The sequence below is a fragment of the Vidua chalybeata genome, chromosome 14 (genome assembly GCF_026979565.1).
Source record: "Vidua chalybeata isolate OUT-0048 chromosome 14, bVidCha1 merged haplotype, whole genome shotgun sequence".
NCBI classification, from domain to species: Eukaryota; Metazoa; Chordata; class Aves; order Passeriformes; family Viduidae; genus Vidua; species Vidua chalybeata.
The window spans coordinates 4,151,962-4,215,175 of NC_071543.1; the positions used below are offsets into that span (position 1 = coordinate 4,151,962).

The 63,214-nt window shown below is 55.6% G+C and overlaps 1 protein-coding gene across 1 annotated transcript; it reads right to left on the reverse strand.

Annotated features, from left to right (window-relative positions):
* Positions 1-40,990: 40,990 nt before the first annotated feature.
* On the reverse strand, positions 40,991-51,394 carry SPRY3 (sprouty RTK signaling antagonist 3). Its single transcript, XM_053956082.1, has 2 exons — positions 51,331-51,394; positions 40,991-47,663 (listed from the first exon to the last, which is right to left on the reverse strand). Exon 2 carries the CDS (start codon positions 47,614-47,616, stop codon positions 46,702-46,704), a length of 915 nt encoding a protein of 304 aa, XP_053812057.1. The 5' UTR covers positions 47,617-47,663; positions 51,331-51,394; the 3' UTR covers positions 40,991-46,701.
* Between the last annotated feature and the right edge of the window lie 11,820 nt (positions 51,395-63,214).

Below are 63,214 nucleotides of genomic sequence, written 5' to 3' on the forward strand. Positions count from 1 at the left end.
CCCAGAGCTCGGCCCTCCCTCAGAGGAGTCATTTGGAGACCGCGGGGGCAGCAGGAGCAGCCAGACAGGGAGACGGGGCCGGTCCCCGCCCGCTGCCCCCAGCACCCAGTTCGCAGCTGGTGCAGCAGCAGGGAGCCCAGCCTGGCCATATGCTCTGCGTGCTGCTTCAATTACCCCGCGCAGGAGCCGCGGCTCGCTCAGCTCCTGGGAGCGGCCCTAGGGGCCCGCGGGGGGAGCGAGGCCACTCCGGGGCTGCCAAAAACCGGAGCAGGGCGGAAGGGCTTAAATCAGAGCAACATCGCTCCGTGGGGGGCACCCCTGGTGCTCCCACACGCGGCTTTGTGTCCAGGAGCATCCTTCGCGTCCAGGAGCATCCCTCATGTTCAGGAGTGTCCCTCGTGTCCAGGAGTGTCCCTCGTGCCCAGGAGTGTCCCTCACGTCCCAGACCGTCTCTTGTGTCCCAGAGTGTCCCTCATGTCCAAGTTTAACAACCCCATCAGGGCTGGGAGCTCCTCTGCACCTTCTGGTTGGTGGGTCTGGCTCCTGGACCTCCAAGCCAGGACCCAGCTCCTGGCATTACGGATCCATTCCCAGCCCTAAGGATGGTCAAAATATCCCAAGTCCTCTCTCCAGAAAGCTGCTTCTTCCCAAACTGAACCCCCAAAGAAATGGTGTAAATGGGAAATTAAAAAAAAATTCACTACAGCTTTTATTTTCACAAAGAATAGCCTCGTGATTGCACAGAAGTGTTCATGGAAAACATTTCAGCTCCTTGGAAAATTTCTTTCTCTACTGGAAAACCAAAAACTAAAACCTAAACCCATATTTTCTTTTCATTTTCTTACTTCATTTTAGCTTTTTTTTTCTGAAATAATCTGTGTTTGTGTTTCTAATGACTCAAGGAGTGTCAATTTGTGATTATCTAATGGAAGAAAAAATTATTTGGTTTTCCTGCGTTCTAATACTGGCTTACTCCTGATATCTTTAAGAATTGGCTGTTTCTGAGAAGGTTTAATTTGTGTTGTTCCTTAAACTTCACAACCAGAGGAAAGATCTTTACATGAGCAATACTTGTTGCCCTGGTGCTCACTAGACAGATCACCCTGGTCCTTTTCTGGCTAAAATATCTCCACCTTCTACAAATTTTTGTTCCTTTGAGCTGGAATCAGACTCTCTGCTCCTTAGGAAAAGTGGTAGGGTTTAGGTTGTTTTGTGGGTTTTAAAAAAATTTTCTGTAAGTCTCTAAACAGATTTTTTTAAAAGGAAAGCCAAAAGTGCACCAAAAAAAAATAAAAATAAAAAAGTGCATTAAATCATCAAGGATTGACGTAAGGTTTCTCGGGTAATTCTGGAACTCACTGCCTTCATTTCAACTTTTCCCAGCTATTGGCCAACCTGGCCTTAGACACTTCCAGGGATCCAGGGGCAGCCACAGCTGCTTTGAGCACCCCGTGCCAGGGCCTCACCAGGCTCACAGGAATTGGGAATTCCTTCCCAATATCCAACTTAAATTGACCCCACTTCAGTTTAAAACCATTCCTACCAAAAAAATGTGTCCCCATGAAGCCTGGAGGGGCTGGGCAGGGAGCAGAGGCTCTCTCTGACCTAAGACAGCCCCGCTGAAGAACAGCAGCTCTTCAATCCTGACCCTCCTGGAGCAGGGAAGGGAAATTAGCAAAAAGCAAATCAAGGAATAATTCCAAATGTCAAAGCCACTTGATGAAATTGTTTTGCTTCTAGGAGACCCGCGGGCAGAAAATCTTGCCTGAATAAATGAGTCTCATGCAGCAGCCTCAGATACACCCACAAATGACTGGGAGCTGTGGGTACACCTGGGCTACGGACGCGCTGGCACTGCTGTCCCTGACACTCCTGCCACCCCTAGTGCCACTCTCAGCTTCCCTCCAGCCCTGCTCCTGCTCCTCGCACTCCAGAGGAGGAAAAGCCCGTCCTGCTGCTCTGCCAGCCGAGCGGAGGGGACGGAGGGAGCAGCACAGGGACAGCCCCAAGAGCCGCGGTGGGACACGGGAGGGGACCCCAGCCCCGAGCACCTCCGCGGGTGCGGTGGCAGCTGCTCCGTGCGCCTGGTTTTGTTCTGGGGACAAAGAATGGCACTCGGGCTCAGCGCGGCTCTCCCGGCGGGGACAAACCCGGGATGAGACCGGGCAGGCGGCTCGGAGCAGCCGGGAGCCCTCGCAGGGCGATCTGGTGACAGGAGCGCGCTTTGCCCCCGCTCCTCCGGGGACAGCATGCGCAGGGCTCAGCCAAAGCAGGGAAGGTTTATCCCGTCAGCAATTTCTGTCCTTTCAAAGCAGACAAAGCTGTGCTCTCCCAGAGCCTGCATCTCCCGGGAATGGGATAAAAGCCACCCCATGTCTCAGGTTATTTCAAACCCCATTTTCCCCATCCTCGCTGGCCCTCCCAGTGCCCTCCTTGGTGCTCTGCTCACTCAGAGCTGGTGGTCAGGGCTTTTCCTTCCCTCAGCGCTCTCAGATGAGCAGCTCAGATGTCACTGCCCACCCCTGGTGACCTCATGACAAGCCCATCCAAAGGGAGCTTGGCCTGAGGAAAAGCAGCCAAAGCTTGGAAGAAACCCCTGAGATGGGCTCAGTCCTCACTCCTGATGTGGCTTCCTGGCTGTCCTGGTCAGCAGCCATGTGCTAGAGCCACGAGGCTCATGCCAGGGAAGGGTTATTCCAGCCAAAGGTGGATGGCCAACTCCACTGTCCCTGGGTTTGGACACAATACAGATTTCAAATTTCCCACCAAAACAGCAGGAACAGTAAGGTGTCAAATCCCTCTGGATGCTTCTGCAGCCAGAGGAGAGGAGAATGTCTGAGGACATTCAGAGGAAGCATGTAAAAAACACTTCAGGGGAGATTCCCCCCATTTTTCAGGGACAGGATGAGGGAATATCTGGGTGGGATGGTTTACTTGACCTTCATGCATAAATCTTTGCTGTCCTTTCTAACAGGCAGAATGCTTCCAGGCAAAACCTGGGGGGGAAAGGGTTTAGAACTCTCCTAGGCCATGGGCTGACCCACAGATCTTCCCATATTGTCCCCTCTCTTATCCACTGTCCCTGGGGACATCAGCCACCAGCAGATTACCCTGGGCTGTGCCCTGAGGGCAGGAGCTGAAGGACAGAGGGAAGAACGGCTGATCCTTGGATCCTGAAATGCTGCGAATCCATGCAGGAGGCAGAGAAGGGCTGGAGGGGAAGAGGCCCAGAGAGCTGGAAGGGAAAGGGATGCACAGAGGCAGTGAGAGGATTAACCAGCCCTGCTCGGGGGAGCAGAGCTCCAGCCCTTGGAGCTCCTCTGTTCCCGAGGGCAGCAGCAGCTTCTGCACAGCAAGGAACCCCCGGGGAGGTGCAGAAGTGTTTGGGATGGGACTTTGGGGACAAACTTGGAGCTGCCCAGGCTGGACTGACCGAGGTGGTGAGTGAGCAAGAGCTCACCACAAGCCGTGTGAGAGTCTGGCTGTGCCCAGCAGACGTGTGAGGAGCTGAACCCTCCGTGACCCAGTGCCGGGGGCCCTGAGGAGTCCCCTGAGCGATGCATTAACACCAGGGTGCAGCTGAGCCCCCAGAGCAGGGCTCCATGGGCAGCAGCTGTGGGGTGGTGAAGGACAGTGAGAAGGGAGATTTCTGAAACTCTGTGGTTTGGGATTTTCTTTCCTAAATCTGAAAACCTCCCAAGTGATGTGAGAACAGCCTGGCCAGGCTGAGCATGGAAGTGTCATGAGAGCAAGGCAGGGTGGCAGGGCTCAGGAATGTGCTGCTCACAAGGGCAGTAATGAGAGAAGGTAATATTTTCCTGATGGAAAGCTCCAGGATCCCAGGAGAAGCCTTGGGCATGATTCCCATCACTTCCTGAAGGGACTCTAAGTCAGGTCACTGCTGCCAGAGCTAAATCCTGACCTGGGGCTATTCTGGGACTTGGAACTCTTCATCCCTCACCAGGCAGGGAACAATTCCATATCCACACCGGTCTGTGGGTGATTGTGACTCAAAAGGTTGGAGAGAATCAGAGATGGAACAATGGGATGGAACTGGACAAGCCTGGTACTACTGTGAACAACATTCAAGCTCCATATTTATCCATCAGCTCTGGGCAGAGTGGCCAACAACCTGTGGAGACTTGCACAAGGATTTCAGAGGTATTTAGGGGAATATCCATTATTTGAATGGGGATAAAGCCCCCTCACTGGGGCAGAGCTTGTGCAAAAGGAGAGGTCCAGATGTGTGGAATGGGGCTGCTTCCAGGACGATGAATTGGTGTCTCCCCAGAAGCTGCAGGTGAGAGGAGAGCAGAGCAAGGACAATATCTTGGGTTTCCTGTGCTACTCTTGGGGTGTGAGATCAGCCAGACCTCACCTGCCAAGGAGCCCTTTACTCCCAGATCCACCTTCTCCGGTGCATCCCAAGGTATTTAAGCTGAAACCTGGTTTCATTGATCCAGGCCTGAAATCAATGGACAGCAGAGGGCTGAGCCACCATCCAAATAAAGATAATACAAACAGCAATAAAATAGCACCATTGATTTTAAAATTCCCCATCTAAGGCTTTATAAAGTATTCATTAAATATCTATTAGGATAAATTGAAAGCATTAGGAACATGGGGAACTGGTTATGCAGATTTGCAAGTGTTTTTGGTTAATTTATAAATGCTGCATCCACATGGACAGAGCAGGAGACATTGATAATAATTACTCTGATCATTTTTGTTACTCTCTGTAGGACTCAAAGTTGTGGATATCAGAGGCAGAAACGGCTCCATGTCCTTCTCTCCTGGATTTGGAGGAGGTCTAGAAACTGAGGAAGGCCAGTGAATTTTTCATCTCTGAGGAGGCAAAAGCCACATTTCGTGAGCCCTTTCTGTGGCAGGGGGAGTGGCACCACTTCATCAGGCGGGTCCTGACGGCTGCTGATTACACGGTCGTTAAGATGCTTGAGAGGGTCACAGCTCCCCGGCACATGCTGACTTGTATCGTTTTCACCCCTCGCAAGGAGAGGCTGCCGAGGGGACAGCGGGAGCTGTGTTCCCTCTCCTTAGGGCACCGCGGGACATTTAATGGTCGTCAATCAACCACGGAGGCGGGACGGGGCTATCCCCCCACAGCAGAAAATGGGATCGGGACACATCCCTGAGGGGCTGCTCTGGGGCAGGGGCACGACCATTGCCCACTGCAACTGCAAGCAGGGAAAGTCACCCCGCTGCCTGCTGTGTAGGCAGAGCTGGGATTCCCCTTCCACAGCACCAGTGCCCGAAGGTAATTCCAAACTGGCTGCCTGGGCTTTCCCTGGATACCGAGTGAGATGGGCAGTGCCACAGCAGGGTATGTGTTGAGGGTCTCAGTATAAAAAGGAGCTAGAGCTGCTGGAGGGAGTCTAAAGGAGGCCATGGAGCTCCTCTGAGGCCTGGAGCCCCTCTGGAGCCAGGCCGGGAGAGCTGGGGGTGCTCACCCAGAGAGGAGAAGCTCCAGGGAGAGCTCAGAGCCCCTGCCAGGGCCTGAGGGGCTCCAGGAGAGCTGGAGAGGGACTGGGGACAGGCCATGGAGGGACAGGACACAGGGAATGGCTCCCACTGCCAGAGGGCAGGGATGGATGGGATATTGGGAATTAGGAATTGTTCCCTGGCAGGGTGGGCAGGCCCTGGCACAGGGTGCCCAGAGCAGCTGTGGCTCTCCCTGGATCCCTGGCAGTGCCCAAGGCCAGGCTGGACACTGGGGCTTGGAGCAGCCTGGGACAGTGGAAGGGGTGGCACTGGGTGGGCTTTAAGGTCCCTCCCAACCAAAACCATTCCAGAGTCTCTGACTCAAGCTGTGATCCTCTCCCCAGGAGTCACAGAGGGACACCCAGCAACCACCTCCAGGGCTTGTTCCTCTCAGGGGATGGATTCTCTGAGCCTCCAAGCCCTGACCAGCCCTGGAGAAGCTGCTCCCTGAATGGGGTCGTTAGTCACAGCCTTCCACACAAAGCACAAAGGCACCAAGAAGTGCCTAGCTCTAGAAGGCTCAGGGTGGTGTCCTGCTCCTGTGTGCTCAGGGCTGAAGTCCTTGGCCTTACCTGAAGCTCAAACCACCTGTAATTAAGAATTGCATCTATTGAATGTAAATATCCTAAATGAGTCCTTTTCCAGGCCATGGAAATGTGTGCATGGATTTACAGAGCATTGCCTTCCCCAGCGCAGCTCCAGAGGGAGAGTTTGAAACATCTGGAAGGAGGGTGGAGTGGAGGGTGGGAACAAAAACCTTTTCCTCATGGGCTGGTCCCTCTTGCAGGGCAGGCTATCAGACAGCAGCGACCTCAGTGGGGTCCAGAAATCCTGGTGTTTCAGAGAGGCATGGACCAAACATCTGGGAGAGGGAGTCAAGAGTCATGGTGGTCTTCCTAGGGCTGCTTTTGGGTGACACCCCAGCATTCCTGGGGCTCAGCTTTCCTACTAGGAATCCCAGAGGAAATCCCATCCAAGCAGATGGATGTTATGGAGATGAAGAATCAGAGAAGCCCAGAATGGTTTGTGTTGGCCCTCAAAACCACCCAGTCCCAGCCCCCAGCCATCCTCCCGCTGGACCAGGGTGCTCAAATGATGCTGAGAAAGCCTTGGGAGAACAGCATCAAACAGCCCATAATGCTCCATCTTGCTTTTTAGCCCCTTCTCTTGATGTTCCTGCATTTCCTTCCCTCCCCACTCACTCCCTGCTTCTCCTCCCTCTGAATGCTCTGGAAATACCTGGTTTGGTCACTTTGTGAATTATTAGAGGCATTTACCATAGGCCCTCTCATTAATTATTCATAGCTGTTTTGTTCTGGGGCTCAGATGTAATTAATGACTCAATTAATATTTAAATATTAACTATTTTTAAAAACCCAAGACATCTCTGTTAAGCTTGTCCATTGAGAAATAAAAGGAATGGCCAGCGAGGCTCGGCCAGGGAAGTTGCAAGAGCACAACGTGGAGAGAGAGATTTGTGGCAGCACAGATCCATGTGGGAAGAAATTCTGGGAGCAGGAGTCTGGGAAAGGGGAGCTGGAGGGGGACAGAACCTACGAGGAGAGGAGAGGAGAGGAGAGGAGAGGAGAGGAGAGGAGAGGAGAGGAGAGGAGAGGAGAGGAGAGGAGAGGAGAGGAGAGGAGAGGAGAGGAGAGGAGAGGAGAGGAGAGGAGAGGAGAGGAGAGGAGAGGAGAGGAGAGGAGAGGAGAGGAGAGGAGAGGAGAGGAGAGGAGAGGAGAGGAGAGGAGAGGAGAGGAGAGGAGAGGAGAGGAGAGGAGAGGAGAGGAGAGGAGAGGAGAGGAGAGGAGAGGAGAGGAGAGGAGAGGAGAGGAGAGGAGAGGAGAGGAGAGGAGAGGAGAGAGGAGAGGAGAGGAGAGGAGAGGAGAGGAGAGGAGAGGAGAGGAGAGGAGAGGAGAGGAGAGGAGAGGAGAGGAGAGGAGAGGAGAGGAGAGGAGAGGAGAGGAGAGGAGAGGAGAGGAGAGGAGAGGAGAGGAGAGGAGAGGAGAGGAGAGGAGAGGAGAGGAGGTCTGGTGTTGTTTTATCCTTGGGGAACCACTGCTGATACCCAAATTGGGAAATTCTCCACAGACTTGCTGATCCAGAAAGTTCTTGGATCCTGGGTCTGCCCAGGATTTCAGATTTCAAACCTGTCAAAGCTGGGAATCTTGCTGGTGTTCCCATCACCTTCTCCTGCTCCACATCCCAACTGCCACCAGAAGGAGATGGAGGAAAATGGAACATGAAAGATGCACCGATCCAGCCCAGAACCTGGGTAGCATAAACTGGGAAATGAGATGTTATTCCACAGGTGGGGCCGCTGGACACCCCCCACCTGCACAGAACTCTCATGGTATTTATAGTTTTGCCACCTGGGACATTTAATTTACAAGTGCATTGGTGAGAGACACAGAGCGATGCAGGAACTTGGAATTCTGATAGAAAAGGCTGAGACTGGGTTTTATTGGAAAAGATGGTATTTGGAGAAAGGCAGTGTAGGAGCCTGGCTTGTGCTGAATGGGATATTTCCGGTTTTTTGTTCTGTAATTTCGTGTTTTCACTGGATTATTTCTAAAACGAGAGAAAACTGTAAAACCAAAGTGATATTAATGAATTAGAACGAATCTGATGTGGAACCAAAATAAAATACTCAGCTGTGACTGTAATAAACCCCAATTTGACTGCCATCAACTCTGCTCACATTCATTTGCCTGCCGGTCTCCCAACTGAAATTCCATCGGAACGGATTTCTCCCACCAACCCCAAGTGTCAGCAAAACAACGTTTCCCCACAAAAGACTCAACCCAAGGGGATTTTTCTTTTCCCCTGCAGTGCGGGAATATTTCCTTTCGCTCTGCCCCGGGCGTTTCTCATTCACTGAACGTCTGCAGGTGCCCGGCGCTGACAGCCGGGAGCCGAGAATGATGCTCGGAACAAAGAGCCGCGGCCAAGACCCTTGGCTGCTCCCTCCTCGCGGCTCTCCCGAACACGGAGCCTCCCGGGATGAAGTTTATGCCACCGATCGGCTTTTTGCCTCCGGTTCAGCGGGCGGTCGGGAGGTCAGAGCCACGTCCCGCAGTCTGACCCCCGGATAGATTCCCCACGGCCCGGCGGCGCGGGCGGTAAGCCGCTGGTTCCCTCTGACGGGAATTCGCAGCGCGGCTTTCACTCGTGCTAAATAAAGCATTCCTGGAGCCAGGTGCCTCCGGGTGGTTTCCGCCAGCTCCTGCTCGCATCCTGCTCATCCTCGGGCTGATTTACAGCACCAGCCCCGGCTCGGGCGCTGCCTGGGCCCGGCTCGCCCCGGCAGGCGCAGGGCTCAGCTCCTCACCCCGACATCTACGGTCGCACAGTGGCTGAATAATGCATGGCTGGGGCTTTGTGGAGGTGCCGTAACCCGATCTGCAGCGCAGGGACACACGGACACAAGCCGCAGCGGGGAAGCCGCCCGATAATGCGAGCCGTGGCCACCCGATCCGCGTCCCTCGAGCACGGGCTGGTGCCCGGCCAGTGGGTGTCTGTGGGGAGGAAACGAGAGCCCGGCTGCTTGGGCACCGGCTGACACTCGCTCCCCCTCGGCGTCTCTCCCGGAGCGCTGGGCGAAGGGCAGATGCTGCAGGAGCCACCCGCTGCCACCCGGCTCTTCCCGGCCCCCGGCCGCGCTCTTCAGCTGGAGGGCTCTGGGCTTTCCCGCTGTCCTCAGCATCCCGCAGGGAATTTGGCACCCAAACCTCCACCAGCACGGCCAGAGCGACCACCCCACCTTGCCCCGGGGGAGAGTTGCATTATCCGTGGCCTGTCTGCCATCGCCGTGTCCCGTCCCTTCAAGGAGCTTGCTCCAAACACCAGCTCCTTCCCTGGAAGGAAAGAGCTCAGGGCCTTCCAGCTGCATCCTTCTGCCTTTCCCTCACAAAAGCAGGCACAGCTTCTCTGCAGCCAGCTCCGAGCAGCGAGCAATTCCCTGGTGCCAAGGTTCACAGCAAAAAGTCTCCATACGTTCATTTCTTTGGGAATCTCACCCTCCATGAAGACATTTGGGACTTCCAGCTCCCTCTTTGCCTTTCCCCATTTTGCAGAGGCCTCATGTTCCTTCTGGCTCTTTGCCACCTCGGCAGGGTCACAGGGGCACCCTGGGCACCAAACTGCTCCCGGCAGCAAGCATGGCAAGGGCTCCGTACCAGCCTAGAGTGCTCCCAAAGTGGTGGGATTGTATCAGCACGGCAAGAAATGTGCAGGATGGATGGAAAAGTGATGGAATAAGCCCTGGTGTGGGATTGTCCCTGTGCCGGTGACCCTGGTGACGGGGCAGTGGTGGCCATGCACAGGCCTGGCACTGAATGCTGCTCACAGCTCCCGGAGCCAGAGCCTCTCACCTCCAACCCCACCGGGAACGAGGTTCGGTGAGGCTGGAATAAAAATCAGTGCGGGCGGCTGGGAGGCAGAGAGAGGGATCATCTCCCCCGGGAGCTGGGGGGAGAGCAGGAAAGGGGTTCAACTACAGCGGTCACTGCTCATGCTGCTGGCTTCTCGCACTGAATCCCGAGCGAGCCTCGGATCCTTTGACGGCACTTTAACCCAGGAACCCGTGCAGGAAAAGATGGATCTGATCATTTTAACCCGGGAACCCGTGCAGGGAAAGCTGGATCTGACCAATTTAACCCGGGAACTCATTGCAGGGAAAGCTGGATCTGCTCAACTGAAGCCAGGAACCCGTGCAGGGAAAGCTGGACCCAGCGCATCTGGAGCCTCCAGCCGCACGGAATTCCATCTGCCGCTGGCTCGGGGCTGCAGCGCTGCTGCCGGCGGCTTCCACCTCGGAGTAATCCCGGTGTAGAGCTATTCCTCCCCCCTCAAACCCGACAGCCGGCAGCTGGGACGGCCCGGCCCGGGCTTGAAAAGCCGTGATGGGGCGGGTTGGCCGCTGCCAGCACCCACGGCTCGGCCCGGGAGCCGCCAGGCGCGGCGCGGGGGCTCGGGGGGCTCGGCCGCGGGGTCACCGGAGCCGGCGTCAGCTGTCAGGTACAGCCACAAAGAGCCACCCTGGCTGCTGGTGGCTGCGGTGGCCGCAGGGCACACGCAGACGGCGGGGCCGGGCACAGCGAGTGGCTGAGAGCGCGGCTGCGGGGATGGGTGGGAGGCGGAAAAACCGCAGCTCCTGCCCCAGCCTGCACCAACAGAGAATCCCACTGAGTCACGGGAGGAAAAATTCGGTTTGGATACACAGCGAGGCTTTCTTTTTTCTCTCCCTCTGTAGGGAAAAAAAAAAATGTAACACAGATACACGCACACACCCTCCATGCTTTACCCTATTTCTTCCTAAAACATTCAATTCAGCAGCTCTTTGGACGTCAGCTCTAACCTGTTTGCACTTGTGATCGCTCATTTTAGGACTGTTTAAGAACAAAATCACCATTTTGAAGCCCGAAAAAAACCAGCTTCCCCAAAATCATTATGCTCCAACGTTTTCTAATAATTCCCCACTTTTTCCTCTCTTTTGCCTTGGGTTTAATGAACAGGTTTCGGTTCTGTAGAGATGAGATGGCTTATTAAATTCAAGCTGACTGAAAGCTTTGCATGGCACAGGCTTGGAGAAGGGGGAAAAAAAGAAGAAAAACCTGACTTGAAACAGAATTTGTTGTGTTTTATTCCAGTAAACGCTCCACAATATTTTCTAAAGTAGGTGTTTCTGTTCAATGTTGCTGTTTAATTAAAAGGCTGAGTAAAGCTGATTATTTGTCGAGTAGAAGGAGATTTCTAATGGACTTTGTTTTTCCTGCTCAGAAGGAGAAATCCCAAATCCTCCCTGCTCTTTGTGGCTCTGGATAAAAATCTTGGAAGTTGAATTGAAGGCTTGTAAGGGATGAAGGATCTCTGGTTTCCATCTCTGTTTACCACCTGGACCTCTCGTCCTCGGCAGGTGACAGCAAAGGCTGAGGTGAGAAAGAAAATACACCCAGAGAGGGGTCCTGGGGACCGCCCGGGGGGGGGGGGGGGGCTGGTGACCCAGGGCTGCTGGGGGAGATCGTCCAGAGGGGTCTCACATGGGGTGACACTGTGGCTTTGGTCCCCCTCCTCAGCACTCACAGCCACCTCTCCAGAGCAGTCCCAGGGACACAGGTGACACTGTTCCCACACTCATCTGCCTTTCCCCACCTGTTTGGACTTGGGTTTTGGTTCTTGAGCATCGTTTTTGCAGGGCAGCATCAGCCTTGGCATTAATTTTCCCTCTTTGGTCCCATCAGGATCCACCCAGAGTCCCCAGGGGGGCAAAACAGGGGCTGTGTGGAGGGATGAGGGAACAGAGACGGTTTAGGAGGAAATTTGGGGGATGTCCTAAGGAAGGAAGAAACAATTTTGGTGGGGTTAAGCCCTTGCAAAGGTTGGGTGGTTCAAAGGAGAGAAGGGCTGGGTACGAGCCATCCATGGCTGGGAGGGAGGAGGAGGACGACGACGAGGACAAGGACGAGGACGACGACGAGGAGCGGCGGGGCCGGGCTGTGTTCCTGCAGGAAGGATTCCCAGGACACCCCTCATTGTCCATACGCTGTTCCCAGCTGCTGCCTGGCCCATCTCCGTAACGGGAGCTGACACGGCTCCGGCGGGGAAACGTGGGAGTGAAACCCCTCCCTGCACAGCCTCTAATTGGAGTTAACTTTTGCCCTGGGAGCGACTCCATTACCAGGGAACCCCGCCGAGGGGCCGCGGTGAGTTGGGGTTTGATGGGGCCAGACAAAAGTCGTTTTCCAAGGCCCCCCTCAGCTTCACACCAGACTTTCTCCTGCCCTTTCCCCTCCCACCTCCTCTCCAGATCAGCTGCTCTCTGACTGGTAAAATGTTTACACTCCATGCAGGTCCAGAAATCAATTAGAGACACATTTAGCTGACATATGGCTTCTCTAACCCATGGCCCTGGTGGATCCAGCCAGAGGAAATAAAGGAGCTGGGCTGGAGACCCTGTGCGCCACCCTTATGGACACCAACCTTTTTTAATGACCCTTTAAATCAGTTCTGCTCCAGGGGTAGGGGCCAAAGCCATTATTCCCTGACATTTATGACCAGAACTCATTGCCTGCTCTGTCCCTGGTTTTACCCATCAGGAAATTGGTAATTCTTCTCTTCCCCAAACATCAGCTGGGTTGGGAGGTCTCAGTCTGCCGGGTCTGGAAAGGGCAGCAAACACAGGGATCAGGGATCGCTGCCAGGGAAGGGGAGGGAGGGAAAGACTTAGGCATGGCCTTGATGGCTCCTTCTCCCATTGCTCCACTTTTCCTTCCCGTGGACAAGGCCCAGCAGCCCCCAGAGCTGGTCCTCACCTGCCCAGGTGGCCATAGAGCCACAGGAGCAGGAAACTGCTCCACAAGAACTCCAGCTAAAGCCAGCCTCTGCCCAGTGATTAAGAGGGAAAGGTCCTTTAAACCCTGGACTGATGTCCTGCAGAGGATCTCCCTCCTCTGTGCCCACCTGACTTGGTTCTTCACTAACAGATCAACTGATAACATCCCAGAAAGAATTCCTACAATGCTTCCACAGGATCCCACGAGAGTGCTCAGCTGTTAGAGAGGGAAGAGCTGGGTTCATGGGGATGATGGCCAGGGAGCCAGGGAGCAGGCAGAGCAAGGGGACAGTGGCACCTTTGGGCCACCATGCTGCCTGCTGGATTTGATGCAAATCGTACGTTTCAAATATGAAACTCTTCACCACAAAGAGTGCAGTCGCACCAAGACATTTTTGAGCCATCCAGGATTCAGGGGGAGAGATTTGTCACATCCCATCAAGTGTCCAAGGCCAGGTTGGACAGGGCTTGGAGCCACCTGCGATAGTGATGGGTGTGATGGGATGAGCTTTAAGGTCCCTTCCAACTCAAAACATCCTATGATTTTCCACTGGCCAAAGACAAACCCTGGGGCGCAGCAGCCTGGCCCCAAACCCACCCCATCCATGAGGATTTCCCCCTGGACATACAGCCAGCAGCAGAACACCCATGTTTCCTTCAGCCCCTCATGGCCAGCGCTCCCCGGGGAACGCCGTGGTGGGGTTTGTACCCACCGAAAGAGTCTCGGGTGTGGAAACACGGGGCTCCTGCACGTCCTGGGCTGAGCGGAGCCGCCTCCGTGTGCCAGGGAGGTGAAGCACGGCTCGGGGCTGCAGCGCTGCCGCATCGCCCCATCTAGTGGCAGTGGGTGGCCAGAGGAACCTTCTGCAGCCCATTAAGGCAGAGGGATCAATGAGCGGCTGGCCCTCACTGGGTATTTTTAGTGTGCAAATGTTGCAGGCTGTAATCCATCTCCCCCGGTCGGGGCTGAGTACGGCTCCATTTCCTCCCAGCATTACGAGGATACCGTTGCAGCCAGACTGACGAGAGCCTGGTTGGAATTATTGCACCAGGAACCACAGGGATGGGGCTGCGTGGAGGGCTGGGGGCTCTGCTGGTTCCAGTAAAGGTACAACGGTTTAAGTGGAAATGACTGCTATTGATCCTGGCAGGCAGAGACCAGCAGAAGTAAAAATAAGCTGCTCCCAATTAACCCGTATTGATCTGAATTAAAAGAAAAATGGATCAGCCCTAAATAAAATACCAACCTCTCCAGGCAGGGAGGCTGGTGCTGGGTGGCTTTTTAGCAGAAGCAGGTGTTGGAGACAGGAAAGCAAAGCAGCCAAAGTGTTCCTGCAGAGAGAGAAGGAACAGCCCTTGGAGGGCAGGAGGAAAAATCCTGGATCCAAAGAGCCTCCAGGAGCCCCGAGGTTACCTAGGTTGGGAAACTGAGGCACGGAGAAGGAGATGCAGAGAAGGAAGGATCAGAGGAACCGGAACTATTCTCTGGAGCTCACAGCCGCTGGTGTCAGGCTGAGCTCTGGGACAGACCTGTTAATGGGCGCTAATGAACCCTAATGAAGCCTCGGAGCGAGCGAGCCGCTCCCCCGGGACCCCCCGGGAACTCCTGGGAAGGCGGGGGAGGGGTTTGTGGTGAGAAGGAAAGTTGGCATCGCCCCTCGCGTGGATCCGTGTGCCAAGCCCCTGCCTGGGGAGGGGGCAGCGTCTGCAGTCCCAGCTTTCCTCAGCAGGACTCCTGACTGGAGAGCAGCACAGCCTCGGCCATTGAAGAGCGAGACACGGATGGGATGAGATCCCTCGGTGGGCAGAGCACCCAGACTCTGGAGGAGTGACACTTGGATGTACTGACATTCCCAAATGATCTGGTTTTGCAAGGAAAGTCACAACTCCCTGAGGTTTCAACACTCATTCTTCCCCTCCCCAAGTTCCACTGCTTCCCTGTAATCTCCAATCATTCCACTCATCTCCTTCTGCTGCCTCTTTTTGATTAAGTTTAGGCACAGATCTTCTCATTTCTCCACAGGATGCTGAATTCAGCTCGTGGAGAGATCCAGACCCAGCTTAAGGTGAGCACCCACCTGCTCAGCCTGGCTCTGCATGTGAGCTCTTCCTGTGCTCCCTGAGGTTTGGTGCTCACTGCCTTGGGCTTTCTTGGCCTGCATTGTTCTCCTCTCTCCTCTTCTTCCTTTGCTTTTCCTTGCTATTCCCAAAAAAATCATCATATTTGCCTGCCAGGGGATCTTCCAGTCCCACAATGTTCCTGGCACAGGGATTATGCCAAAAACTGAGCCACGGCCCAGCCCTGGGCTCATCAAAGGAGCCAAACCTTAAATTCCCTCAGTAAGACCCCATGAAGAGACAAATCACCTGTGCAGCCACTATTCCTTGTTGAATTCATGGAATCATGGAAACATTTACACAGGAAAAGCCCTCTAAGGTCATCCAATCCAACCATTCCCCAGCACTTCCAAGGCCACCACTGACCCACGTCCCCAGGTGCCACATCCACATGACTTTTAGATCCCTTCAGGGATGGGGACTCCAAACCTCCCTGGACAGTCCCTTCCCATGCCTGACAACCTTTTCCACAAGGAAATTCTTGCTGGTGCCCACTCTTCCCCTCCCCTCCCAGCCTGAGGCCTCCTTTCCCCGTTCCCTGGGGGCAGAGCCCGACCCCCCAGCTGTCCCTTCCTGTCAGGAGTTGTGCAGAGCCACAAGGGCCCCCCTGAGCCTCCTTTGCTCTAGGCTGAGCCACCAGGGAATCGATGTCCCTGGGAGCAGGGGCTGCTGTGGAGCTCCCACCCTCTGCTCCCAAGGCAAACTGGACCCCGGTGCCATTGCCAGCTCCCACTGACATGGCCAAGTGAACCAAACCCTCACCTAGGCACTCACAGAAACCCCCCAGCCCCCAGAACTTTTGGAGATGGCCAGAGGACACAAACCATCCCTGTTTTTTTTAACTGCCCAAGGCAGTTAAGGACCTCCTGAGAGCACCACAGAGCTGCTGCTCCACACTGCTCTGTTTCCAGGCAGTGCCTACACAAAGTTCTGGGTCCTCTGGGTTGCAAAGAGACACAGAGTCTCACTCACATCCTGGCACCTCGCTCACATTGATTTCAGATTGGAACTGGGTGCCAGGAGAGGAGCAGCAGGGAGCCTAACCTCCCATCTTCGGGCTGAATCGCTGCTGCTTCCCCAAATGGCTGCTGCCTCCCCATCCAGGCTGCATCTATTCCAGGCACTCGTTCTGTTCTCACACAGAGGGTAAATGCTGGGAAAGGGGTGGCCAGAGAGCCTGGGTGTAGGGAAAGGGCTGTTCTCTTGAGCACAGGGGATGGATGGAGAGCAAGGTGACAAGCAAGTCGCTGCTGCTCTGGAGTTTCCGTCTATCGGTAAAATCAAGAGGAGCATTTCCCAGGCCAATTCACCTGCTCGACACCCAAATTTGTGTGTAAATTTGCATCTTTTCCTGCTGTAGCTTAGTGTCAGGAGGAGCCAGCAGTGCCAGGGAGCAGCAATGGATGTTTATTCCCAAAACTTCCAGGGGCCAGCACTGCCCATCCAGGGCTCAGGCAGCAGGACAGCCCTTGGCCCCATGCTGCTGCCTCAGGTTGGGTTCCTGAGCTGGGCTTGGAGCCTTTTTTTTTTCTCCTTTTTGCTTTTGGACAGCACATTTATTAGGGAAGCCCTTTAATTTTTCCGTTTTGGAAGAACCCCAAATGGGCTTCCCGGCAAAACTAATGTGCAGGCACTGGGCATTAAGCACTGAGTAATCCTGGAAGTACAGACCTGATGTCTCTACAGGCAGCAATAAACTTTTCAGCACAATATTGTAACCTCAACTCTTCCTCCTTTAATGGCTTTTCTCTGTGCCATTAACATCCCTGCAGAACTTCCCAGCTGTGCCGTGAGCAGGTCTTGGGAGTAAGGGTTCAGGTGCAGCCCTTTATCCAGGCTCCTTGGGTTGGGAATGCTGCCTGCAGGGTAAACACACATGGAAATCCTGGCCATGCCTTTATTCTTCATCCAAGGCCAGGCTGGACAGAGCTCTGAGTAATCTGGTCTAGTGGAAAGTGTCCCTGCCCATCAGGGGTTGGAATGGGATGACATTTAATGTCCCTTCCAATCCAAACAATTCCATGATTCTGTGACTTGCAGGATGCCTTGTGCGAGGCTGGGAGCAGAGAATGAGGATGACAAAATCCTCCAGGGACTTGTCTGGGGCCAGAGACAGCTGTGGAAGGGTGGTGGAATTTCAAGAACGAGGGCAGATTTTGCTCAGCTGATGGCAACAGGTTGTCCAGGATGGACCACAGCTCCTGCCAAAGTGCAGGAGCCTGGGCAGGAGCAGGATTTGGAAATACAGCGGTTGTCTTGTGACACCTCTCACAGCAGCACCAGGGAAGGAGGACTCACTTCCAGTAAGAGGATGAAGAAAAGGTCTGGAAAACCAGCTACAGAAGTGTACATTCCCAGAGAGGAGCCAGCTCAATTCCCTGTCCTGCTTTCCTGCTGCTCTGCCCTGGTGGTTCAGTTACCAAGGCAAGTCTGAGGCTCTGGAGAGCTCCAAGCTGAGCCAGCTCCACCAGGCAATTAAAAAGCACTAAAGCTTGGCATGGAGGCCCAGCCAGCAGCAGAACCTGGTGCAGATTGATGTGGGGAGGAAGAGGAATTGCTGCCACTCAGCATCCCGAATTGCTGCCACTCAGCGTCCCCAGCACCCTCAGCTGAGAAGGGGCTGGGGCTGGGCCAGCTCTGCCCCCTCTAAACTGCCCGACATGAGGCTGGGGAAGATGCCCTGGGCTGGGCAGCACAGGCAGGGCCCGGGACAGGCCCAGGGCCCGGGGCATGCCCAGACCCCCATCCTCAGCTGTCAGCATCTTCTTGAGAAGATTTTGAGTGACACTTCCCTCACATCCAGGGAAAAGTTAGGGAACCTGCATCAGCAAGTTCCAGCTCTTCTTCTGCTTCACAAAATTAAAGATGTAACACTTCCTTCTGAAAGCAGCCAGAGTTTTCTGTCTTAAATCATCAAACAAATTTTAGTTAAAAAAAAAGGCAAATTTCCTTCTGAAACAGATTCCTAGGGCCAGCTGGCAATGTTCAGGACTGTGTGAGACAGAAGATGCTTTTGGACATTTCAGAAATAGGCCAGCAAGGTCTTGGACACTGCCAGTGATCCAGGGGCAGCCACAGCTTCTCTGGGTACCTGTGCCAGGGCCTGTCCACCGTTATTGTAATAAACACCTTCATTTTCTCCAGTGAAAACCACTCTTTTAACTCCAGTGCAGAGACTCTCCCTTCCTTTCCCTCTCTGCTATTGCCTCAGCCTCTCTCTGCTCTCAGCCATGGAGGGGATGGATCCAGGTGCCACTCCTGTCCCCCCAGCACAGCCAGGAACCTCCACTCCTGTGAGGATGGATCCTGGCACCTGGGACCACCCGTGGCAGTGGCAGGGTTTCTCTTCACTTTGGAGCAAGGAAATAAATAAAGAAATAAGTCATCCTCAGAGCTCCCCCAAGGTGCCATTAAGGAGCCGAGAGTCGGTGATTAGTGGCAACAGGAAAGGGGGAAAAATTATAAACAAAGAAGTCATCGTGGTGTCAATGGGGAGAGCACTTCTAAAAATCCTTTAACAGGCCTCATTAAATATTCATGGCCTCGGTGGCTGGCTATACATCCTGATTAATCGTGACTACAGCTCCTGCAGGCCAGGGTGCTGCTGCTCCTCAGCACAGGACAGGGATGGCTGGGCCTGGCAGGGTGGCCATGGAGGGGCCTGGCACAGGCCTTGGGCTGCAGAGCTGTCCAAGCTCTGTGCTCGTCCAGGCTGGAGCACGGAGTGAGGAGAGGAGGAACCAACAGGGACGTGGTTTCCTTCCGCGCCTGGCAGCCGCTGCCTCCGCACGGGGCTCAGGGAAGGGGAACCTTTGGGAAGCACGGGCTGCTCTATCCCAGCCTGCCGCGGCATGGCAGGCCTGGGGCTGCAGGATGGTGACAGCTCAGCAGGAGCGGGGCACAGCTCAAGATCAGTGTCCCCTCAAGACCAGTGTCCCCTCATGATCAGTGTCCCCTCAAGATGAGTGTCCCCTCATGATCAGTGTCCCCTCATGATCAGTGTCACTCTCTGCCCCCACCCTCCCCTGATGGAGAACACAGCTCTCCCACTCCCTCAGCCACAGGAGCAGCCCCAGGCCCTCTGTTTTTCCCCCTGTCCTTTAATTATATGAATATTTTATTACATTCCATTGGAAGAAACATGCAAATGAATGTGTGTGGGAAGGTCCTGGAGCCTCCCAGTGTTAACCAAATAAGAAACATGGATTGTCCTGCTTGTGGAGGATGTTAACACCACTCAGGGATGTTCTACAATCCAAAACCTCGCAGGGAATGCGGGGCTGGAGCCACTTTTGCCGCAGGAACTCACGGTGGCACTGAAAGGTTTCGGCTTTGCTGATCTGATTTTAGATTTCCAAGCAATAGAAGGATTTCTGTCAAATGTTTCAGTAGGATCAGAGAAACCTGGGGCTGCACATGGTGTCAGGGTTGGAGTGGATCCATTCCTGGGAGCTGTCCTGTGGTAAGGAAATCCTGTGAACACTTCCAGGGATGAGGAAGCATCTTAAATCATCAAAAATGCTCTCCATGGGATTCCAGTGCTTCCCACAGAGATATTCCATGGCCTCGTGCTAATTGGCATATTGTATGTGAGAGGTTCATGATGGGTTGGCAGAAAATGAGAGAAAAACAGGAATGTGACATGAGAAAAGAGAGGAAAACCTTCAAGGTCAGGCTGGAAGGAGCTTGGAGCAACCTGGCACAGGGGAAGGTGTCCCTGTCCATGGCAGGGCCTGGGCTGGATGAGGTTTAAGATCCCTCCCCACCCAAACCCTCCTGGGATTCTGTGAAATGTCACTAATTCCAAGTTGGAAATTTCTGAGAGCAGCTGCAGGCTGGAGCAGCCTGGGAGCTGGGGTCCGTCAGGATTTCTGGATTTGATTTCTTTGCGTGCTCAGGGTGTGAGGAAATCAGCTTCCAAGGTCCTGCTGCACCTCCCCACAAATCACAGCACTGCCAGATTCCTCCTGCTTTGCTGCTTTTTTCAAAATTCCTTCTCGTTTCAACCATCAGTCACAGAACCTTGAGCATGAAAGGTGGGAATTCTGCCTGGAAATGCTGTTTGTGGGGTTCTGTCTGAGGAGCACCATCTGCACAGAGCAGAGGGGAGCCCCAGGTCCAGCCCCCTGACCAAGCCCATCTGTTCCCACGACTCCCTCAATCACTTCCACAAACGTCTCCCTTGGAGTCAGCAGCCTGTTTTTCTCACTGCTCAGCCCATTCTGGGCAAGTGGGCAGAGTAATTATGTAAACTCTGCCATCAGAATTACAGCCATTCCATCTCAGCCAAGAAAATGCTGGAAATTGGCTCATTATTTATTCTGTGCTCCCATTTCATCTCGTCCTTCCAGCACGGTGCCGGGGTCTCCCTGCAGTTCTCCGGCCAATTAGTGCTATCAAAGGAGGCACATGAAAAGGCAGGTCCCAAACGCAGGTCTACAGACAGCTTCACTCCCCAGGAGCTGGGGAAGTGACATCTCCCTCTCCCAGGAATCCCCCACCAGACTGGACCCTCCTCCTTCCTGTCCCAGAGCCCAGCTCCTTGGGGACAGGCAGATCTGGAGCTCAGGAGCTGCTCTGTGACTTGGAGAATCTCTGAGCTCAGCCCAGAGGAGAAAGAGTTTGGTCTTTCCAACCTAAAACAGTGATAAAACTGCTCAGGCAGGAACTCTGCTCCCAGCTGGAGGTAAGCAGGGGCTGCTGATCCTGGAAATGTCCACATTCCCTCCCTGCTCCTGCCTGTCCTGGATGCCAAAGCATGCTCCCTTCATGTCTCTCCAGTGCTCTCCATGGGATTCCAGTGCTTCTGTGTTATCCATCCAGAGATGCTCCCACCTGCTGCCACCCATCCCTGGCCTGGCTTGATTTTTATCCTGGTGCTTTAAAACTTTAGACACTTCCCAGAGCCAGGACATCTCCGCTCTCCTATGCCCTGAGGGGCTCTGCTGTGTCACCTCCCTTGTGTCACCTGCTGTGTATCACATCTCTGGTGCAAGGTGTCCCTGCCCATGCCAGGGGTTGGGTTGAGATAATCTTTAAGCTCCCTTCCAGCCCAAACCATTCCCCGAGGCTGTGATTCATCCTCACCAGGCTTGGATCCACCCCGAGCCCCTTCCCTGCCAGCACAGCCGGGTTATGGGATGGGACACAGGTTATGGGATGGGACACGTCCCTGCCAGCAGGAGCTCAGCCGTGACCCCCGGGGGTGATTTGTCTCCTGCTGACCTGTCTGGGACCCGTCTCCTCCTGCAGTCTCCTAAGTGGAAGTGACTCCGGAGCGCTGCAGGAGCCAGGTCCCCATTTATCTCCATGAGAGCGGTGACACCCCGGACAGTGATGCATGAGCCGAGTCCCTGGCCCGGGCACTGTGACACCGCCGGGCTCCGCTCTGCTGCCTCTCCCGCGAGGCGATGTCACTGCAGGGTGACACTAGCTGCCTGCTCTGGTGGAAGCCAGGATTCCGGGAGAAAAGCCTTCGTTCACACTTCGCTTCAAAGAAATAAAAGAAAGCAGAACTCGCCCCTGGACGTGCCTGAGGTGCCAATGGCTGCTCGGAACTTCCTGCTTTGCTCCTCTCCACGTTTTCTCCAGAGTCCCCGATGCTCCCGAGTAGTCTGGGGAACAGAGAAAGGTCACCACCGTCCAGCTGCCCAGGGGACACAGAGCAGCCCCACCAAAGTCAACTCACAGCTCACGGGTCACAGCTGGGGCTTGGGGACAGGTGACACCACACATGAAATTTGGGGTGAGGGGAAGATGTTCCAAACTCCAGACTGAGATTTTATCCATGAACCTGAGAGAGTTACTATCCTGTGCCTCAGCTAAAAGGTCTGGATAATGTTTGGTGCCTCTTTCCTATCCTTGACCTCGGTAAGTTATCCAAAAAACGCTGAAAAACAGAGTCAGGTTTTCCAGAAGATCCCCAGCTTCCATGATTCCTTGATGCTAAATTACTCTTGCAGCCTTTCAGCAGGAAGGTTTCTTCTCCATGGAGTGAATGATGGGAATTTGGGGCTGATCTGATCAGCAACACCTGTCCAACCTAAAATCCTACAGGATGAGGAGAGGTGGAGGGAACACCATCCCTCTGCTCCGTGCTCTGCCCAGCTGCTCTGGACTCTGGAGCTGTCAGTCACCAGGAAGTGACTTTATTCACGAATGGTTTCAATTTTGGTTTTATGTTTGGAGTGGGACCAGAGTGATCCATAACCCCACGAGCCACTCTGCTTCTCCTGCAGAGCCCTTGGAATCTCAGCCTTTTTCCCCCTCTGCCCTCCCATTGAGGGGCAGCCCTAAAGCAAAGCCAAGGAAGCTCCTTGGTGGTCAGGATCATTCCCAGGCCCGAGCCAGAGGCTGACAATGCAGTTGGTGCCCAGGAATTGCTTCTCCCACATCCTCATTTCCCACTGGCAGGGGGAAGGAGCAGGGAGTCCAGCTGCTGCCTTCAATGGGAATCACAAGGAGGATGGAGCTGGATTCCCAGAGGTTTCCTGCTGAGGAGCAGGACACTGAGCTCCCCTGATGGGGACATCAATCCCTCCAGCAGAAGCTGAGTCAGGGCAGGTTCAGGTTGGAGATCGGGGAAAGGTTCTTCCCCCAGACGGTGCTGGGCACTGCCCAGACTCCCCAGAGAATGGGCACGGCCCCGAGGCTGCCAGAGTTCCAGGAGCGTTTGGACAGCGCTGCCAGGGATGCCCAGGGTGGCATTGTTGGGGGTCTGTGCAGGGCCAGGGGCTGATCCTGCGGGTACCTTCTAACTCAGGATATCCTGTGATTCCAATCCCCATCGTCATTCCAGACCGCTTCGCTGCATTCGCAGCTGGTGTCACAAGATGGAGCAATTGTCCCGTTTGTCACTCCCGCCTGGGCTCCACCGGGCGCTCCTGGCCTGTCTCGGGGTGGTCTTGCTGCCTGGGTCAGTGGGTTTTCCTTTCTCGGGTCCCAGTTCCCTGTCCCAGGGGATGCCTGAATACAAACCTGCTCCTCAAATTCCCCAGCGGCGCCGCATTCCCTGCGCGGGCAACCTGAGAGCCAAAGGTGCACCGGGAGCACCCTGCACCGGGAGCACCCTACACCAGGAGCACCCACACCCTACGGACTGTCCCGTGCTCTGTCCCCACTCAGGGGCTCTCTGCACCCAAAAATGTCTCTGCCCACGGAACCCAGGTCTCAGCAAAACTTCTGGGTATGAACTTTGACAATGCAGCAGTGCTTCAGATCCCCATGCCAGGATCCCATCTGGGATGCAGAGCTCCCCTTGAGAACCACACAGGTCCCAGCCTGGTGTTCTGGGCTGTGGCTGCACCTTGGAACTCTTCAGAAGCATCGTGGACAGAGGAAGAGCTGCCCTGTAGGTTTGATGGACCCCTTGAAGGCACCGGGGCAGGGAGGACATGTACAGGAAAGGTGGAGGGGAGCAGCCAGGAGGCAAGCAGGAGGATGGATCTGCCCTTGGGAAAGTTGGAGGAGCAGTGGAGGAGGTAAGCAAAGGGGTGGATTCTTGGGGAATGAAATAAAATAGGGAAAATGCCCCTTTTCCAGAATAGTGGCCCAGCTGGAGAGGTGGAGCAGTGCCAGGGAGGCATAGCACTGATGGTCTAGACATGGAAAAGTGGCTCTCTGTGCCTGTTCCTCAGGACTTCCTGTCCTTGTCCCAGCCAGGACCTCCTCAAATAAACTACTGCCATCCCAAAATGATGACTCCCTTGAACTGGAGCTGTTCCACGCCTCCAGATCTCTTCTCATTGAAAACATGTTTGGAAGAGATTGAAACGTCCCATTTTTCCACAGCCACATTTTCTTTGGGACAGCTTTTCCTTCCTGAAGCTCTCTCTGAAGGGACAAAACAGCCTCTTTGGAGAGACCAGTTCCAGAGGAGTCATTTGGCCTCTTGCTTCCCAAATTCTTTCATCAGGATGGGAAAGCTGAGAGAGCTTGGGGAGAAATCCTTTCCCAGCAACTCCATCCATCAGAGGCCAGGCCAGAAACTTCCCTGATCCCCACTGAAGCCAGCAGCCCCAGCCACTGCTGCAGGGACCCCACGCCCACCACACCAAACATTTAATGGGAGTTCAGGGCCACCCAGCACAAAGCAAACAGGGTGAAGCCACAGCTGTACAAACATCTGGGTCTCCAGGATCTCTGGGACCTCTCAGCGTGTGTGTGGCGACCGAGGGAGAGCAGCTCCAGCCTCACCCCGTCCCCACTGAAGGAGCAACTCCCAGCTCCAGTTCCTGTCCCATGGAGCTGCAGCAAAGCCTTTATTTTCCAAGTAGCCCTTGTGTTCATAAAATCATGGAATGGTTTAGGTTGGAAGGGTCCTTAAAATCACCTGGTTCCAACCCCAGACCTGGCTGTAAGTCCAGGCTCATGCCTAGATGAACCCTCTCATCCAATCCCAGGCTGGTTTGGGTGGGACGGGGCCTTCAAGCTCATCCCATTCCATCCCTGCCATGGGCAGGGACACCTTCCACTGTCCCAGGCTGCTCCAAGCCCCTTTCTTGGACACTTCCAGGGATCCAGGGGCAGCCACAGCTTCTCTGGTCACCCTGTGCCAGGCAGGGCAGGGCAGTGTCTCATCCTCTCCCTCCACGGGAGGCTGCTGCTTGCACAAGAGATGAATTTCCCCATTTCCTCACCAGTGGGGGAGCAAACAAAGTTGAACGTCCCTCACAACAAGAACAGCATCACAAACCCCATCACCAACCCCCCAAAAAGCCCCAGCTGGTCCTTCCCAGTCCCCCAGCCGCCCCAGCTGGCCTGGCTGCTCATTCCAGGCATGTTTCTCATGGCCATCAGAGGAATGCAAAGCCCTGGGGTGCTCAGGGAGACCAGCAGCAGATCCCTGCCGAAAAGGGACAGTGGGCTGATGTCAGCAGAAACATATTTTTATCCCGCATTCGAATGAAAAGGAAACGACCCAGAGGAAATGCATCAAAAAAATAAAAAGATGCCTCTTGACAATGAAAAGTCCAGCTTTGCTTTCAAGTTTTACTTTTCCCAGGACACTGCCTCCCTCCTGCCCTCAGCCAAGAGGGACAAGAGTGAGTGAGGGAGCGAGAAGCCCCCGCACACCCCACAAACAGGAAGCTCAGGCTATATAAAGACTGGGGCTGCGTCAGGAGCCAGAGCGGCAGGACACGGGATGTGACATCCAGTTGGGCCACCCGTGCCTGAAGATGGGCACGTTACCCCTTCAAGTGATGCCTTCCCACTGCCAGAGGGCAGGGTGAGGTGGGATAGTAGGAAGGAATTGTTCCCTGTGAGGGTGGAGAAGCCCTGGCACAGGGTGCCCAGAGAAGGTCCCTTCAAGCCCAGAACCATCCATGGTGGGTCCAACCATCCCTGCTGGAAGTCCATTCCTTCAGGATTCTGTCTGTGCCTGCAGGAATAGCAGTGAAGTGAGTTTTAAGAGAACAAACCCATTCAGCACCCAGAAACTGCTCCTCCAGTCCCCCAGCCAGCTTGGCAGCACCGGGGGGTCTCAGCCCGCCCAGGACACTGTCCCTGCCCATTCCAGAGCCGGGCTGTCTCCAGGGAATCCAGGCTCGGAACCTCTGCGCTGCCCTGACAGCTGATGGGTAGCAGAGGAAGGAGGTTCAGCAGCCCAGCCGTGCCCCCTCGCCCTCTCCTCCCCTGAACCCATCCGTTCCCATCCAGCAGCCCTGGAAAGAGCCTTTTGTTGAAGGCTCTGCCAGAGAGGTTCATTAACACCGTTTAATAACCCATTTCCTGGAAGGCAGGAGACTCCTGGGGACCGAGAGGGAGGGGAAGCAGAGAGGTAGCGATAGAGGGGAGAGGTGGCACCGCCGCGAGGGTCGTGTCTGTCACTCATAGCACCACGGGCTGCAAGCATCCCCAAAACCTCATCACCCCGGTGGGTTGGCAGTGGATGTGCCCCATCCCCCGTCTCTCCAGGCTCCCAGGAGGATGCCAAAGGCCGGGCTGAGACCCAGGAGTGCCCAGGATGCCCCACAGGGGACTCCGAAAATATTCCAGGTGTGAATCTCCAGCCATCTAGCAGCCCGAAGATGCCCCCGTGCTGTGTCCAGCTGGGATCTGCGCGGGGCTGAGCCCTGAGCAGCTCGGCTGGTCATCGCCGTCACCTCTGGATGCAGATGGGATCTCCAACCCCCGGCACCGCTCCATCCCGGCGGGGGAGGTCACATTTGTCCTCAGGGACAGCTGGAATGCCCCGGTACACCCGGGTCACTCCTCCAGGGGCACCGACTGCCTCTTCTTCACTTCATTTTCCTTCCAGGGCTGAGCTCCAGGCCAGAACCTCTCCCCCAGACCTGCGCACGGGAGTTATTTTTAGGCACCGCGGGGGCCAAGAAGAGCTTGGACCCGGCTACAGGAAAGTGGCGCTTAGGAAGGCAGGAAGGAGCAGGAGGGTGGGTCCGAGGAGCCCTCCCTGCCTGCAGCCACCGCGGCTCCTTCTTCCGTCCCCAGCAGAGAGAGATGCCCGGGGAGAGGAGAGGAGAGGAGAGGAGAGGAGAGGAGAGGAGAGGAGAGGAGAGGAGAGGAGAGGAGAGGAGAGGAGAGGAGAGGAGAGGAGAGGAGAGGAGAGGAGAGGAGAGGAGAGGAGAGGAGAGGAGAGGAGAGGAGAGGAGAGGAGAGGAGAGGAGAGAGGAGAGGAGAGGAGAGGAGAGGAGAGGAGAGGAGAGGAGAGGAGAGGAGAGGAGAGGAGAGGAGAGGAGAGGAGAGGAGAGGAGAGGAGAGGAGAGGAGAGGAGAGGAGAGGAGAGGAGAGGAGAGGAGAGGAGAGGAGAGGAGAGGAGAGGAGAGGAGAGGAGAGGAGAGGAGAGGAGAGGAGAGGAGAGGAGAGGAGAGGAGAGGAGAGAGGAGAGGAGAGGAGAGGAGAGGAGAGGAGAGGAGAGGAGAGGAGAGGAGAGGAGAGGAGAGGAGAGGAGCTCTCGTGAGACCTCAGCCCAGGGATGTCCCTCAGAAGCTACAGCAGCCACTGGCTTTTGGCCTCGGCCGCTGCCGGGAGTGGTGGGAGGTCGAGGCTGCAGGGGGAGGAGGGTTGGCTTGGAGAAGGGCTGGAAAGGGACCACCGGGGAGGCTGAGCAGCCCTGCTGCAGCTGGACAAGAGGGATGCCTCTGAATTTGCCTAATTAGCAGGCTGGAAAGGGTGTGCACCCAGAGGATGCTCCCTGTCCCCTGTTGGAGGGAGTTTTGGGGTCCCGTCCTCCCAGGTGCCCCCAAAACTGCTGCCCCAGCAACGCCCAGTGCCTCTGGGATGCCTGAGCAAGCTGCCAGCCTGGGGACAGGACTGAGAGCTCTGCTCTGCTGGCACCTGGGGACAGCTCCTTCAGCTGGGAAATGTGAGAGGGGAGGAGTAAAACAAAGAAAGCTGCAAGGGGCAGATGCCAGGCTTTAAGGAAAACCCTGGGAGCAAAAGGCTGCCTGATCTCAGATTGTCACCTGCAGGTTCTCTGTATGCCAGTGGGGCAATGTCCCCACTCAGAGAGGCAGCAAGAGGAGATGTTGCACCGCCCCAGCCCCCTGCATGGCAAAGAGGGACATTTTACATGGACATGGAGTGACAGGACCTGGGGGAACAGCTTTAAGATGAAGAAGGGAAGATTTATGTGGTATACTGGGAAGAAATTCCTCCCTGTGAGGGTGGGCAGGCCCTGGCCCAGGGTGCCCAGAGCAGCTGTGGCTGCCCCTGGATCCCTGGCAGTGCCCAAGGCCAGGATGGACACTGGGGCTGGGAGCAGCCTGGGACAGTGGGAGGTGTCCCTGCCATGGCAGGGGTGGGATGGGATGATTTTAAGGTCCCTTCTATGAAAAATGTGGGCAGCACTTTCCCCCCTCAGCTGGCCACTGTGGCCACAGAGCAGAGAGGATGATGAGGGGCCAACCTGATGCTGTTCATTCCTGACCCCCACCTGCCCAGGAACATGAGTCCCGTGGGGTTTGTCTGTGTTTCAGGAGGGTTGCTTCTTCCTTGCCTCACAATTTTGGGCAAGCCTGTTTGCCCCGGGTCTGGCTGCCTCCAAAATGATGTGCTGTGTGCCTGACATCCCTGGGATGTAGTGTTAGGTTTATGGAATCCTGGAATCATTTAGTGTGGAAAAGACCTGTAATTATCATGTAATTATCATGTCCAACCATTAACCACCACTGCTGCTGGTTTAGGCAAGAAGACCTCCAGCTTTACCTCCAGATCAATTCTTCCCTGGAATAACTTCCCAGCCTCACGCTTTACCCAAGCAAACACCAAGTCTTGCTGCAGAGAAACTGTTTCTAGATTTGCACCAGTGAATTCCTTTAGCCTCATGGGTCTGGGAAAGTGCAGCTTGTTTTGGGAGAAGAGGGAAAAAGGGAAAGCAGCGGGGCCAGAGGTTTGGAAGTTCTCTCCCTGAGGTGCTCCCTCTGTCCTGGCCTGCCCACAGGTGTTCCCACAGCCGCCCAGCTTTGATGGACAACTTCCTTCATGCTGAATGACACCTGGGGACCCGCCGGGCTGTGCGAGGGGTTTCGAGGACGCCTGACCCGGTCTCCACCCTGCCACAATGACAAGAATGGGCCCGTGCCCCTCCTTCATCCACCTCAGCCCTGTCGCGGAGAGGAGCCCATGAACCCTGTCCCCTGACCTGTAGGACACCAAGGGGGACGGCCGGAGCTGCGAGGCTCCGGGGATCCCCCGGGGCTCGGGGCCACCCCCAGCACTCGCCGGCCCGCATTGAAGGGCGCTGGGGACGGCCCCGTCCCGCCGGCTCTCTCAAAGCCGCCTTTGTTGCTGGGCTGTCACCCGGGGCAGAGGCGTCCTGGCCTCTGGTTGCCAGGACAACGAGAGGAGGAGGAGGAGGGTGGGCTGATGGGGAGGAAGGGGAGAGGCGGCAGCAGGACGGTCTGGACAGCGCGGGCAAAAGCAAACCCCCAAAAAAGTGGCTCCGGGGGAGCTCTGCGGCTTCTGCAAGGCACCGCCAGGAGGGGAGATGGCAAAGCTGAGCCCTGGACTGCTCCAAGCCCCCACTGGGTCAATTTAAAGCAGATAAAAAGGAGAAGGTTTTTGTGATGAGGGTGGGCAGGCCCTGGCACAGGGTGGCCCAGAGCTGCTGTGGCTGGCCCTGGATCCCTGGAATGTCCAAGGCCAGGTTGGAGCAGCCTGGGACAGTGGAAAGTGTCCCTGCCCATGGCAGGGGGTAAAAATTAGAAGATCTTTAAGCTCCCTTCCAACCCAAACTATTCTAGGGTTCTACCATTCCATGAAATGTATTTTTAGGCCAATATTTATGGTTTGTCCCTTCGTAGCTCCGCAGTTCCACCAGATTTCAGGGGAGTTCAAAGGTGTTTTTCTGCCTCCTCTGAGCCCTGGGTTATTTATAGCTTCAGATGTTGGCAGCCCAGCTCTCACAGACAACTGTATGGTGACCATGTGCACATGGAAATGGCTCATTCCTGGTGAGTAATTCCAGGGCCAGCCAGGATCCTGCAGAGTGATGGGGTTTGTGTACAAGAGAATCAGAAAGGAGGGGCTGGGAAGAGCAGTGAGACTCTCCTTTAGGCTCAGTATGAGAAAAAAGGAGAAGACTGAATTTTCCAGGGAGATCTCTTACCTTTCGGGATTCTCCTCAGGGAAAACAATGCTAATCCTGCCCCATGGGTTATTTCAAGCCAGGGTGGCCTAGTTGCCAGAGCTGTCCTTGTTGATTCCAGCTCTGGGGATGCTCTTATCCTTCCATAGGTGCTCAGGAGAGGATGAATCTCACCGTGGCACAGCACCAGTGCTGCTCAAAGCCCTGACTGACCCAGATGCCTCCACAACGTGTGGTGCCAAAGCCCCTCAGATGCCCACATCCACCTCCCAAGCTCCTAAGAGGCTCCTTGTGGCTGAGACTTGGAGAAAAGTGACCCAAAAATTCACTTCTGAAATACCCCTAGCATGAAAGTGGCAACCCAGGGCAGGGGTGGAGTCCCCATCTCTGGAGGGATTTGGAACTGCGTGGATATGACACGTAGGGACATGGTTTGGTGTGGCCTTGGCAATGCTGAGGGAATGGTTTGACTCTATGACCTGAGAGGGCTTTTCCAACTTCAACAATTCCATGTTTCTATGGAAAAGAACCTCCTACAGAAACCAGGACCCTTGGCTGCATTTCTGGTGTGTTGTATTTCTCCGTAGAAGGTGAATATCCCATGTCGTGGGGGATTGGAGGAGGGCAAAGCAGGAATTCCAAAGTTCCAGTGAGCAGGGTCTCACATCCCAATAAATCCCTGCATTTACAGAGCTGCAGGAACGGCCAATAACCAGGGATGTCCACATCTCCACCAGCAGGGGCTGTGTGGGGCTGTGCAGCCAGACACACGGACGGGCTCCAGTCCATCCCAGACCTGACTGGAGTCCCGAGAGTTTTCCACCCCTGCTGGAAGCTCCTGCCCACCTCACCCTCTGCATTATCTCCTGCATCTCCCCTGTGCTTCCCTGCTCCAGCCAAGGGCAGGAAGAGGAGAAGGACACCACGAGCACACAGGAACTCAAAGAGAGCTGGAAAAGAGCTCTCGGGGCTGGCCAGGCTCCAGGGCACAGGGACACAGCCCTGCTCGGGAGCAGAGCCACAGAGCCCTTCACGACCACCCTGTTTCACCCCACGGCTGCCCCGTTTCACTTCCCACTGGAGCAGAACCACTTCACCTTCCCAGTTTTTGCACTCACCCCCCTCTCCCTTCAGCATCAGCTGCCGGCAGATGGGATTGTGGTGGATTATTTAGGGAGAACGTCCAATAACATCACAATTACTTACCATAAAAGCCTGGTGTTTCCAATAGTAGCCTAATGTTCCAGGCACCTGTCCAACAGAGCTCTCCTACCTGCCCACTGCAGGATTCGTATCCATCACGCTCCCCTACTGGCATCTCGAGGTGCCACTGCCACTCTGCCAGGCTGTGTGCAGCAGGGACAGGGGCTGGAAGACCTGTCACCCCCACAGTGTCACCCCTTGGGGTCTGCAGAGGGTTGTAAACAACAACTGGTGGGGAAGAGGCAATGCCAAACCAGGAATTCACCTGCAAATCAATACTGCCACCCCCAGAAGTGTCCAAGGCCAGGCAGGAAGGGGCTTGGAGCACCTGGGATAGTGGAAGGTGTCCCTGCCCATGGGGGTAGAACGAGGTGGGTTTTACGGTCCATCCCAACACAAACCATCCTGGAGTTCCAGGATCTGCCAGGCTTTGGCGGCTGCTGCAGCTCCAGGCTGGCCTTGCCTCTCCTGCCAATGGCAGGTGACAGCAGCAGGGCCCAGTGAGCCCAGATGCCACTCTCACCTCTTGTCACGGTCACCCTAATGCTGGAATGAGGCGGAAAGGGACAAGTGGTGCAGGAACAAAAGGGCTCAGAAATGTTTTTCTTGGTCAGATCCCACGAGCCCCATCAGCAACATCCGCAATGGCTTTTCCAGACCAGGCTGGGCAGCCAGATTTTGCTCAAGTGTTCCCAGGGAACAACAAAAAAAAACCCATCATGAACATGTGCCTTGCTGCACAATCTGGCTGATATAAACCCAGGATTGTCCAGTAGCAAAGTTCTTTGTGGGCTTGGGAAAGAGTGGAGGAGCAGCGGAGATGGTGTAACAGGATGTGGGCATCACATGTCCCCGGAGCAGGAGACAGCCAGAAGCACTGGCACTCACCCAGCACTCAGCTCCAATTTGTTTGCATACAGGCTTTGCTGGAAAATTGCATCCAGCCGGCCAGTTAATAAAAATCATCCTCACAGAGCTCACAGAGCTCACCGGCAGCATTTGCTGAATGAGAGATGGATGCTAAATTATTCACTCTGCGCCATCGGAGCAGCGGCGCTGGAAGAGGGAGGAAGATTTCATGTTGTGCTGTCAGTTCTGGAGCACTTCATTCTCAGGGCTCTGAGGCTGCCATCTGCTACTAAATTCTCCACGAGGAGCGGGGTGGGGGAAAGCAGGCAGCGTTTTCAAGCACTGACTGCTCATCGTACAGCAGCTCTAGAACACATTTTCGAGCAGTCATGAGAAGGAGAAATCCAGGGGGAAGCTCAGAGTGGAAGGGATAATGTCTCACTTAGAGGATTCCACCTACACAGATGGAGGAGAAACATCTGAAGGCACAAAATGCCATCCTGCCTCTCATGTCTGCCACACCTGAGCGGTCAAGGGAGAGGGCAGACATAGCACAACCTTCCGGATGTGCAATTGGCCTTCACAGCCAGAAAATTTCCCATTTCTCCAAGTACCCAGCTGCTTTCTTTGTCTACTGAGCTACTTCTCAACCCCCCCAAAATTTTCTTCAAAAATTCAGAAAAAAAAAATTAAATTAAAACCTTGATAAGGTGCTCAGCAGGGAAGTCCTTGTTCTCTGAGAGGAAATTTTGGGACATTGCTGTTGGAGACATGCATGGCCAGGTGCTGTGGTAGAAGTGTTCTGGTGGAAGTGTGTGGTCACAAGGCTCTGGTTGCCTGATCCGTGTTTGGGAGCTCACCCAGCCATGCTGAGCAGTTTGTTTTATCAGGAACCAGACAGAGGAGACAAAGCAGAGCCCTGCAGGCAGAACTGGGGAGAGAGATAGAGCACCTTGGCTGGGCATGAAAAGCTCTGGGAGAACATGAGAGGAGGAATCAACAAAAATCAGCCAGGAAAACAAGCTCCCTGATTTGTTCCAAGACTCTCAGCATTGAACACCACAGATGTAGGGGTTCAGTGAAGCTGGAGCACAGGGCACCATGGGATTCCCGTGTCTCTGACATAGGCCAGACAGGAGAGAGATGAGGATGCAGCCTTTGGGTTCCCACAGAGCATCCCAATGCTGGGAAGAACCCAAACAACCACAGGAAAGCCATGAACTGAAAGCTTCTTCCTTTCATGCCTTTTCCCCCCAGGCTGTGTGCCTTTCCCCCCAGCAGGACTCTGGGATCAGAGCCTGGCACTGTACACAGAGACGATGAGGGAGATGGAAAATCAGGCTTAAGTTCATCAGTCTGTGCTTTGGGCTTGAAGCATCAACATGCTCAGGAAGACAATTGCTGAGGTGTCTGCAGCCTCCCCAGCCCATCCAGGGTGTGGGAAGTTGGGTTTCTAGGGTACACAGGATGCCCTCTGTGTCCCTCCCCAGAGCTGCCAGACTGGGGCTGAGGGCTCTGGGGAAGGCTATGGTGGGTCTGCTCTGGGACACAAATGTATAAACCAGCCTCCATCCAGCAGGGAAAGCTCCACAGATTCCCTTGTCCTTCAATGCATCCCTGGCAGTCTCCCATTCCACTCCTTTAGCACAGCTTGGAGCTGAGGACCCGCATCACGAACATGACAAAAGTCAGGAGAGGGAAGGGCATGAGAGCCAGGAAACACCGCGATGGGTAAGGACTGGGACACACAGTCCCTCAGGAGCCTGTCTCTCTGGGGCCCCAAAGGAAGAGCTGGAGTTTCCTGTGTGGAATGTAGCTCAGGAGCTGGCCTTTGCAATGGGCTGTGAGGTGAGGAGAAAAGCTGGGAAAGGCAGCTGATTTTGGGAGGAGTGTGGTACCAAGGCCACAATCCTCACCAGGACGTGACCCAGGCACAGCGTTCCACAAGCTTTACAGGCGAAGCTGTTGATTTTCTTATCCTTGTGCACCACATTTCCCACCTGGAGCGCCAGGCCACAGGAAGGACCCACTGATGGGAGGGGCAGAAGGTGGTTCCCTCCCCTCAGCACCTCCTCAGGAGTGCCTTGCCCACTGGATTGACCCTTTGGACACCATGGCTCAGGGAAAAGGCTTCTGACACAAGCTTGGATTTCCAGCTGTCTTGGACCCTTCCACCTCTCCCACCTCATCCTACTCTGGAGCCTGGACTGCTGATGCTGCTTCCTTCGTATTCTAGCCGCTCTCCTGGTGAAGAAGGGATGCTCCTGCACAGCCAGAGGTTCACTTTCCACCTCTCTCCCTTTCCAAAGGTGGCCCTTCTGTCCTTAAGGAACTGAGGGACATTCAACAGGAAGGTGAAACCCCACAATATTCCAGGTGGTGGAGCCCGTGGAGCTGCTCTCCAGGTGAGGCTCTCCTGCTGTCACCCCTGGGACAAGCAAGGACATTCTCCCTGTTGGTTATTCCCCAGCACATCCAACTCACTCAGCCCACTTCTGTCCCTCAGAAGCACGGTGGGATTTCATCCCCAACCTTGGGGGGGTGTTGGTTTTTAATTCCTGTGTATTTATTTTTGTCATTACCCAAACCATTCCAAACCCCGCTTTATCCCCGGTGCTCTTTGACCCCCGCATGTCAGGAGTTCAATCTGGGACGTTCCACTCTTTGCCCCCACTTAATTCTTTTCGAGCTGCTTGGCCTTTGAAACCTGGTGCCATATGCCAGTCCCAAAGAGTCCTGATCAATACCAGGGGACCACATCCCTGTGACCTTGCAACCTGCCCCAAAAAGGGCAGAGGGCAGAGTCCAGGGTTGGCCATGTTTTCATTACAGGGTTTGTTGGAGGGGGAGGGAGAGCTTTTATTTTTTGCTTTCTTTCTGTCTTTCTTTTCACAGACACGGCCCAGCTGGGACACTCCTGGCTGGCTGTCCCCTCCTCTGCCTCATTTAATGACAGCAAGTGCCAGAACCACCAAAATCAGGAGAAGCGATGAGATAAAATAGAAAAATCAGGAGCACATCTTGCTGTAAGAAAGGAATTGCTCCTGCCTGTGCCTTTCAGACAGCTGGCATGTTTGGGGGTGTGAAGTCTCACTGCAATGAAAGGACCCATCAAAGGCCCCCAAAGAGCCCTGACAGGAGTGCTCAGGGCACCTGGTTTCTCTCCCCAAAGCTCAACCCCTTGTGTGGCCAGGTTTTATTCCAAGGAAGGGGTCCTCAGTGAGGTGCAGCCCTGTCCTGCCCCAGGTGACAGAGAATGGTGGGGATCCTTCAGCCCCATGCTAGGGCTGTGTGAGCTGGGATGTCTCCAGGCCCCTCAGTTTGAAGGCCACTCTTTTTTCAGACCCAGACCTTCCCCATGCCATTTATTTTCTCCTTTTCTCTGTTTAAAAGGTACAGCACCTGCTTTCTGTCCTGGCTGCTTTCATCTTCGGAATAAGAGAACAGATGAAAAGGGAAAAGCAGGTGGTGTCTCCTTGGGACAGAAGGGCTTTGATGGGGCTGCTCCCATCAAAGATGGGAGATTTAACCCAGTTTCCCTCTGCCAGGGAGGAAAACCAGCAGTGAGGTTCAAGGCAAACCATTCCCCTGGGAATGGGCAGGGACCAGGTGTTTGCAGGATCTTCTCCATTTGCTGCTGTGGGTCCCATCCCCACAGTGCTGGCAGAGCAATGGCAGGGCCAAGCTGATGGGGCCAATGTCCCTGTCTGCATGTCACCAGGGCACCTCTTCCCCTGGGGGCACATGGCTCCCACAGGCAGAGACCCTTTCCCTTGGGAAGACGCTGTTTCCAGTGGGCAGGGATCTTGTTTCGTGCTGATATCCATAGCCAGGATAAATCTACTCCCCAGCACAAGCCCAACCCTCCAGAGGGTGCAGGACAGAGCATGGCATTGCCACAGCCACCCCTCTGCTTGCCTGAGGCCCTGGGCCCTGAGCTCATCAGCCAAATCCCTTCCAACCTCCTGCCTCAGGGAATGGTAGTGGCCCCGTGGCTACCAGAGCTCTGGGAGCATTGGGACAGCGCTGCCAGGGATGGTGGGTGGGATTGTTGGGGTGTCTGTGCAGGGCCAGCTGTTCAGTCAATGATCCCTGTGGGTCCTTCCAGCTCAGGGTATCCTATGATTCCATGATTCCAGGATGTCCCCTTGCCCAGGTCTGCAGGGGGAAGGTGTGACCCTGGCTCAGCAATGGAGAGGCCAGTGGGTGATCTGGGATTTGCTGCAGTTCTGGCTCCTGTTGATGGTTTGACCCCAGGGTTATGTTGGCAGGGCTGTGCACACCAGGCCTCCCCACATGCTCCTTTCTCCTCACCTTTGCTTCCAGCTCTCCACAGGAGCAGGACCCTTTTAGAGGAATTTTGGGGCATTTTTGAGCATAGATGTGCTGATGACTCACCCCAAATCCTAATGACCCAAAACCTGTGGGGTGAGAGCAGCACACCCTGGCGTGTCCGGGGCTGGAGAGCCAGGAAAACCCCTTCTTGCACTGGTCTGTGACCCGAGTGATGCCCAAGGACGGGAGTGATGGGGCACCTCATCCTCAACATTCCTGGTGGTGGTGGCAAGGGCGGGAGATCCCCAGATGGAGGGCACTGCCATGCACCATCCAATTAACCCTTCTGGCAGCTTCCATTAAAAATAAAGGGGCCTCCAGGTCCCTGCTGGAGTGGCCTATTTTACGTGAGCATCTCCTTGGTTTTGCCTCGGTGGACGGAGTTCAGGAGGCAGTTATTTCAGGAAAGGGACGCTATAGATAACTGATCTGCCAGCCAGGTGTCATGTTCCTTCATTTATTTTCAATTACTTTGTCTCTAGAGCTCCACTGAGAATTGCCTGGTGTCAGTTCATTTGGTCACCTCCATGCCTGCCGCACCTCTCCGGAGGCGCTCTCCAGTGTGGTGTGATCCATCCCCAGGGGAGGCTGTTACAAAAGAGCTCCGTTTCTCTTTCAGCTCCAGCTTGGACTCCTGGCCACCCCCAGCTCTGTGCCCCTGCTCAGGGTCATCAGGGGCTCTGGGAGCAGCGGTGTGAGCAGGCAGAGCAGAGAGGTGTTTGGGTGGGAGATTCCTTCTGCTCCTCAGGCTGCCATGATGGTGACAGTGCCAGCCCCTCACCTGCAAAGGTCTCCTGCACAGCCCCTTCCCAAGTGCATCTGCCTGTCCTTACGTGCAGGTGACAAGGACCTGAACCTCCTTGTCCCTTGGCTCACAGCTCTGAAGTCCATTTGCCCCCTCAGCCGCTGAAGGTTGGGCCAGTCAGAGAATCATGGAATGGGTTGAGTTGGAAGGGAGCTTGAAGATCATCTCATTCCACCCCTGCCATGGCCAGGAACACCTTCCACTTATCTCATGTTGCTCCAGCCTGGAACACTCCCAGGGATCCAGGGGAAGCCACAGCTTCTCTGGGTACCCTGTGCCAGGGCCTGCCCACCGTCAAAGGGAAGAATTCCTTCCCAATATCCCATCCATCCCTGCCCTCTAGCAGCTTAAAGGCATTCTCCTCGTCCTGTTGTTCCACGTCCTTGTGAAGAGTCCGTCTCTCCTCTCACGGTTCACCACCTTCAAAGTGGAGTGTCTTCACTCTTGGGCCCTTCTTACCTGCCTGAGCTGCTCCCCAAGTGTGATCCGAGCCATTCCTGGCGTGTCCCTGCTCCTGCTGGCACTGCTGAGCTGGCAGGGCTGGTGACAGGGGCTTGTTGTTAGCAGCAGGGCCAGCTCAGCACTGACAACAGTGGGGACCAAGAAGGGCATGATGTCATTTTCAGATCCGCTGGGAAGTTTTCAGCAGCCACGTCCGGAAAAAAACCATTTCCCCGTGAAAAAAGGGCACATTTGCTCTGGTTTCAATGAGAAAGAAATAAATAGAAAGCCTGGGAGTGACTGTCCTTAATTGATTAGTCATTTCTGCAGATGATAATTGCACATCAAAAGACTGAGAACCTACTGTACCATGCAAATGTCCTCATGGAGAGCAGCAATCCACAGGGGAAGTGGATACAGGAAATACATCCTTTAGAAGCTTCCCAGGAGGATTTGGAATTCCACATCAGGAAAACAGTTTTGTTCTAGATGTGCCTTGAAGAAATATCCGGAACCTCAGGCGCATCCGAGGAGCAGAACACGGAGAGGAAGGAGGCCAGGGAACACCCTGGTGAGGGGGTCTCCAGCCAGGGGAAAACATTCCCATTTTAGACACCAGTGGAGAGCTTTGCAGTGCTCTGCAGCTGCTGGTCCAGGGGCTGGGACTCGGCAGGACCCCAGGATGCCCCTCAGCCCCGCGGTTCGGAGCACCAGCAGCTGCCGAGGCCAAAGTGAGGTGGCAGAGGAAGGAGCCTGCCAGTGACCGGGCTAAAGTGAGAAGATGGACCTGTCATCCCTGCTGGGTGCTGGGCAGCATCCGCAGTTTAGGATTCTTGGCCATTTTGTGCACACCTGGTGTGTGCAGGGGTGCCCAGGTTGTTCCTGAGCCCGGCTGCCAGCCCAGCCCTGCTCCAGGCCCATGGGAGGATCCTGTGCTCCCCCCACGTCCCCAGCGAGCTGCCAGCCCCTGTCTGGCAAAGGAGGCTTGTGAGCATGACTCAGTCAGCCTCCAAAAGCAGCAGCGAAAAACAAGAATCTGCTGTGAGCTGCATCTTGATTTTTAAGCCAATCTCGTGATGTTTTGCAGGGCCAGAGTGTGGCTCTGTGATACCCGGGCAGTGCTGAAACCCCACAGGCATTTTGGGTTTTTCGAGGGTGCAAATTGTCCTTTTTGTACACACTGGGGTCCTGGAGACCCTCCTTTCTGCAGGGAGCAAATCCCCCACTTCCCCAGGGCTGCAATCACAGCACAGGTCACCCTTCTGAGGGGGTCATTTCTTGTGGGGGATATTCCAAAGGCTCCTGGCTGCCCTTGGAGCTGCCCCCTCAACCTTGTGATGCATCCAGGGATTCCTAAACCTCACTAAGCAGCTCTGAACAGTGATGGGGCAACATAAGAATGGCCTCTTGTCTCTGCCCAGAGTGGCCTTGGCTTTGTGAGGCCAGAGGTGTGAGAGGAGAGATGCCCTCAGCCCTACCCAGAGCACGACCACAGCTGGGCAGGAAAAGGTTTCTGATGGTTGAAAAGCCATTGTGTAAATCCCTCCAGCCTGAACTCCTGTCCCCTGTTCCCTACAGCTGAGGATGACAGCAGGGAACTGGACTGGACCCTCTGCCCAGTCCCACCCAGCTCTGCACACCCAGGTTCCTACAGGCATCACCTTCAGCACGAGTCAAAACCCACCCGTGTTTAATTAATCCTCCATCTCCTCATTAGCATCACTGAGGAAGCAGCACTGAGGATGCTCAGGGAGGCTGAATTCCCTGCTGACCCAGGGAACATCCACGAGGCAGGCTCGGATCCACTCCCCTCGGTGTCTGCAGCGCAGGGGGACGGCAGGAGCTCCTTCCTTCTTTGTAGTCAGCGCAGAGAAATCAGCACTTTCAGGGCATGAGTCATCTGACCTATTTAGCCATCTTAGGAAGAGATGAATGACTCCTTCTGAGGGCTTCTCTCTCCCTCCTGTCTAGACAGCCAAGCTCTGACTGCAAACACCTTCCCTGGCTCTCCTGAGCCTGCCAGGCACCTTCCCAGGATGCGAGGGATGCTCCACCAGGCACGGGGCTGGATCACACCTGGGCGCCCTCAGGGGGATCTGAGCTTGGCCTGACTTCGCTTGCTCCAGGCAAGGGAAGATTTCAACACCAGGAAGGTGGAAATGCACTTCTGGAGCACATGGTCTGTCTGTGAGAAGGGTTTCATGGAGCTGAGCTCCCTTGGGCTGTGCTGGTCCTGGGACAGGACAGAACAGGACATTTCAGCTCTGAACAACCTCTGTCAGCCAAGAACAGCCAGGGTTTTACTCCAGGCTAAACCCTCTGGGTGGCTCAGAGCCCCAGTTCACATGGGGTAGGTGCCATGGGGTGTTTGAGCCTGAGGAGTCTCTCCTTGTCCTCACATGGATGCAAAATAGAAAATGACTGTGCAGTTCAAAGAATCACCCTAACCTTAAGAAAAACCCAATTTTTGCAGGTTTTTTGTCATTCCTGGGACCATTATGACTTCCTTCACACAGAAGGAAAATGTTCAAGTGAGCAATGAACATCTGTTTCAGATTACCATGGTCTGTAGGTCACTGTCTCACGTTGCAGTTCAGCTCCTGAACCTTCCTCCCACAGGAGAGAGACCCAGAGATGCCAGGAGATTTGGTGGCATGAGGACAGGGAAGCCTTGGGAAGGTGGCACTGCAGGCACCAATAGGGCTCTAACACAGTTAACAGAAAGCTGCACATCTGGGAATGAAAGTGCTTGGCTCTGTCCAAAGGAGAGGGACTTTGGCACTGAAAGGAGCCAACGGGTGACAAATGGCCCGGAGCCATCTTTTGTTTGAAAAGCAGGGGAAGAGTGAGTCACAGCAGGGATTGGACTCACATCTGTGCTCCAGAGCCCTCAGGCAGATCCTGGATGCTGGGGATGAGGCATTGGAACCGATTTTGGAAAGCAAGCTCCGATACCAGCAACGCCACAGACAATGAGAAACAGGGAACCAGCCTGGGAAAAGGGTTTATGGTGACAGATGTGGAGAGTGCATGGCTTTAATTCAGCACAGGGGTCAGGAAGACTCTTCAGCACAAGTCTGGCCTAGGGAAACCCTCCTAGGAAAGGAAGGACTCTTGCAGAGAGAGGAAACAGGTTCAGCCCAAGTCGAGGGCCAGCAAATGAAAGAGGAATAAGGGGGGTGCCACCAACCATGGGATTGATCAGCCACCAGATCTGTGTGCAAGGAGCTCATGCTCTGGAGGTGCTGGGAGAAAGCTCCACCAGCTGTGTGAGAGAAGAGCTCTCAGTGAGCAGAGAGCCCTTCAGGATGAGGATGTCTGCACTCTGGATGGGCAGGGCTTTGGGACCCAGCTCTGGGATGGGCACAGGGAGAAGAGGCACCAGCCTGGCCCAGGTGTGGCCTGAATTCCTCCTGGTTTGGGCTAAACCCACGTCCAAGGTGCCTTCAGCAGCTGCTGGGGAAGGAGCCAGGTGGCAGCTGCAGCTCCTCCTGCAGAAGACACTCACAGTCCTGTGGCATCATCCCCTCTCCTCAGGCAGTGGGAGAGGCTTTGGGAGCACGTTGGGATTTCTGTGGGGTGACTGAAAGCCCCCAAGCACTCAGGAATTTCTTACCTAAGTCTCCCCATCTTTGCTCCTGCCCTTTGCCACCTGGGCCAGCCCTTCCTCAGGGATCTGGGGCAGCTGCAGCAGGGAAACCCATGCTGAATTATGGAGGTTTGAGCATCAGAAGACTCCCAGGGGAGACCTCACGGAGGCCAGGATAATCCCCCCAGTTCTCAGTCCCTGCCCAGCCATCTGGCACCCCAGGCAAAGCCTGAGCCATGCCCCGGCCACCATAGAGACAAGAACAAGACCACGTTCAAAATTAATATATATTTTTATTGAATAGTTGCTCTAAGTGGGCTTGTGAAGCCACCCATAGAATCACTTCTTTCGCCTCAGCAGTGGTTCTGAAACAGTTATCAGCTTTGCAAGAGAAGAAAACCAAACAGAAAAGGGTGCAGTAAAATAAATAGTTTTTTTTCTTATTATCTTTAAAATAATTTTTTCAAATAAATACTTTGGTTTTAAATTTTTTCCACTTTAAAGGTACAAGAGTATTGTCAAAAAAACAGCCATCAGGTTATAAACATATATTATACCTTAAAGAAAGGAACTGGAATGGAGGGAGCTGGGGAGGGATCTTTACAGGCTGTACAGAAGGGCTTTGTACCCAGAAACTTGGGATGGGAGCCTTGGGATCCTGGGCCTGTCATGTGGAGCCCAGGGGGATTTTCCAAGGAGAGCTTTGTGCTGAGGACACCAGGGGAGGAGGAGGATGAGGAGCTGCTGCCAGGAGAGCATCCCAATGGAAAGGGGGAAAAGGGCAAGGTGAGGATGGGCCAGGCTTGGGACTTGTGGTGACCTTGGCACAGAGATGTGGGACCTCCTCTCCCAGGCCCAGCTCTGGGGTGGGATTGGTCCTTTTCATGATGAAGCCCTTTGGGCACAGCAGGACAGGGACCCTCACACCCTCACACATTCCCACTGCCCTGGAGGGCTGTGACCCCTTCCCATCCATCCAAAACCCCCATGCCTGCAGTGCTCCTCCGAGGAACCCCAGGATCATGCCCTCAGGAGATACTTCTGCAACATCACCCCAAGCAGGAGAACAGATCCCAGCTCCACTCCCAGTGTGACTCCGGGAGGGTTGGCAAGAGATTCCGGTGCACACAGGGAAATACCCAAAGCCAACTGAGCCCAAGATGTCCCAGCTCAGGGTGGTTTGGGCCACCTGGATCAGTGAGCATCTCGTGGGCTCCACGGGTTCCTTGGAGGAGCCAAGCCTGAACTGGATCCTGTTAAAGACCAAGAGTGAGTTTTGGGGTGGGGGTCAGCCCTTATCACATCCCTATCAAAAGCATTTGACCTCCCAGTGTCTGAGCACTCCCAGCTTTCTCCAGCCTCTGAACAGCCCAGGAACAGGAGTGCTGGAAACAGGAGTTTAGGGCACAGTGGGCTCCTTCCCTGTGCCATTCCCACAGCAGCTCCCCTCAAACCCAGCTTATCCCTCTCTACCACACTGCAGAGCCATTCCTAATCTCTGATTCCAGGCTTTGGCATCTTTTGGTCAATGGTTTGTCCTCCCTCCATCATTGCTCACCCCTGGGGATGGGCAGGAGTGAACTCAGTGGGATTTTATGGGAATCTGTGAGTCACAAAGAGCTTCCCCCTGCTCTTTGAGGCACTGATGTTTCTCAAGGATGAGTGGACAGCAGCCCAAGGACCTCTTTGGCCCTTCCACCAGGAGTGGTGGGGGTGGGATGGGAGGGACACTCCAGCCTGGTCCCCACAGCCCCTCCCCATCAGTGCTGAGACTGATTTGCCAATGGGGAAAAAGGGGAGTGGGACCAAGGGAAGCCCTGGAAGAAGCAAAAAACATCAGAGGTTCTTGCATGGATGGAACTTCGGGTTCCTGGGTAGGAAAAGGAGGCTCTGGATGGGGAGCAGAGCAGGGGGAGCTCAGGTCCTGCTCAGCAGCTCCTGCTTCCTGCTCCTTTGGCACCTGAATCTCTTTCTTTGCTCCAGTCTGCCCCCAGCCCTGCATGTTCCGTGGCAAAGGGAAGACGACAGCCCAGGAATGCTCCCTCACAATGCAGATCCATCCCCGTGGGAGAGCAGAGGGCTCCACATGTGACGCTCCCAGAAGAAAACCAAAAAAGACACATCAGGACAGAGAGAAAGCCCAACTGCCAGGACAGGCAGCTGCAGACAAACACCCCGAGCAGATGGGATCTGACTCACAGAGGGTGGGGCAGGAAAGGGGCTCCCAACCCCAGCCAGAACTGGGGCCCTCTCTGCAGGCAAACCAAACAGCCTGGCAGCCGATCTGGGGATGGGGCAGGATGGATCTAGTCAGAAGAGGTTGGGAAAAGCTCAGGAAAAGAATCTGAGGCTGCCTACAGCCTTCCCCACCACGGATGAGCTCGGTGAACCTGAGCTTTGGGTGCTTCTCCTTGGAGAGCTTTTGGTGCTTCCCAACCTCTCCTGCCTGTTGAGAGCAAGGAGGGCGAATGTGCTGAGGACCCCCAGCTGGAGTGGGCAGCAGGAATTCCAGGTGAAGCCATCTGCCCCCATGAGCAGGGCAGAGACAAACAGGCTGAACTCCTCGAGCCCCCACAGGTCCTGGACGTGGCTTTCATGTCTGCCCTCGGTGAAAACAAAGCCCTGCTCTGGTCCCATGGCCTCGGTGCCAGCTGGGGCTCTTGTCCTCTCCATTTCCTAGAATCATGGAATCATTCCTTCTGGAAAAACCCTCTAAGACCACTGAGTCCAAACATTAACCCAGCACTGCTGAGCCACCACTAAACCATGTCCACAGCTTTGAAATCCCTCCCCTTCTACATGTCCAGTATTTCATGAAACGTATCCCCCAGATTTGTCATTTCGTGGAGAGGAGACATTCCAGAGCCCTGGCCGTGCTCCTCAGCCCTCACCAGGCTGTGACACCATTCCCTGGTAGGAAGGGAGCTCCTGCACTGACCCAGAAAAGCCCATGAGGTGGAGGCTCCTGGCAGTCCTGGCCTCCCCCCAGTTCCTGAAGGTAACTGTGCTGCTGCTGCCGTGCCAAGCAGAGCTGGCTCTGGGGAGCTGAGCCATGGGCAGCCTTCTCCTCATCCCCCAGCTCCAGCACCTGGGGGAGGTCACCCCGCGCTCGCATGACTTGGGAGGCCGTGAAAATGATGAAGCTTCACATGTTGAGTCATTCCACCATCAGGAGAGGAAGCAATGAATTGCAAAGATACAGAGGTGGTAACTAAATTTACAAGTGGGATCCGTTTAAAATGGAGGAGGAAAAAAAAAAATCAAAGTAGAGCAAGTTGGAAAATTCTGTTCATTAGTTTTCTTTAAAAAGTTTCAATGAACTGTTTCTCATTCTCATTCAAGGGAGACAGTTCCTCCAACCCACAGGGAAAAAGGGACCTTTTCTCCCTAAAAATGCTCTCCGGTTTTTATGAAGAAGGAGTTTAATCAGCACCAATAGAAGAGTGAACTGAGCCTTCCAAAGGAAGGAGACTTTGGGAGGAAGTGTCTCCCCACAACATCACTTGGAAGTAGGGAGCCAAGCAATCATTGGCATAAGGTAAGGATAAATGTCTTTGCAATGCATTTTATATTTGCTGCCACAGGAATGATCTTAGAGGGGTTCACACACCTACAGGGCATCCTCTGAGAAGGTCATGGCCTTAAAATCCAAATGATTCCAGAGTCCAGGATGGCCTCAGGGATGGACCATGCACAGATGGGGCTCTGCCCTTTCCTAGTGCCGGGAGATCCCTCTGCATCCCAGACCCTCATCCTGAGATACCCAGAGATCCTTCCACATCCCCTCTTGGACTCTGGGTGAAGTCAGAGAGAGGATTTCACTCATGTCCATAACATTCTCCAGGACAAACAATCCCATCCCAGGGGGATGCGATTCATCCCCCCTTGCCCATAGAGCCTGGAGTTCAATGTTTGGGTGCCATTTGAGTCAGGGGAGCAGGGCACAGACAGCACAGGATTTAATGAATAATGCTTCCAAGCAGGATGAATCACTCCCTGGAACCACTTTTCCCCACAACAGAGGGAGCTTGGATCCACCACAATTTTTAGAAAGTGAATGGATGGAAAGAGGAGTCCCACAATGAGATTCCACTTCTGCCTCACCTCTCAGCCAGCACTGAATCCCACCCTCCCTGCAGAGCAGACCCCCAGACAATCCGTACACCTTCATTTCCCCCACTCCCAACAACCTGGGAACAAAGGGTCTGGGATTAGCAATAAACTGACTGGGAAATCATCTTTTCCAGCCTGTGCAAGTGTACCAGGAAGCCAAACCTTGTACCTGGCACCGTTCACAGCAGTATTGTGAATATTATTAGTAATAGACCTACCCATCTTAACGTTATATTTATATCTACAAAAATAGATCCACAGAACTCTACAGAAAGAGGCAGCTGGGAGGAGGCGACGGATGGGCTGTGGGAGCTGGGTCTTGGAGAAGCCAAGGGATGTGTTACATATATTCCTCCAGGAGCACCATTCTCTCCTCTCGTGCTCACACACCTGGGAAAGGGGCATGGGCAGGCAGAGCCGAGCTCCAGGATGCCATCCCGGCTCCAAACTCATCATCATCATCATCATCATCACCATCATCATCATCATCATCACCACCATCATCAAATGATGCCAGAGGGGTCACAACCCACTAGCACTACATGGACATGGGGCTGAGCCCAGGACCACCAGGAGTCCCCCAGCCACAGCAACCAGCTGGGGTTATTATCCTCCCAGCAAGAAACGCAGGGCCCTGACCCGGATTGCAGCGTCTGTCTGCTCTGCAGATGGCCCGGCCCCAGGGCTGGCTCCAGGGCTGGCTTCAGCCCCATTCCCGGCTGCCAGTGAGTGGCAGAACTCCCTCGGCAAGGACTCAAGGAAACTTGGCAGGGAGGGAAGGTCGGGGTCCCCAGCTTCGACACTCCCTCCTGATCTCCATGTCTTCCAGCCCAAGGCAAAGTGACAGAAGCCCCCGCTGGGGAGTCCCAGGAGTGGTGGCTATTCACAGTTGGCTTTGCCATATTTTTTTAAAGTGAGTTCAGTGCTGGTGGAAGGTACCAGATCGGGGTTTGAGCACGGAGCTGGTGCCTGTGGCATCTGCTGGGTGGTGAGATGGAGCCAGGCGGCAGCTCCCACCTCAGGCAGCCCTCCAAGGCCTGGAGAAATGAATGGCAATTTCCAAGCAGCTTCTTGTTCTCAGCCAAATCCCAGAGGAACCTTTCCCTTGCTGCAGTTGGGCAGGAGAGAGTGGGCTGGGCTGCCTCCGATAGCTCCTTCCCCTGCCAGAAGGTTTCTAAAGCTTCCCACACCTTCTCTTCCTCTTTGAGATAGAAAAACACGGTGCCACCTCATTTTGGAGCTTGTTCGCTTCTCCAAGCGGCTTCCAAGCCTGGAAGGAAGCCACTGCCACTGGTGAGACCCCTTGGCACCCCAGCCCCTTGGGGAAAGGGACCAGTGGCCACCTGAGGGGAGAAAGGCCACCCATGGAAAGTGCAGGAGAGGGAGAAAGAGTGAGAGGAGGGGTCTGGCTCCTGAGGGGCTCTGGCACAGGGACACACTGACCTGTCTCCTCCCCCACAGATAAGGACCACACTGTGGGGCAGCTCCTAAAACTATGGAGAGCAGAGCCCCGAGGGGCCTCAGATACCCTTGCCATGGGGGCAGAGCCCCAAGGACCCTCTGGGTCACCTTTCCCCATTGGACACTGCCAGGGAGGGCACCCTCAGCTTGCTGTACCTCTCCTGCCCTTCTCCTGCATGTGCAAAAACACTGGTATCCCCCAGCTCAGTGCCAGCTTCCCTGGCCACCCAGCCAGGGCATCCCAAAGCCTGGGGACCCCTCAGGTCACCCATCTCAATCCTGGAAGGTGATGGTGGGGAGGGGAGGACACTGCAAAGCAGAGGGAGCCGAGGGAGGAGGGGGATGGAGGAGAGAAGAGGAGGAGGAGGGGGAGGAAGAGGAACAAAGCCCGCTTCTCCTCCTCGGGAGGGTCATACCGGCTTGTCCAGCGTTTTGGGGAAGGGCGTGCCGCTGGCCGAGGAGATCTTTCTGCAGACCGTGTTGGTGTGGCTCTGGCAGCGGCAGCCGGGGCGTTTCAGGCCGTCATAACCCCGCTGGCAAAGTTTGAGGCACCCCAGGGTGGGAAAGTAGCAGCAGAGGCAGGGCAAGAGGAGGGACAGGACGCTCATGGCAGCCCAGCGGGCGCAGCAGGAGCCCGGCCCGCAGGAGCAGGGGTCGTCGGCGCAGGTGTCCTCGTCGTCGGTGGAGCAGTGGTAGAAGAGCCCCTTGACGCAGCAGAGGCAGGTCCCGTAGTCGAGGAGGCTCTCGGCGGAGCAGAGGCAGCGCTGGTTGCAGAGCCAGCAGGAGGGCAGGCTGCGGGCGGCCGTGCAGCGGGGGCAGCGGCAGCGCCCGCACGCCTCGCACAGCAGCAGGTGCCCATGCGCCGGCAGCTGCTCCGCGCCCTTCCGCGGGGACTCCTCCGCCTTCAGCTCACCCCCGCGGGGCTGCGTCCGCACCAGCGAGTGCCCGGAGTGCGACGGCGTCAGGCTGCTCAGCAGACGCTGCTCGGAGGACGTGGTGCTCTGCGACACCGAGCTGGCCGTGCTCGAGTGGCTCAGGTGCGGCTGCAGAGGTGGCATCTGGTGCTGCTGGCTGTGGCTGCGGTGCAGGTCCTGGAAGGTGGAAGAGGCCAGGCGGTCCCGGGACCACTCCTGCTTGTGCGGAGGCTGCAACAGGGAGGGGTTGGAGTGGGCTTGCTGGAAGCACACCGCCGGTCTCTCCACGTAGTTGTTGCTGGCACGGATGGAGCGTATTTGGTCGATGGACAGGACCTGCTGGAAGTCCTCAGCAGGGGGGTCCATGGTCTCGTCACAGCTGAGTTCAGCCACGCTGGAAGAGAGCTGCATTTCCAAGAGCCAGGAGACCCTGCGGCATCAGGGCACATCTAAAAATCCTAAAGGATTGGGCAGGAAGAGAGAAAATATCCCTGTTATGTCCATCCAAATCATTGAATCACAGACTGCTTTGGGATGCAAGGGACCTTAAAGCTTGTTTCATTCCAGCCCCCTGCCATGGGCAGGGACACCTTCCACTAGAGCAAAGCAGGACACAAAGGCTGGCTGGAGAACTCCAAATGAAAGGATTTCCAGCAATCAGACCCGGAGTAGTTTTGGACCTGGGAACACTTAGGCTGGACACATCCCAAGGGAAGGGCTGTCAGATCTGTCCCTCGACCCCGGCGGGCACAGCCTCTCTCAGTGCTTTTGAGCCTCTCGTGTCCTTCCAGAGGATTTCCCACCCCTCACCAGCACCTTCTTCCCCTTCCCCAGGGACACATGCTGGCCCTCTCTGGAGGAGGGGAAACGGGAAGCAGTGACTGATCCAGAGGCATGACAGAGCTGGGAACGACGGCTCCCTCAGAGCAGGGGCTCTCTCTGCTTTGGATGTTCCCAGCACACCCTGAGCAGCCTCATGCTCCCATTCCCTGCACACACTGGGAGCACTGGGATGGGGAACCTGAACATAGATTCTCTAACTCTAGGCAGCAGCAGTGACAGATCAGAATCATGGAATCACTGAAGTCGGTAAAGCCCTCTAAGATCAGCAACTCCAACCATCAACCCAGCAGCAGCACCACCACCACCACGTTCACCACCGAACCATGTCCTCAAGACCCACATCCACACTTTTTTTAACACTTCCAGGGATGAAATTGCAACTAACGAGCTCTACGTTTGGCCAAGGAGAGGACTATCCCACAGACTCCAAGTCCAGGTAGACTGCAGCATCCCACTACCCCATCCCCAGCCCAGGAGCCAATTTGCCCCCATCAGGAGCATTGGGAAGGACAGGTTTCCCTTCAAACCTGGCACAGACATGAGGGAAGGCAGACTTGGCACAGGCAAGCCCTGTCGTGCCCCTCACACCACCCTGCTGTGCCCTTTGCCGTTGTTTTCAGGACGTGGCCCTTCCTGGGTGGCAGTGCTGGCAGCAGAGCCTGCTGTGCCCAGGAACATCAGCACCAGTGAGGGCCATGGGACGGGGCAGGGAGGACTTCATGTGCCACCACTGCCCTTCCTGGCAAGCTTGACCCCATGGCAGCAGCTCCATCTCCAACCCTCATCTCCAAACCTTACCAGGGAGAACCCTCGGCGGGGCTGGGAGAGGAGAGGAGAGGGAGCAGCGGGCACAGGAGCCACGGGACAGCTCCTGGCCCCGGGAAGGAGAGAGACACAAAGCTCCTGCTCCAGACACCTGCACACGGAGCTTCCCAGGAGTGCCCAGAGGACGGACATCACTCACTGCATGCCAGAGCCCAGCCACGAGCTTCCCCCCACCACTTCCAGCCCAGATCTCCACGTGGGATACGTGCTTCCTGTGCACAGCCAGCTTCCCCGGGACAGAGAAGGCAGATCACAGGAGTGATCCCTCCATGCCACGGATATTGTCGCCGTGCCCGCGCCCACAGGAAGATGCCAGTCCAGGAGGAAGCTCCCTCCAGCATTGCCCAAGCCCGGCAGAACGGGGCAGCCGCCGCTTTCAAGTAGGTGAAGGAGCCACAGGTAGAATCTGCTCATGCAGCAGAGAGAGACAGAGGGAAGATTGATTTTCATTAGCTAGGCTGACCTTGAGGAGCAGGGAAAAGCAAAGGCAACTTACTTTGACTGTTCAAGCAAGATCTCGTCTCTCCCATCCCCCTCTCTGGAAAGAAAAGGCAACTAATCTGCTCAGATTTGGGGTTTTCCCTCCTCCATGCAATTTCCCATGTGGGAAGACGCAGACAGTGAGGAGTCGCTCATCCAGGACACCCACAGGTGATTTGGGGATCCTTTTCTTTCACAGTAGTACCAAGGGGAATTAGGAGGGCACAGCTGACCCAGGGAAGGTTTGTGAGATAGGAACAGGCCAGAGGCAAAGCTCTCATGGCTGTCATCTGCTGCCACCAAGCTCCTCACCTGGGAGGGTCTGACTAAAGCACAGGCTGAGGACGTGAAGCCCCTGCACCCCCCTGAAGAGGGAGGGCCCATCTCAGCCTGCAGCTGGGACTGTGCAGAGGGGAGAAGGGAGCAGCCTCGGTGCACTCCCACATCCCTCATGACCCAGATCCTGTCGGGATGGGATCATTCAGGGAATGATGCTGGTTCCACCTGGGATCAGCTGCTCACACTTGGGTGTGAGCCCACTCACCTGGGCTCAGTACTTGCTCATTCAGAATTGGACAGTGAGATGACCCCTGTGAGGGTCCTGGGGGGCTCAAACCATGGAGAGCACCAAAGGGAGAGATTCTACAAAGGGTCCTGCAGCCACAGAGCCAATGGGGCTGGCAGATAAAGGGCAGCCAAAGGGTTGGCCCAACACAGGCAACCCAAATCCTCTGAAAACCTGGAGCTCAAGAGGCATGAGGAGACCCCTGAGCCAGGCTGGGGTGGGAGGGACAACGTGAGGAGGAACCAAGCCTGGGGGACTCAGCCAGAAAGGAGCTGGCCATCGGCTGTGCCAGACACTCCAGATCTGGGGCAGGGCTGAGACACAGCATCTTGAGAAAGACAGATCTTGGGAGACCCCCCAGCGCTGGACCGGGGCCCAAATGCCCCCAGAGCCGTGATTCCAAGGTGCAGGGACCAGACAAGGAGCTAGACTCACTGGCTGGGGGGATGTAAATGTCCCTGTGGGAACCAAGGGGAGCTGAAGAGAACATCTTCAGCTGTGGGTCCTGCAGAGGGACTGAATGACCAGAGCTGGGACCCCGCTTCCTCCTCCTCCCACACCCCGGAATAGCCCAGTGCCCCCCAGTCCCTCCCAGCCCTCCCTGGTCCAGCCTGATTCCAGGGCTGCAATCAGTCCATATCCCAGCCCCACTGAGCTGAGCATCCCCGGCGCTCTGCTGCACCTCTCCCTGCCTACCTGCCCGCCTGGGGGGCCTGGGGCAGCGTCCCCTCAGCCTCCTCTTCCTCCTCCTCCTCCTCACACCCTGCCTGCCAGGCGGGCATGCCAGCCCCGAAAACCGGGCCAGCTTTATGGCCACCACCAGCCTCAAACATATAAAAAAGTTAGTGTGATAATGGGCCAGAGGAGGGATCGTAAAAGCAAATGATTTACAGGCTGGAGGTGGCTGCGAGCCGGGGGCAAGCGGCTCAGGGCACCGGGTGGGAGAAAAAGGACCCCCTCGCCTTGTCTGGGTGCTGCGGCGTGCAGCGGGGTGCTGGGGGGAGGCTGAGCCCCCGGACCCACTCAGAGCGTAGCCCACGCGGGGCTCGCACCCGGCGCGGTCCCGCAGCCCCTCTACGCACACGCAGCCCCCGTGTCCCCGGGATTCCCGGCCACCGCCGCGCCCGCAGCCCGCTCGTGTGCGAGACAACTCACAGGACAACCCACGCGTGACTCGGACCCTCACGCGGCCCCAGCCCCACCGCGCGCACCCCATGCGTGTGCAGGACCCCAGCCCCCACCGCACGGAACCGCAGCTTCTTCGCACAGCCCGTGCGCATCCAGGGATCCGCGTCCCTTCAGGAACGGCCCACGAGTTGCCAGGACCCCCGCCCGCTCGGCCCACGAGTGTCCCCCCGCCGCGTTCCGCCGCCGTCCCGCAGCCCACGCGTGTCCGCGCCGGGCGGACTCACCCCGCAGCCGCCGCCGGTCCATCCGCCCGCGGAGCCCGAGCGCGGCGGGGGCAGCCCCGGGGCGGGCAGCGGGGCAACCTCGGCCCCGCAGCCGAGCCCCGCGCCGCGGGCAGCGGGAGCGGCGGGGGGGCCCCGCGCTCGGTGGGAACGGGAGGCTGGGCGGAGGGAGGAGGAGGAGGAGGAGGAGGGATGGAGGGAGGAGGGAGGGACCTGGCGCTGCCCGGGAGCATCGCGCTCCCCCTCGCTCTGCGCTGCCTTCCCGGAGCTCTTAACGCTTTACCCAAGTGGCGTCATCCCGCTGAAATGGACTCGGCCCATTAGCGGCTCCGCAGAGCCCCGCAGCGCTCCCCAGGCGCCGCTGCCGCCTAGCCCCGCCGCGGGATGCTCAGCCGCTATTTAAACGTTTCCGTCTGCCCCGGGCTCCGTGTCCCTGCCTGCGCTCCGGGGATGGCCCTCCCGCACCCCGGGCTAGTGTTCCCCCTGCGCCCACCGGGACACCCCCCCGGCAGCGTCACGGGGTGGGTCGGGGTCAGCGTGACACTGTGGGCAGATCCTGTCGGGTTGGGCCGCAAAGGGACCGGCAACGACTCAGGATCCATCACCTTCGGTTTGATCCATAAATCGCCGTGAAACGGGCTCAGTCACCTCATAGAATCATGGAAAAGGTGAGAAAAGACCTCTAAGGTCATCGAGTCCAACCTTCTCCCAACTCACCTCTTCGCAGGAGGCACACGGCAAGCCCAGGTGCCATCCAGCTCCAACACTTCCCGAAAGTCCAAACCCACACCTGAATTAGCCCCTGCAAAGACACACTTGGCAGTGAGTCTGGAAAGCAGCTTTTCCATACTGTGACCCACAGAACCAGCCCACACACACCCCACTCTCCCAGGTCCAAGCAGGACCTGGATCTTCTCTTCCAGAGGTTTTCCCAAGTCTCTGCATGCTCTGCCCTTCCTGCTTTCCTGCCTGGGGCTCAGGAGCACCAGGGGTCCCTTTCAGCCCCATTTATAGTAAAGTAGACCTGGCTTGACAGTCCCACAGACACAAGGCCACCCTGATGACACTGGAGATCACTTGTGGACCCCAGCAAAGCTCCCCCCCCGCCCCCCATTCCCCTCGACACTTCTAGGGTGGTCACCCATTCTTTCTGGGAGTGTTCACCAGGTGAGCAAAGCAATAGCCCCAGCTCGGGGAGGGCTCAGAATCTGTCTAAGACATGTCAAGATGAAACCATCGAGCTCTCAGTCCCCCCAGCCAGGTGCCCAGCAGTACGGGAACCTCTCGGGGTGGGGAGGTCTCCAGGCTGGATGGCAAACACAGGGTCTGAATGTGTGAGAGCAGGATGGGGACAGGGGAAGAGAAAGACCTGGAAGAAGAGTGATAAATCCAGCTCTGCTGCTTGTGGCTGTAACAGAGGGGACGAACTGGGATGATCCCACAAACCTCAGGGGCTCCCTGCCAGTTGATGCCAGCAGAAGCACTGGAATCCGCCCAGCTGGGGGCAGTGACTCCACTCTCCCACACAGTGCCCAGCTGAGTCTTTGCAGCCTCATTTTTAGGCATTTCTAGGCTGAGGGTTTCTCCATCTCCATGGGATCCCACCAGGGACCCTCCTCCAGGAGTTTCTCCAAGAAGAACAAGTCCCTGACAGCATCCCTCAGCCTCGGCCTGAAGCTTAGAGCCTTCAGGCTGAATCCCTCTTCACTCCCACCGGCCCCTCCTCTTCTCCCCATCGCTCTCAGTTCCGTCTTTAAAGGCACAGAAAGGATCCGAGTTGCCCAATTCCCAGACAACTGGCTGAGAGCACCAGCACCTGACTCCCGGGAGCACGTGTGATGTCCTCCCTTTCTCCCAGCCCATATCACTCACTCCCACCTTGAGGTGCCGGTGATTCAGGCTTCCCTCGCAGGCTCACAGCATCCCCGCGCAGCCTGCGTCGTGCTCAGCTGGCGCCGCTTTATTCCTCACTCGCTGCCGAGGGAGGGCCAAAAAGGCATGAATGCAGAGCTCCTGGGAGGAGTGGGAGGGTGGGAAGCGCAGGGAGAATAGCAGCCTCCCGGTGAGTTATTGACCACAGCACCGCTGGAAAGGAGGGTTGAGAACCTGAGTGCACTTGCAAAGCAGGAAAGTTTAGAGCCTCCCGCAAAGGAAGGGTCTGGGATGGAGCCCCGCCCCCCCTCCTTAGGAGGGGTTTTGGCTGTTGGGAGAGAGATGTGGTTTTTCCTGATGAGCCACGGCAGAGGAAGGTGAGAGACTTCTGCAGGTTTCTGGCCACCTCTCCCTGTGTGAGGTGTGTGGGAGCAGGGACTGAGCATCCTTCCCACAGCCCCCACTGTGCCCCACACCCTGCACAGCCCTGCCTGCACCCCACCCCAGCTCCTCAGCTCACCTCTGGGATTGATCCCAGTCCTCCTCCCAGTGGAAATCCACCACCTTTAACACCACTGGGGTCCTGCCCGAAGGGATGGGGAGAAGCAGCTCCGGGGTATCCCATTTGTGTTTGAGGCTCCCAGTGCGTGTCCTGCCTGGGCAGCTGAGAGCACCGAGACACCAACATCGAGGTGGGCATCCCAGGGTTTCCAGCTCCAGCTGAGCCTGATCAGCAGGGCCCCAGCTCCTGTTGCAGACTCCTGCATTTGGAGAATCCCCATCCCCACCAATCCTCATAGATCATCAGCAATTTCTCCCTGCTTTGCTCTTCCCATTCCCCCCTACACATCCCAAACACCCCCAAAAACATGAGGAGTCACTCACTTTCGTTTCCCTTCCCAAAAAGTGTTTCTCTACATCCACACCTTGGTCACAAGTCCCAAGGAGCTCAGTCTGAAGCCTGGAGAACTTAGTCGGGATTTTAAAACAATCAAGAGAGCTCAGCACCATTTTCCACACAGATTTTCCAGCTGCCTCTGAGCCTGACAAGCTCCAGGCCTGGCTGTGCCCACAGTCAGAAAATTCACCCCCGGGAATCAACCCTGGAGTGGGCAGGAGAGCAGGATATCCCAGAGTAAGGCTGAAGCTGCCTGGTCTCTCTGGCTGCTCTTTGCCAAGCTTGGGCTCAGGAGGAGGGTAATTCACCTCCAGTTAGAGATGATGCAGGGGAGGGAGGAAAAGAAGAGAGAGGAGAAAGGGAACACACAATTCCCCTGATTCAATCAGCCAGAAACAAGGAGGTGCTGATGCCCTCTAATTTGGAGATTCACAGATTTTAGGGCCAGAAGGGACCATGATGCTCATCTAGCCTGACAGTCTTTATTATGTAAAAGCCACTTGAAGCCAGACAGTGCCACGAGCTTTTCAGAAGAAACAGTCACCACTGGGGAACTTATTAAAGGACTGTGATTCTCCCAAGGTGGGGACATGTGGCTCTCAGCATGCTGGGAGAGGAGGAGGCCAGGCACACCCACCCGGCTGGGCTTCGGCTGAACAGATGGCAGTGCTGGGGGAGAGGAAACATCATTTCCCTTCCCTGTCATGCAGCTCCTTTTCACCGAAAGAGGGATAAGCAAGGAAAAAAACAACCCCTTCCTTGTGTTCTTCTTTTGAGTGTTCCCTAGTCCCTGGAAAGAAAAGAGAGATGCTGGCCCTGAGAGGTTTCTTGCCCACTTTGGGGTCAAACCCCACGGTTTGCAGTGTAGCCATGGGAGCTGAGCCTGCCTCTCTGGCAGCCAGATCCAGAGCTCCGAGCTCAGCCTGCAGCAGCCGGAGGTGTAGTCATTGACTGCAATGAGAGTTTCCCTCTGAAGATGGAGCCAGGCAGCATAAAACATGAATAAAGCACTCAGGATGCATCCCTTAATGAGCTGAGATTGTAGCACGCTGCCAGAGCCTGCCAGAGCTGCCCATTCTGACGGGAGAGAGGAGCAGATTCTGCTGGGGAAGTGTTAAGTGGGTCCTGCTGACTCATTGATGCAGATGGTTCCGGCCCCACGCCGAGCAGAAGCAGCGTCTCCAGGGTCTCTCCAGTGCCCAGAGTGAGCATGGATCTGGCACCTCACTCCAGCTGAGGGGGACAGTAGGACAGGGCAGTGACTTCCCATGGCATGATTCCCCAGGTCTTGTTGTGCACAGCGAGCGCCGAGTGTTGACTGTCCCTGTGCATCGTCACCGTGAGGGTGGGCAGGCCCTGGCACAGGTGCCCAGAGCAGCTGTGGCTGCCCCATCATACCTGGAAGTGTCCGAGGCCAGCTTGGATGGGGCTTGGAGTAACCTGGGATAGTGGAAGGTGTCCCTGCAGGGGATGGAAACTAGAAGATCTTTAATGTGCCTGCCAACCTAAATCATTCCATGGTTCCATGATCCGTGGACTCCCCACACTTCCACAGCAGCTCTTCTACAGAACATGTTTGACCTGATGAGGTCCCTGCCCGAAGCCACATCCCCCTCCCAAGAGAGAGTGCAGATGTGACTCCAGCAGTGCTGGCTCCAAAGGTGAGGTCCCAACCTGAGCTCCTGGGGAACCTGAGCAGGGTGGGTGAGGAGACACTGGGATACAAAGGGATGTGCAATACAGGCATTTCCTCACTGGGAAATTGTTAACTCCATCTTCTAGCTCCCTGGGAAGTGTCCAGGCACTGTTGTGCTTGTGGTACAGCTCTGGAGCTGGATCCTGCCCAAACCCCACTGCTACATTCCTGTTGGGGGGAATCAAGTGACAAAGGACTTGCACTCTCCAGACCATGAATGTCCCCAGAAAGCCCTTGGAGCACTGGTTCCTTTGCCAAGTCACACCCTGCCTTTGCAAGACACGTTTCCCACCCAATCTGTGCCTTTGTGGCACCTTCATCCCTACTTTGATGGGAACGTGAAGCTCCCATAGTGTCTTTTCTGTTCACAAGCCCTCAGGGCCCTCTCTCTCCCTAGATTCTCTGCCCTGTGCTCCCCATGATGCTTCTCAGGAGGTCCCTGATCATTGCTGGGAGCAGTCACCACCCAGTGTTCCAAGTCTTCTTCAGACTCACCAGACTGAACAGGTACCACATGCACCAGGTATCCCAAGTACACCAGGTATCCCACATGTCCCAAATGTCCCAAATGTACTGGGTATCTCACATAGACCAGGGATCCCACATGTACTACGTACCCTACATGTCCCAGATATTCCAGATGTTCCAGGTATCCCATATGTACCAGGTATCCCATATGTATCAGGTATCCCATGTACTCCAAGTATCCCATATCTACCAGGTATCCCTTATGTACCAGGTATCCCATATGTACCAGGTATCCTGTGTCTACCAGGCCATCCCAAGCACACCAAGTATCCCATGTACACCAGGATCCCTCCTGCTGGTGCTCCAGGCTGCTCAGCTTTCCCTAGACCAACTGATCCATCCACATTGCAGCTCTCCCAATCCCTGCTCCCTCCCAAGCCCGCACACCTGTCCCGAGCATCCTTCCTCACCCGGGCACCACTTTTCCCGTTCCCACACCCCAGGGATGGATGGGAGGGGCTGGGGGAAGGCAGGTCCCCCCAGATTCTGTGCCTTCACCACTTCGAGTCCCCGTTTCAATGTCACTTTAACTCGAGCGCGCGTGTGCCGGGGAGCAGGGCTCCGTATTAAATTGCCAAGCTGGTCACATGCTGCTGGGATTTGGCCGTAGCTAAGCAGCACCGCCCCCGCAGTCACTTTTTTGGCTGGTGACTCCTCTGCTCGGCATAAGGCAGAGCCGGCAAAGAATAGGAGAAACCGGAGGGGGAAGGAAAATAAATAAATAAATAAATAAATACGAGAAAACCAGGCGAGTCATTGTGAATGTCAGGAGCTCCTCGGCTGCGGGTGTGACAGCGATCCTCCCCCTCCAAATTCGCTCCGTGTGAGAGCCAAAGGGAGGATTTCATTAGGATCTGGTAGCAGGCTATTTTCAGAGCTGACATCCTACCCACGGCTAAAAATAGCCGGTCCCCTCCACGCAAACCACGGTTTCTGCTCTTTCAAACCTTTAATAAACCCCAGTGAGGCTCAGACCTTCCCTTCTCCCCACACTTTGCTCCCTTGCTTGCTCTGTTCCTTTCCACCATTCCTTGCCTTCCCCTTCCTCCACCATTCATTTACCAGGTGTTCTCTTTCCTCCAGTCCAGTCTCTGGTACCAGAGTGGAGATGAAGCTGTCACCATGGCAGAGCTAGGGTCATCTCCTTCCCAAAAGCAGATCCTGCATCCAGCTCGGGGCTCTGGGAGGCTGGGCAGGCAGAGACTGCTTGAGCCCCATGAGATGCTGCCAGGCACTGGCAAGGAGCATCCCTCTAGAGCCTGAAGCATCCCTGTGGAGCCTGAAGCATCCCTGTGGAGCCTGGAGCATCCCTGTGGAGCCTGGAGCACCCCTCTGGAGTGTGGAGCACCCCTCTGGAGCCCAGGATGTTCCAGGGAGGGACCATCCACTGCCCCAAAGAAGATGCTTGGTGCCTGATGCTCATGTGGAGATGATCCCAGGATCATGGAAAGGATCCTTAGGCTCATGACTGGGCTGAGCGCAGGGACTCCCAGCATGAAATTGTCCCACCTGTAGAGAGCAGCTCCAGCACTTGGCCACAGTCACTACTAAGAGGGTTCTCCTGAAAACCCTGCCTAGCCTAAAAACCAGATCCCTAAAACCCTGTCCCGTCTGTCTCTCCCTCCCCAGGACCCACAGAGCCACTGCAGCCACTGCTGCTGCTGCCTCCTCCCTGAGGGGCTGCTCACAATTCCCTCCCTTCATTAGCACTGCCACCTCTGAGGCAGGTACAGGTATTTATAGCCAGCACCTACCCCCCACTCCCAGCTCTGTTACAGACAACACACATTTAAGTCTTTCCCAGACTCTGCTTGACACCAGCCCAGCCTAGTGATTTAAAAATCCCACAGCTTGGAATAACCAACCTCTGCAGAGACCTGCTGCACTCAGTGAATGCATCCTCCCTGTCACAGCCTCAAATCTCCCACCTCTCCCTGGTCCCAGTCCTAAATCTTTCACCCTCTCAGGTCCAAACAAAATATCTCATCTCTCCCTGGTCTCAGCCCCAAATCTCCCACCTTTCCTTGGCCCAAGCCCCAAATCTCCCATCTGCCCTTGGTCCCAGCCTCAAATCCCCCACCTCTCCCTGGTCCCAATCCCACATCCTCCACTTCTCCCTGCAAACCAGCACAGCATAGCCTCAGCAAAGGCTGTGGCCAGTTGGGCTCTGTTGGTCTCAGGCTGGAGCAGATTCAGCAGGAAACACCTCCCCTGCTCATCCCATTTCCCAAAACAGCAGGGACCAGATCCACCCCCACCAGCTCAGAGAATGCCCAGGGAGCCTCGCATCCAGGCCCCAGGCAGAGCGGGTGGGCACAGCCTGGCACAGCACGGGAACATCCAGGAGGATGGGGACCGGTGCCATCGGCTCATCCCGGCGCTCCGCTCGCCTTCCCCTGCGCTGCGGCCCTCTGGACCCCTGGCCGCCGGCCAGCCAGCCATTTCCTGGTAATCTAATAGCTGTAGCAGATGAACTGAAAATGCATTTCCTACCACCGTGCTGTAAAATTTTTATTAATGTAAGGAGAGAAGGCAGTGCTGGCTCCCCGCGCCCAGGGCCGTGGTGGGCGGATGCCGGGGGGCTCAGCGGGGCCACCGGGGCCAGAGGCTGCGAGGATGGCAGCGGTGCCCCAGTGATGCTGTGAGAACGTGGACAAACAGAGAAACTGAGGCATGGACAAGTGAAGTGCCTTGTGTGGAAGTAAAGTCGGGCAGCAGGCCCCCAGCTGCCTTCTCAGGGTGACAGACCAGGTTGGCATCCGGGACACCACAGAGTTGTGCCCTTGAACCATGACTGGGGAGCACTGATGCTGAAGGCCCTTGTCCCTCGTGGCTGTCCCCTCGGGGAGGATCCCGGTGGCACAGGCAGCTTGGAAGGATGGATGGAGGCAGGGAGAGAGGGGCCTGTCAGATGTAGGAGACTTGCCACACACTCCTGCCCGCATCCACACGGCAGCTCATCCACCTCCCGCCTGGCTCCGTGGCCTGGGCTGACCTTCCTGGCTGGCAAAGAGACATCCCAGCTAAAATGCTCCATTAAGAACAAGGAACAGCCTGCAGCAGCCAGTAAATAGCGACCATGGGTCCTGATCTGGCTTGGGAGGGAGTAGAAGTGTTGCCAAGGAGGAGAGAGGTGCCAGAGCTGGGACACGCCTGTCCCCATTTCTGTATCCACACACGATCCTCAGCCCTCAGGGGCTTTGTGAAGGACCCTCAAGGCCAGCAGCCAGCTCAGTGCACCCTCCCCAGCCAGTCCAGCCCCCTGTCCCTCCAGGGCTGACATCCCTGAGCCACGGGAGTGGCAGCCCCAGGCCCGGGCGCTGGAGCTGTGCTCTCAGCCTCTTCCCACCCGGAGCCTGCTGCCTGTACCAAGGCAGAGCTAAATTGGAAAAACACACACAATGACCTCTTGTGGAATGTAGTATGAATATTTGATAGCTCTAATGTAATCATATCCAATCAATACCGGCAGGAATATCTCCCCACCACTCCCTGAGCTCTCACTCTGCCCTGTCCCTTCCTCTCTCTCCGTCTCCCTGCCTTGCTCTCCCTTTCATTAATGCATTCTCCACTTTACATTATTTATTAACTTCCTTCCTTTTTTTTATTTAGAAAAAATAAATTAAATAACCGTGGTTATCTCGGACCCTCCTGCCTCAGGCTTTTGGGCCAGGCAAAAACGTTTCTGACCTTCTGTCATCTGCTCACCGTTTCCTCTGCTGACACAGAGACTCTGCCCCATGGCCAGGACCCCCTGACACCTCATCCCTCTCTGTTCCCCAACATCTCCCACCTCCACGTGGGTGCTTGAAAGCCCCCAAATCGCCCAGAAAATTTCACCAATTGTATGAAGATGCCTGAAGCATGGAAGGAGCTCCCTGAGGAGCTGCCAATGCCTTGGAGGGTAAGGGGTCTCCGACCAGGGCAGAGGGGGGGATCTGCTCCTCTCTCCAGAGGGACAGAGGATTTCCTGTTGCCTCCAGATGGCTCTGGAGGAGAGGGGAGAGTCAAGCCATGGTGATCCCATGCTCCAGGGTCTCACACATCCAGCTCATGCTTCCCAGGAAAAGCATCTTCCAAGACAGGCATCAGAGCTCTGTTAGAGATGGAGGGGTGACATCAGTGTCCCCCCAGCTGCCACTGCTTCCCAAGACACCATGATCCAAAGCATCTTCACCAGAAATCACTCTAGGAGGCTGGAAAGAGGGCAAGGATCCAGTCTCAGTGTTGGATGTAGCTCCTCTCCCACTGATGGTGTCTCAGGCTATTTGTGGGGACAGTGGGATTTCAGCTAGGAAAAGGCTTGAGAAAATCACAGGCTCCTTGGGGACACCACGTCTTGACCCACTGGGGTCCATTTGGAGGAAGAAAAGGACTCTTCATGCTCAAAGCAAGGCTGAAGTTTTCCTGCTCCCCAGATTCCAGAGCGATCCTATGCAGGAGCTGCATTTCCCCACCACTGGATCTCATCAGCCAGGGCTGCCCGGGGCACAGGGAGGGAAGAGCCACCTGTGCCCCACAGGAAACAGGATGCAGTGCTGGTGGGGACCTGGGGACGTGGACAGCTCTCCTGACAGCTCCCTCAGGACCGTTGCAATGCCAGCACTGCCATCCTCCTGTCACCACAGCCCAGCTCCCCCCACGGCTAGGTTCTGCTGACCCAGGAAAATCGATAGCAGCTGTCTGCCAGTGGTGGGGGGGATGGGGGGAGAGAGAGGGGCTGAGGCAGGGGGGAGATGGAGAAGGTGCAGGGGGACCCCAGGGACATGAGGAAAGACAGCAGAACCACGTAGTGGGAGAAGGTTTGGATGGAGGAGACCCTGAAGCATTTGTGTCCCACCCTGGGGGGTCTGGAAGATTCCCCCTGAGGATGCAGCCCCTCCTCCTGCCCCAGAGAGCCCTGGCTGCTGCCGGAGCCACATGGAATCCACAGAGACTCTGCCTAATGCGGATCACTTATTGACCCTGTGGAGCCAGGGCCGGAGAGGGAGAGGAGGAAGTGTAGGAAAAGAGCTCCAATTAGCAGCACCGAGGCCATATTTTATCCTCTGGAACGGGTCCTGGGCCGGCAGGCAGAGAGCCAGGGAAGGGGCTGGGGAGCACCTGGCCCAGCACAGAGTTCTGGGACCCCCTGGAGCCTCCCTGCTCATCCCCAGAAAATCCACCAGAGCCCACCAATGCTCACCACCCTCTTCCACAGGGCTGTCAAGCACATGGGGTTGGGAGAAGAGAGCCAGAGCTGGGAGTCTCCCAAGTGGTTGCTGGGACCATGGAAAGGGACAGTGACCTTGTGCAGAAGGATGGGCATGGAGACATGTTCCTTCTCAGCCACCTGCACTCCCCTCACCAGACCCAGATGCCCACGCTTGTGCTCCGGATCACTGAAGCAATTCCTTTTCCCAAAGCACTGAGATGCTGCAATCCCTGGAAAAAACTGGTCTGTAGCAGGAGATAGAAGTGTTGCTGGGATGTGGGAGGAGGTTTGGGTGCCATTTACCTTTGTCCTGCCTGGGAGAAGTTGGAGTCTCCTGCACAAGGACCATCAGCTGAGGGGTGTGTGGGGACACCCACATTCCCTCCCATCCTCCCCTAAAGAGGGGACACCTGAAGCAGGTCCCCAGGGCCTCTCACTGCTGAAAAGACCATAGAGAGTGAAAGGCTCCATTCAAATGGACAGACAGCCCCATTGCCTTCCTGCTCCAGCATTTCCTACCATGCCTCCCCTCTGGTACCTCCCGCATCCTCATTTACCCTGCAAATCTCCCAGGGACTCATCTCCTGAGCCCACTCAAATGTTTCTCCCAACCCAAGGATGCTGGGGAATCAGGGGGTCTCACCTCCCCTGGAGTCAATCCAATATCTCAGGGAAGATGCTCTTCCCAGAGGAGTCTCAGAAGCTTCCCGAGCTGATCCCACCCCATTGACCCTTGCCTTGAACCACATCCTTGTCCCCTGACAGGGAGTAGGGAACACAAAGCTCCCAGCTTCCCCACCCATGGCACATACTCCACACCCCACAAATATTTCTCTCTTCTGGGACATCTTCCAGCTTGGAGAAAGGAGAGACTTTCCAAGCCAATGGCTCATGGCAGGAGCCACGGGATAAGGTCCTGACATTGCTCAGAACAATGAGCACCCCCTCCTCCCCCACCTGAGATTGTGACAGTCTCAGACATCACAGGTGGCCATTACAGGTGGAATGTGCCTGAATGGAGAAGGTGAAGTTCCATGAGAGGAGCACAGCCCACACCTGAGCTCTGATCCATGCAGGTTCTCCCTCTCCATTCCACAGGTCCCACAGGCAGGATGAACCGTGGGTCTCAGCTGCACCATGGGCCAGGAGTTTGGAGGTGGCACCAGGGCAGGTAGAGGGAATCTGAATGGCAAGGAGATGTTCTCCTTGTCGATGTCCCAGCAAGCACAGTCCCCTGAGCTGGTGACAAAGGCGGGAGCAGAGGGAGCAGAGGCACCTGGCAGAGGCATCCCCCAGGCCAAGATAATTGGAGAGAAACCGTGACGTAAGGCCAGGGGAAGTGGGGTCCTGGCCTTTCCCAGGCTCTGCCATAGTCCATGCTCCCCTTCCCTGCCAGTTTATCAGCCACTGGAGCAACCAAGGGAACATCAGCCAGGACAGAGCAAACAAACATCTGAGTTTGGGCTTCCTTCCTTCCTTCAAATAACCAAAAAAAAAAAAAAAAAACCAAAAACCAAAAAAAAAAAAAAAAAAACCAAAAAAAAAAAAAAAAAAAACCAAAAAAAAAAAAAAAAACCAAACAAATGCAGAGATGGGGAATTCAATTATATTTAAAAAGATCGAAAAATGTCAAATAAATAAGCATTTGTGTTTCCATGGGGAGGACATGATGCATTCCTGGGAGCAGGAGCTTGGCCTT

Coding starts and splice junctions, on each gene's coding strand:
- SPRY3 (XM_053956082.1), bottom strand. CDS start 47,616: ATGCAGCTCTCTTCCAGCGTGGCTGAACTCAGCTGTGACGAGACCATG.